The 72,089-nt window shown below is 28.9% G+C and overlaps 4 protein-coding genes and 1 long non-coding RNA gene across 7 annotated transcripts; 2 read left to right on the forward strand and 3 right to left on the reverse strand.

The window, feature by feature from the left end:
* Positions 1 to 1,062: 1,062 nt before the first annotated feature.
* On the reverse strand, positions 1,063 to 14,589 carry LOC100199600 (protein SpAN). Its single transcript, XM_065818630.1, has 9 exons — positions 14,439 to 14,589; positions 14,172 to 14,312; positions 5,840 to 5,957; positions 5,027 to 5,127; positions 4,633 to 4,704; positions 4,182 to 4,263; positions 3,897 to 4,045; positions 3,654 to 3,797; positions 1,063 to 1,162 (listed from the first exon to the last, which is right to left on the reverse strand). Exons 1-9 carry the CDS (start codon positions 14,512 to 14,514, stop codon positions 1,137 to 1,139), a joined length of 909 nt encoding a protein of 302 aa, XP_065674702.1. The 5' UTR covers positions 14,515 to 14,589; the 3' UTR covers positions 1,063 to 1,136.
* Positions 14,590 to 25,672: 11,083 nt separating this feature from the next.
* On the reverse strand, positions 25,673 to 30,198 carry LOC100212670 (astacin-like metalloprotease toxin 5). Its single transcript, XM_065820201.1, has 7 exons — positions 30,018 to 30,198; positions 29,074 to 29,214; positions 28,852 to 28,969; positions 28,199 to 28,299; positions 27,990 to 28,061; positions 25,985 to 26,066; positions 25,673 to 25,875 (listed from the first exon to the last, which is right to left on the reverse strand). Exons 1-7 carry the CDS (start codon positions 30,088 to 30,090, stop codon positions 25,719 to 25,721), a joined length of 744 nt encoding a protein of 247 aa, XP_065676273.1. The 5' UTR covers positions 30,091 to 30,198; the 3' UTR covers positions 25,673 to 25,718.
* A 15,463-nt stretch (positions 30,199 to 45,661) lies between these two features.
* LOC136092299 (uncharacterized) lies at positions 45,662 to 50,408 on the reverse strand. The gene is made up of 3 exons (XR_010644323.1): positions 50,274 to 50,408; positions 49,240 to 49,266; positions 45,662 to 45,798 (listed from the first exon to the last, which is right to left on the reverse strand). It is a non-coding gene; the product is annotated as an uncharacterized LOC136092299 (long non-coding RNA).
* Positions 50,409 to 58,714: 8,306 nt separating this feature from the next.
* LOC136091440 (uncharacterized) lies at positions 58,715 to 62,891 on the forward strand. Of its 3 annotated transcripts, XM_065819030.1 has the most exons (3): positions 58,715 to 59,132; positions 59,217 to 59,740; positions 60,063 to 62,891. In XM_065819030.1, the coding sequence occupies exon 3, from the start codon at positions 61,354 to 61,356 to the stop codon at positions 62,596 to 62,598; it is 1,245 nt and encodes a 414-aa protein (XP_065675102.1). In that variant the 5' UTR covers positions 58,715 to 59,132; positions 59,217 to 59,740; positions 60,063 to 61,353; the 3' UTR covers positions 62,599 to 62,891. The 3 variants fall into 3 exon arrangements, with proteins under 3 accessions (XP_065675102.1, XP_065675101.1, XP_065675103.1); XM_065819029.1 differs by having other exon boundaries at positions 58,715 to 59,740; XM_065819031.1 differs by having other exon boundaries at positions 58,718 to 59,740.
* Positions 62,892 to 63,323: 432 nt separating this feature from the next.
* LOC136091441 (uncharacterized) lies at positions 63,324 to 68,121 on the forward strand. The gene is made up of 7 exons (XM_065819032.1): positions 63,324 to 63,662; positions 63,966 to 64,102; positions 64,369 to 64,456; positions 64,570 to 64,774; positions 65,077 to 65,264; positions 65,396 to 65,558; positions 67,566 to 68,121. Exons 1-4 carry the CDS (start codon positions 63,594 to 63,596, stop codon positions 64,765 to 64,767), a joined length of 492 nt encoding a protein of 163 aa, XP_065675104.1. The 5' UTR covers positions 63,324 to 63,593; the 3' UTR covers positions 64,768 to 64,774; positions 65,077 to 65,264; positions 65,396 to 65,558; positions 67,566 to 68,121.
* The last annotated feature ends 3,968 nt before the right edge of the window (positions 68,122 to 72,089 follow it).

Here is a 72,089-nt window from a genome sequence, read left to right on the forward strand (position 1 = left end):
TATTAGGCCAGGTGAATAAAAAAAAGCAATTGCTTTTACTCAGTAATTGATCAGCTTTACGTGAATAACAAATTTAGCAAATTTGCTCAAACTTTTATTCACGTAAAGCTGAACAATTACTCTAAAAACGCTGAGTAAAAGCAGTTGCTTTTTTTTATTCACTCGGTCTATAATTTTTTAAAAACAAAAAGTATAATATAGTTTTGAGCGGCGAAAACGTCTAATCAAACATTTACACTTTTATAATATAATTAACTTAAAAGAAAATCGTTTTCTGGGCATGGTTGGTTTTCAAATATTGATAAATTGATTTTTTAAAGGTATCTTTTAACTTGACTAAAATTTCTCTCAAGAATGCAATTTCAAAGGCGCAATCTAAACTTTTTTTCTTACTTATGTCCTGTTTCTGAGGATATTTTAAGCTAATTCTATTCTACTATATATGTTAAAGAAAAGAAATATTGTCATTTTTATCTTGCTGCTCATTAACTAAAAAGACTGAAAATGATCGTTTTATATAGGATAGTCCAGCAATTTTCAATTAATATATATATATTATATAAATTAACGTAAACCACGCAATCTTCATCAAAATAACCAGGAGGTTTCAACGATGATATAAAAGTGATATTGGAGAAATAAGAGATCAACTAATTTTTTTTCTCATTTTACCCTCTTAAAAATCATTTTTTGGGGGTACATTTCAAAAATGAGGTTTTTACCACACGCAGGAAAACAAAGCGATGTGTGCTAACCAGAAGGGAAGAAACCCCATTATTTCCATTAGATAACAATAATTAGAGATCTCTCCTATTCGGAATTTGTGAGATGTTTGCCTTTTCCCCACTCTCTCCTATGTTATATTCAAAAATTATTTAGTGTTTGTCTGTAGTGGTTATCTAGGAATCACTATATCTAGGGATCTCTAAAGTTTATTTTACCATATTTTTAATTGTTAAGTTGTTATTTTTTTCAAAGGATGGAGGAAAAAAAAAGTTAGATTTAAAAATTAATTAAAAAATTTCCTAATACATTTTGCAAAAAAGAAAAAAAAAACATATATATATATATATTGTTTATATTATTATAAATATCTTTCTTATAATAAGTTGTTTTCTTATAATAAGTTGTTTTCTTTACAATCCACATTTTCCGCATTTGTCTAAAAAAAATTGTTAAAATGTATATAAAATAGAATTTCAAACACACAAATTTTAGAAAAAAAAAAGCAATACCCGTGCAATAAATTAAAAATATTATATAAAATAATAAAATACATAAAACTTGTTTATTTTTATATATGTTTTTTATATATATATTTATAAAGTTAGGGAAGTCAGACGAGAAAACGTATTTTTCGCCATAATATATTTTCTCATATACCAGAACTTGAGTGCTCCTCGATCTTAGTAAAAAATATCGCAATATCGCGTATTTTTAGGTGTTAGGTATTTAGCTGATCTAAAAAAAAGTTTAGTTTAAGACGCATTTTTGGTGTTCACAGTTGCATTATAATAATAATAAAAATCCTAGATATCGATTTTAATCTATTTATCACTTTTAGTACACCCATCATTAAAACTGTTTGAATCAAATATTTTTCGGTTTAATTATCTGAACTGAGTTTTCTTGTCTGAATTGCCGAACTACACGCAAAATTTTCGGACGAAATACCAACATTTCTTTTTTTTAAAATCGTTTCCCGCAGATTTAGAAAAATAATTTATTAGAATAAATCATCTTGTAGTATATAAAATTTATAAGTTATTGCTTAACATTTTGAATATCAAAATCTATTAATTGATTAGGTTTAAAAACTTTAATTTTTTTTAAAACTATATTCTTATACTATATTTGTTTCAACTTTTGCTATACATCATTAAAATATTTTTTTTTGTGTCCCAATAAACTTCGAATAACGAAGACTTGGATTACAAATTGCATTTAAGTGCATATACATAATACATATAATTCAATAATGAAACTAAAAAATATAAAACTTTGAATGTTAGAAAATTAAAAAAATCTTATTGTGTTAAAAAAAAAAGTTAATATTTTCATAAATAATTTTGATTTGATTAAACTTCGCCTAAATTCTATTTATTAAAACAAAATATTGGTAAAAGAAAGCTCAAAAACCAAGTCAGAAAAAAATATATACTAATGTTAACAAAGGAGAATTATCTGCATGCAAATCAAAAAAATATCCCGTTTCAAAGCAAACATTGGTGGTTCAAAGAAGAAATAGCAATATTATTAGTTGCTAAAAAAATTAAGAGTATCATCCTGACTCTTCTGTAAAAAGAATCAGGATGTAAGTCTCCTTATATGAGAATTGTAATATATGGCTTTAAAACGTTTCTGAGTCATTCTTTAAAACCATTTTCAAAATGGAAGCTTTTTACTTTTCAAAAGAACTGCATAGAATTACATTCCTCATGCAATGCAACTGCATCATAACCTCTGCATAAGAGTAAGTATAACATAAAGCAACTGAAAAAAAAAAAAAAAAATTTTAACTTTAAAATTGATTTCATTCTTTTACTTATGCAAAAGTTAAAATTTTATCAATGAAACAACTTCTTGGAGGGAAACAACTTTACCAACATTTTTGTTTTGTTAGAAATCTTGTGATGTATTGTAATGTATTGTGATGTATTATGTAAATAATTTTTTTAACTTTAAAATTGATTTCATTCTTTTGCTTAGGAAAAAGTTAAAACTTTATCAATGAAACAACTTCTTGGAGGGAAACAGCTTTACCAACATTTTTGTTTTGTTAGTAATCTTGTGATGTATGTAGAAATCTTGTGATGCAATACAAATGAACTTGGTTGGTTTTTTAAAAACTTCCAAGAGAAATTATGCATGAGAAATCTCAAACAAGAATTGCAAAATTTGACAGATAAAACTTTCTGCAGTTAAAAAGTGTTCAGAAAAATATTTATTGAAAATCAAACAAATACTGTTGCTGCGAGTTTTGAGCACCCTATACTACTACTTTGCACAAAAAAAGAACTAAAAAAAAGCTTAAATTTAAATTTTGCATTAGAATGCTATTTGGAAGCTTTGATTGATGATGATTTGATTGCCCATATTATCAATTGACCACTATTTGTCCTTGGATAACTTGACCACTTTTTTGTCCTTGGATAAAGGAATTATCACATGGTTAATGTGAACTTATTTAATAAAACTATAAATAGTATAAACAAATGAAAAAAAAAATTTTTAATTTTTATACTTGAAGTTGTGAAGACGTTTATTCTTGGAATAAAGTTTCAGAAACCACTATTACAAACTACTACTTCAAAGCAAAATATATAGAAGGAGTTTACTAAGAGTGAATGGAAGACTTTTTAATGCTTCTTAATGATTTTGATGCTTTTGGCATAATCTTTATACTTAAAAACATTTTTTAAAATAATTTTTTAAAACAAACAAACTGTGATACAAAATATACAAATCATTCATCATTCTATAAAACTAAATTTTATAATATATTTCACTATCAAAGTATTAATATTAACTGCAAAATTTGAATGTATTTATAGTCTGTAGTATATATGCCAGAATTGCATTCTATGGATTGGCATTAAAAAAAATTATATCAATTTTTGTAATTACATAATTAAATTTTTTTTTTTAATTACCTTTACAGGATTTGCAACACATTTCGTGCATTCTTGCTCTCTGAAAAAGATCGCCTGATAAGCAATAACCTTGGTTTGTCCAAAACTGACAGCTCCAGTCATTGTCCTTTGTGCACGTTGTTGGTTTTAGTGTACTGGGAATTTCTGAATAAATTTGTTACGTGCTTTTAACATAACACTTACAGTAAATAATTAATCTACAAATTTCTTCTCTATAAAAATGCTTAAAGAGTATTGGCTTACTTTCTCCGCAAGAATACATCTTGTTAATCTGCTTCACATCAGTGCCACTTAAACCAAATATTCTGCCAAAATTATCGATGAGTTTTTGCTTTGATGGATCTTTTGTTGTTATTGTCTTTTTATTCCACACTTTTGCAAAAGAATTGGAACTAAACAAAACAAACGCTATTCCATACCATACCAACTTTTTACAGAAAGTCATTTCTCCTATTATTTATACTATGAAGAATTACCTAATATTGTATATAAAACAATTAATAACGATGTGAATAGTTTGTTACCTACCTATAATGCATCATTGAATAAAGATCGTATTCAGTACCAAGGGAGTCTACATTCTTTGAAATATTAAAAGCAAACACCCAATCTAACAAAAAAATTAAAATATACTTTTTTTGCTGTTTAATAAATTAATAAACATAAATTTACAACTACTGTCCTCTGCATTTTTTACAAAATAAACAAAATAATAAATATATTATTTCCCAAGGTACCCCAAAAATTTAACTAGTTTGTCTGACTATATAAATCATATTATAACATGATTTATATTTTATAAAGTACACGTTTATTACTTTTAAATAATTACTATTTTATTATCCAAAATAAAAAAAATTATTTTAATATCTTTTATAAGCATCACAACAAGAAATTTATAAAGTTATGATATTAATTTTTATGAAAACATAGTAAATATACCAAGTAATTTATAAAAAATTATTCAAAAAATACTTACCATCTTCAATGTTTTCATAATGAATATTAACATATCGGTCACGATCAGGACGAGATTGCTCGTGTTCCAATCCTTTTAAAATAATATTGTCAAGTTGTTTTATTATTGAGTAATGTATGATAATTAAATGAAAACTTAAGTAGTTATTAAATTCAATATTTATTGAAGTTCATTTGTACTAGATGTCATTAACATTATGAAAAATTGACTGACTGTATTATTATTATTTTTAAATTAGCACTTAGTTTTAGTGCTAAATGTAAATAATTGATTAAAATTATAAGTGTAAAATCTAAAAAAAATATGCTAAAAAACAAAAAAACAAGGTTAACAAAACTCTCACAATAAGTGTATGGTTGAAATGTCTCAGCTAAATATGTAACATTAATCTTACCTAAACTGTGTCCGATTTCATGAAGGGCAGTGCCTTTGGTCAAACAACCTTCGCCAAGAGAAATTCTGTTTTTGTCCCACATTCCAACTGGCGAATCACATCTGAAATAATAATCATTTTTTTATTTATTTTCTGAAAGTCACATAGAATGCAAAGTAAAAAAGCCTTAATAACATAAATAGATTTTATTATAACAATATGAAATAAAATTCCTAATCTTATATACATATACAAGTATACACACAAAGAATCAGTATAATTCTTTGTTTAACACATATACAGTCAACGCTCGAAACTAGGAAAAATCAGTTTGGCAATAAACTGCTAACCTCTACCAGTTTGAGGTTGGCAAAAATATATTATATAATTTCAGAAAGAGTTAAGATGTTTAGACAATGTTCTTGTCTAAACATCTGAACCCTTGTTTGCTGGACATAATGATGAATTTAACGCATTAAAATAAAATCTTTTTTTAACCACACAGAAAAAAAATGTTGTAACTACATATATAAAAAAATAATTATTGCACAACAATTAAAATTTCTATCAAATAAAGATAAAAACAAAAAAAAAATGCTTTTAAATAGAATTTTTAAGTTTTATCAAGTTTAAAGGGTGATTTGTAATATGTTGTTAGTTGGAAGACATCAAAATAACAAAATTCTTTTTATTGTAAACTTTATAAATTTATTATTTAAACATTTTTTAAAAAAAGTTGCTTTTAAACAAAGCAAAGTTTAACATCCACCAAAAATATTACTAACGCTCTTCTAAAAATATCAATTACTTTTTTTTACCGAAAATTTGACTCACCCTTTACCATAAAAGAAAGATATGTAGTTTTTCTCTCCATTCCATGGAGTAAACTTTAAACATGTAAACCTGTGATAATCATCAATTGCTTCTTTTATTGCTTGTTTGCCATTTTCCCCTTAAAATAATATAAATAATTTTGTGAAACTAATATAAACATGATATAGACATAATATCTCAAATATTATTTTATTTTAATACCTATTTTTAATATTTAAAAATAAAGACTATAATTCAAACTGTTTATTTGTTTTATATATAACCATAGCTATATCTTAAATTCTTCTAACTATGGGCACATAGAAGACATAGAATTACAAATAGGGTAAAAATCTTCCTTATAATTTTTTAGTACTGGCTTTTGGGTTTGTATATGTACATGTTTTTCATAATTTTTTAAAAACCTTTAGTAATGTCCAACATTAAGTGATGTCCAACAGCAGGTCCACCCTTAGAGGGTGTTTAGCCCCCTAGGAAATTAATTAGTCAGCAATTGAGACACTGGAGTCAGCAAAATTGGATTTGTAGTTGGCAGACAGCAAATGTTAGCCAACAAGAATTTTTTTATTTTAAGATCTTAGCAAAAAAAATTTTCTTGGTCTTACTCGGCAAAAAACAGATACATCGCCCCCTACCTTTAAAATCTCTTTTGGATGACAATGCCTAACAGTGACATCATATATAAAAGTTGTAAATCAACTGAATCAGTTCTTGTTGAAAAAACAAGTAAATATGTCAAAGAACAAGTTAGATAAGTTACGAACAATGTCACTTTTTTGAGTTGACTTTAAGATTTGTTAAACACATCGTTGACCAAGGTGACCTTTCACCAGATAGATACATGATTAAAAAACATCATAGGAGTTAATTTTTCAGGATTTGTATTGACAGTTGGTAGTTTATACAGTATAGATCTATATAAAATGCAATTGAACCACTCGGCCTACTCCAATTAATTATTCCCATTTTGCAAACAATTTTTTACTTTTTTTGTTGGTTTATTATGTATAAGACCCTAGTATTTAAATGTAAACACAATATTAAACTTGGTTTTATTATTTCTTACATTGTTTGAACAATAAAGATTAAAAAAAAATTGTTTATACCACTGCATTCCTTTCTTATGATAAATTATTATATTCAATACAAAATATATATTCAATAAAAAGTTATATTAATACACAAAAAAATAAAACTATTTATTAAAAAATAAACTGTTAAGATATAGCAGAAAATACATAAATGATGAAACTATATTTCCACCATCATTGGTGGTAGGAATGTGGTATCGTTTTTATGTGTTTTCTGTTATAACTTAACAACGCATTTTTCAACAAATAATTATCTCTACCAGTGTATTTAGTTATTTGTTCCATTTTAAGATAAATTATGATTTTTTACCTTTACATATACTAAATATTTAACTTTTAGTTTATTGTCTGTTATGATTAACATTGATATTTTTAATAACTAATTTATAAAAAGTTTTATCGTAATAAAATGCATCAAAAAAGAGTATAATTTATACTCTTTATACTATAAAGCTTAATCGAGATAACACAAAAGTATTTTTGGTAGGAAAGGTTAGAGAACAATTCTGCTGTTATAAATTTTCTAATAACAAAAAAATTCTGTAATACTACTTACATCTGAGTACGTCGAGTCTTAAAATAAAGCAAAAAGTTAAGGCGCAAAAAGTTAAGGCGCCATTTTAAAATCAATTAAATTGAACTCTAATGTCCTTTACACAGGTGCTTCGTAATGTCTAAATTGGTAAAACCATGCAATCTCACAGAATTCCTCAGCATAACCTTAGATAAGGTCTTTTCTTTTTCGCTAATTATATTACTATGTGTGTTTAAGTTTATCACGGAAAAATGCCTCATTTTTATTGCTATTTCAATACAGCAGGGGTATAAAAGGTGTCTGTAAAACATTTTCACGACGGAAAACGCTCAATCCAATCAATTCTTTGCTACGCTTTTTTAATCGAGAAAACAAAAATTTGCGGTATAGATCTATAACATTTTAAAAATAAAGAATAATCTTTATTACCGTAGATTTCCCTAATTCCGAACAGTCCCTAATTCCGAACAACTTTAATTCACTTATTGTTACATCTTTTATTTTTGTGGGATTTTTAAAAGGAAAACTGATTAATAAATTGGAGGACTAAGGTAATGAGAATATGAAAAAATATTTTCAAAATACATATTGATACCATTAGATTTTTTAATTGCAAGCAAAACACTTTTTAAAACCCTAAAAAACCAACAATATAAAAGCGACTTAAAAAAAAACACAATCTAAATTGCGTACTGTTCGATGTAAAATTTGATGGTGATTATTTATCTGAAAAAAAAAGTCAAAAATTAGCAATACTTTGTAAGATATCTTAAAAACAGTACTTTTCTGCTTAGTTAAAACGTTTCCCAAATTCCGAACAGATTTTGGAATGCACTTTTTTTTGCAAAAGTTAGCGTTTTTACGCGCTAGTAATTAACAACAATTTTAACAATAGTACTTTAACGTCATTAACATTGAAACTCCTGAACGCTTTTAACTTTTTTATTGAATTTCTAAACGTCTTGTTTATCTTAACCTTAGTTAATGAAAAATTGCTAAAGTTTGAAAAAAATAAAGATCGCGTAAGAAAAATTAAACTGTGTATTGAGGCTATAAGACGATGTCATATCCAGTAGCCGCTTTATGTTATAACATTGCTAAAACAACTATTTTTTGCAGACTAAAAGGAATAAATGGAGCTGCTGGTGTTGGTAGGCCCAGAGCAATATACCAAGTAAGCCAAGTAGAGGCTTATAGTTGAACTTGTACAGTTTATGAGTGACACTGGCTTCAGCTTAAAAAGAAAAGATATTTTAACTGTGGTCAAAAACTTTTTTAAGGAATCTAAACAAACTCATTTATTCAAAAACGTCAAACCTACTCGAAAAGTGGTACAATAGTTTCATGAAAAAATATGCGAAAAATATCTGTGAAAGAAAAGCTACTAGCATGCAAGCTGTAAGAGCGGTGTCTTTGCAACCAGCAATTATTGATGAATGGTTCAGCCAAGTTGACGCTGTTTATCGAGAACATAATTTAAATGAAAAACCGTTTCATGTGTTCAACTGTGATGAAAGTGGATTGAAATTTGATCAAGGTAAAGTCAACATTGTTTCAACACCGTTAAACAAGCATCTTTTGATATAATTAAATCAGTGCTCAGTGTGCTTAGAAATAGATTAAAGCCTCTTTCTAGTAGTAAAGAAAAGGGAACAATAATTAAAAGAACAACAAGTTATAACATGACTGAACTATCTGCAATGGCTCAGTCCGAAGCAACACAAGCTGCTAAAAAAAGAAAACTAGATAAAAAAGAAGCCAGAAAAGTTATTCGAAAAAAAGAAACTTGACTCAGCAATTCTCAAAGAACAAAAGTTTAAAAAAAAAAGAAGAAAAAAGCCTTTTACTGTACTTAAAAAACCCCGAAAGCGGTCTCAGAAATATAACAAAACAACAAAGATGTCTACTAATCAAAGTATTGAGTGTCTTCCTGCCGCCAGCTGTAATCCCTACCATATCAATCGTCTTTGTATTTCCTGCGGAAGCCTTCAGGACAAAACTACAAGCAGCAAATGGGTTGCATGTGAAAAGTGTTCTAACTGGTTGTGTATTCCTTGTATTACCAATTATCACGAAACAATTGAACTCGTGTGCAAGGTGTGTGATTAACTTTTATTAGTTTTAATTTTTGTAGCTTGACGCCTTAAAACAATATTTTTTGAATACAACAACTTTTTCATTATAGTTTTTTAAAAACTATCAAATCTGTACAGCACAGCTAGAGTTGCTACCTCTAAATAAATAAGTATTCATTTGAAGATAGCAACCGTAGTTGTACTGTACAGATTTAATAATTTACAGATAATAGAAAAATATAAATACATTGCTGCGATACTACTTAATAAAACTAACTGTGATACTATTTAATGGCGGAGAATAATGGCGTGGTTATAATAATGGAAAATTATAAAATAATAATTTTCAGTGAGCAAAATTAAGAGGTTACTGAACAATGTTTCAGTCTTTGAATTACTGCCATTTCAAAATACAACTGCCAAAAGGTTAAAGCTGCATTGCTATATGATGAAAAAGCACTTCAAGCTTCCTATTTGATTAATGGGGGAGCATTCTCTAAGGCTGCAACCAACCGGATACTAATAACTGAGATTTCTTCTGACTAACGACGGTTAACTGACAGAAACAGGCAGTGACTGTGAAAGTTTTTTTTTAAACTGATTTCAAAAAAATAATGGAAGCTCTGCACCAAAACTCTACACCAACACAATGTTATACCTTTACATTAAAATAAAAGTAACTTTAAATTTTAAAAATCTTTATACCTAACTCTAAGCTAGAGGTCTATGCTAGTATAAATTATTTACTTTTTTAAATTGAATGCCATTTTTCGGGATCTAATATGTACGTTCGGAATTAGGAACACGTGTTCCTAATTCCGAACAAAATCATGACTTTTTAAATTTAAATGTTAACAATATTTTTATAATAAATATACTTGTTGCATAATATGGTTCGATTCAGTTTAGATTCCAGTTTATTTATGTAAGAAAATTAATATAAAATTCACAAAAGGAAGCGGAGTTATTCAACTTTAAGTACGATTTTGTTCGGAATTAGGGAAATCTACGGTATAATATTGCAATAACCTAACCGTATTATAAAAAGTAAGTTTTTCATAGTTTTACATGTAAAGCTCAAAATACGTCAAAAGCGTCAAAACGACGCCGTTATTTTTGCAATAACTCATAAAATAGAAAGTAAAAAATAAATAAAAATTTATCCTTAAGAACATATTTCATTAGTTATTACAACAGCTGATATTATAAATAGCATCTAACTAGTAAAGAGTAACAAGTCATCAGAAGATACTGTAAAAAACTCTCATAACAACATCTCATTTTGTGTGGCTCTAAATTTTATAACAGTATTCTAACAAATGGGAGGGTCCTAAAAGATCTATCAACTTTAACAACTATTTCACTTGTTAAGTCATATAAAAAATCTTTTAATGGCCCAAATATTTAACGTAGAATAAGTATTTTACCTACCTTTACTAAACTTCTAAAATATCTAATCTTACTTATATGTCCTAGTATGACAGATTTCCACCAGCTTGGGTTTAAAAAAAAAGCTCTACTCTCCACGCAGAGTTTCTATTGAGAGAAACTATACAACACTATAAAGATAATAACACGCCTCTATATGTTTGCAGTTTAGATGTGAATAAAGCTTATGATACTTACAACCGGAATCTGCATCCTAAATAAAATAGTTTTAGAATGTAAAGTAGGATTGACAGTAAATGGTATATATGCAAGTATCATTGCATACGCAGATGATGTAATTTAGCTAAGTCCAACATTTTCTGGTCTTCAAAAACTGATTGATCAATTTCAAAACAATGGAGTGACTAATTTTATCAAATTAAACACTAAGAAAACGGAATTTTTAATTTCTGAAACAAGTCCTATTTCAAACAACGTTATTAAAATAACGGAACTTAATCTTTAAAATAAATTAAATATCTAGGTAATTGATTAATTATACTAACAAGAACAAGATGACAGCACTACAAAAAAAAACGACTTAAATGAGCGTATAACTCAGTTTCAATCGGTTGCAATAGCTCTACCTCAGTCAAAAATTCATGTAGGATCCTATAAGAATTTGGAACAAAAATTTTTTTCAGATTTGAACCCCATTAACTAAAAACACATAAGTTAAAAAGTGTTTATAGTTATCAAACATTTGTCTTTTTTTTTCGTTCCAAAATCCTATAGAACCTATAGGACTTTTATAGAAATTGACCGTGGAATTCGTTTTTGTCAGCAGTCAATATTTGTTTATCTATATAACTTATTACTAATTCCTAAGCTTATATATTGACTTGAGCTATGCAAATTTGGTACTAGTTTTCTTAGCAACATGGATGCTGTTGGAAGAGCAGTTTTAAAATCTTTTTTTTTGTATCTCAAAATATAGTAAAAACTATCTGCTTTTGTTTTTTAAAATAGAAAATATTTTCAACTGTTCCCCTTCGATATTTTTTCTCCTTCTCCTTTGATATTTTCAACTGTTCTCCTTCGAAACAAAGTAAACTTATTTGTCATGCTGTAAAAAATTAAACTTGTTATTCACTGATATTGAAGCAGTTACTGGCAACACAGTTACTTGCAACACAGTTACAGGCAACACAAAAAAAATCTTTTACAAATGAAGTGATTGCTATATGTACTACTCTTGGTGTAAACTTCTTTCAGTGTACAATAGAAAGGGAAAAAATTAAATTTGCACCACCTATGGAAGAACTGTCAGCGGATTTTGCAATAGTATTAAGAGAATCGTTCCAGTTATGGAACTTAAAAGAAAAAGAGTGATTTTTAAAATTTTGATGGAGGATAAAGTTCCGAAAACAGTAAACCAATCAAGCGTGAAAAACATATTATCTAGTAGTTAGTAATTAAGGTCAACAACTTTGAAAATCATTTTACTGTTCGTAATTTTATTAACTTTTATATAGTGTATTTTACCTGTAATTTCTTTTACAGGGTGGTAAAGAGAAAATATAATTTAATAATAATATATATTTTTTATCAAAATAATGTAAATTAAAATTTTTTTTTATACACATAGCTTTTATAAAACTGAATTTCTTCAATAAAAGTAAATCATTGAGGTATGTGGAATTGCTGCAAAGTGGTTTTTAAAAATTATAGACTCGATTACGGCAAGTGATAGGAAATGTTCGCAAATAAAAAGTCATTTTGTTTTGTTTGAAAAATGTATTTGATGACTTTTTTAGTTTTGTTAGTTTTTTTTTCTTATTAGTAACGATAAAAAAAACTATTAATTTTGTAAAGCGAGTGTTTTTTTTTTTTTTATCACCAATCAAAAAGTTTCTTTTTTTTTAAATTACAACTATAATTCATTGGGAGATAGCATCTTTTGTCAGTAAAATCTAGATAACACTTTGAAGAAATTTAGTGTTCTCCTTCAGTGAACGTCTCAAGCTTGTAAGACATTCGTAAGACGTATAGCGGACGTTATGTGCTTCCATAAAAGTTTTGAAAGCAATTAAAAATTAAAAAAAAGAATTGGTAAAATAGTGAACATTTATTATATGTTAAAGAGAATATCAATAGGAAAAGTTCATCAGATATAAAGAGGAGAGATAAATTTTAAGAACCATTAAAGCACTTTTTGATTAGTGAAAAAAAATAAAGAATTCATTAAAGATATTTAAAAAAACAGGACATTTGAATCCAAAAAAGAAAATATATCTTAAGCCAACTTTAAATAAAGATTGGAAGAAAAGGAACAAGTATTAAACGGTTGTCATACTCTATTAATAGATTACAAAAAATATAATGTGAAACACAGAAATCAACTAAATAATGGTAACATTCTAGAAAACTCTTTAAGTAATTTTTCCGACATATGCAGCAGTTACAAAAATAAACAATCTACCTCGGTTGAAAACAGCTCTCATATAAATTTAATTGAATGTCTATACTATGAGGCTTTATACTTTAAAATAAATGCTAGAATAATTTTTGTTAAAAAATTAACGATTTAAAAAGAACAATAATTGTATACATAAGAAACATAAAGATAAATCTATAAATGTACTAAAAAAAAGTTCTTAAGTAACTTATTTATATTAATATTTATTTTATAACTTAATTTATATTTTATAACTTAACTATTTAAATAACTTAAAATTTATAAATTTAAAAAAGGAGAAAAAAAAACTGTTTCAATTTTTTAATTTGTCTAATTTAATTATTAAAAAATGATTTAATATACTTTAGTAGTTTAGAAAAAAAGTTCATATTTTACATTTTTATGATTTTTAAGGTAGGGGAGACCAGGACTTGTTGCAATAGGGGCAAGTTGCAAATATTGTTTTTAAAGGATAGCTTTTTTATTATTCTTTAATAATTTTACATTATGTAGTAAAAAAGATAGCTATTAATCTATATAAAAAACTTTCAAAAGGTATTTATAAATTTTTTTTTCGATATAAAATTCTAATATGAGTTTTCAAACTCTTTTTGGATACTTTGTAAACTAAAAGAAGTATTAACAATGAAAAACAATGAGAGGTAAAAAAATTTTATTTATTTATTTGGTCTGTCAGTGCTTTAACTATTGTATGACTTTCGCCTTTTTTTATTTGTACCGCTTTTTTATTTTTATGAACACGATTAATACTTTATAAAATAACAGCCACAATAAAGTTTCTTACCTATAGAGCTTTCAATAGTATAAGGAATTTTTGCGTTTGGCCATCGTCTATTTTTTATTGAACCAAACGGACTGTTGTTACTCTGTAAACTTTCCCATTGTTCAGGTGTCAATTGTATATCTCCTTGGTATAAACCAGGCGCTAAAAATTTAATTTTTGTTATAATTACAATTTGAGTATTTTTTTATAATTAGTTCTCGTAAATCTTTAAAACAGTTAGAGTAATAAAAAAAAATTTAAAGACTTAATTGCGATAAGTAAACTTACTTTCTCTTTGCTTTCCCCCTCCAGCTGATAGAGCAAGAAGAGTAAGAAAAATATGAACTGTAAATAATGACATCATGTTGATGAACGAGCCTAATTTTTAAATGCATACATACCATCATTTATAGATAAATTTTTATTGGCATAACCTGTTTCTACACAATTAAGCAAATACCTGTATATTATTAAGTTATGAGGATATTACATGAGCAATCAGCGGCAAACATCATATAATCTATTTTAAAGTTACTCAAATAATTGAGCATCTGCTTGAACAATGCAAATACGGAAATGATTTTTAAAACAAAAAGTTGTATATTTATCATTTACACACACTTATTACTGTACATAAGGTTTCGTGCACATCATAGCTAAGTCTGAGTGTACACGTTATTATTATTATTTTTTCCTGATGTCACTTTACGTATTTAATTTAACAACGTATAATTAATTAATCATTAATTGGCATAAATCATTTTTATATATTTTAAATAACATATAACGATTACAAAATAAAATTTCTCTCGGAACCACCTTTTAATAAGATCTTTGGCTGTTTTGCACCTCAATTACTCAAAATGTTTTGATATATAAAAAATGCGTTTTTAAAAATAGTTTTCTATTTTTATGTATCACATTTTTTGTAACACCAAAACATTTTTTCAACATGTAACCTTTATTATTTATTAATATCTTCATACATTCAATAAATCTTTAAAAACATTTGCAAAAAAAAAAGATTATTCAAAAAACAACATAAAATTTTGGTTTATAATAATTTTTTTTCATCAATAAAGTAGCATTTTAAAGTTACTGTAGTTTTTAATAATATAAATATTTTAAATATAATTGTAATATAAAAATATTAAATAAAAATTATTTTTGATACTGAAATACCGATATCTACCGAATACCGGTTTTAACGAACACTGGTATCTAATAAGTTTTCAAAATGCAAAACGCATTTTATCTACTCTTTTTAAGATAACATATTAACTATTAGGCGGTGTGAATTGTTATAACAATCGCATTTTACGTTGGTTGGTGCATCTTAATGTACAATTGGAACAACAGCAATTTGCGTTACTTGACCAAACGAAGAAGTTGACGTTGTATTGGCATATGAGTGTTGAACCACAATATTTCCTAGATTTGAAGTCATTGTGACCTCTTTATTATATATTATATTATGTATTTGGTTGTCGATACAACGTCGCACAATAAGGTATTTGACCAAAACAGTAAATCAAAATTATTTAATTTTAAATTAGCCTTAAAACGAAAAAAAACAAAAAATATAATATTATTTCAAAAGCATAACCAAGTAAAAAAGAAACGTTTTTTTAATTTTATATTGAAATATTTTAACTATTTTAAAACCTTAAGTGAAGCCTTCTTCATCTATACTAGTAAATAAAGTTGAAAACTACAAAGTGAAAAATAAAAACTTATTTGTTTCAAATCTGACAAACAGAAAACAATTTTTTATATTATGATCCAAGTAATAAAATTCCATACTCCATAAATTTCAGGGTTTCAGTTTTTATGCAGTGTTTAGTTTTTTATGATCAAGTAAAGAATACCCTCCCTCCCACACACACTCAGTTTGAGGGGGCCACAAACATAACATGGTCATAAAAACTGAACACTGAATAGTTTATACATAAAATTTGAAAGCTTTCAATGAATATGTTACAATATTTATGATAAAATAAGTAATTCAACTCATTGTCCTCACGTTTAGGGTAAGAGGGGGGGGGGGCTAAGGTTTTAGGGTTTAGATTAGGGTTATCTTTTTGTCATACATATGAACGTGAACAAATTTGTAATATTCTTTTTGTTTAAAAGTTGGTTATTTCAAACATTTAAAAACCTTCCTATGCCACTGTATATATATATATATATATATATATATATATATATATATATATATATATATATATATATATATATATATATATATATATATATATATATATATATATATATATATATATATATATATATATATATATATATATCGTTCTCCAATGTATATATATATATATATATATATATATATATATATATATATATATATATATATATATATATATATTTATATATATATATATATATATATATATATATATATATATATATATATATATATATATATATACCGTTCTCAAAAAAATACACAAAAAATGTCACTTTGTCTACTACTTTTACTATTACGAATCGCGTGTACAATGCAAACAACACTAAAGGTTGTAACATGCTATTTAACAGTCTACTAAGTAAATCAACTGTTTCTTAGCTACTTTATAGATGTCAATAGTACATTTAATCTATTCAATTCTTAGCTTAACAAGGTGCAAGAACGGTTTCAAGTGTATTTGCCGAAATAATTCATTCTACTGTCATTCATTTCAACGAACTGTTTGGCAATCTTTTTAATGTTAATTTTGTCGAGATGTTTTTTGTGTACCTGAGGAAGTATGATGTTGTTCAGGTGATTGTCTCCAGTTTGAGACCTAACCCATGTTTTTACTCTCCTTATTACACTAAAGCTTCTTTCACATGATGATGTTGATAGAGGCATGGTGTAGTAAAGCTTCATTAATTTGTGTGTTTGTTTATTGGCGACTTTTGCAGATGGCATGACATTGAAAACATCTGCAATTGCAGCCACTCTGGATGCACTTTATATTTTGATTGATGCAATAACATTGTATAGGTTAACAATTGTTGGTAGCCATTCAACTCAACTTTTAGTTCCAAGATGTAAATATCATAAAAAAATGGCATTTCAAACAAAAACGGTGGGGAATCTTGTTTATTCACCAATGAAGTCAAAACTTCTTCTATATTTTTTACAGCTGTTAATCCATCCTGTTCAAATCTTTCCCTCAAACTGTTCTGAACAGCATCAATTGCTTCAAAATAAGATTTCCTTGGGTTTTGCTTTAATTTGATAAGACAAGTCGTTGCAACGCCTAATCTAAGCTTAATCTAAGCTAATCAACGCCTAATCTAAGCTAATCGCGAAATATTTTAGGTATTACTTTTTGTCTCTGCGTAACTTCGGTTTCAGACTCATTGTCTTGCTTGATTCCAGATATTTTTTTTGTCGTCTTTAAAATTCTATCAAATTCCTAATCTAATCTAAGTTCTTCATATCTCTGAGATGCATTATGAATGCAGAATACTGCGACATCACCTGTCAGATTAATTTCTTGTAAATGCTTTGATAGATTCTTTAGAATAGCAAAATGCTCAAAGGTGCTTTGCAGTTCAAAAAGTGTTTTTACTGATGAAAACTAATTAAAATAAACCTTTAATTTTTGCTCTTGTTTAAGCACCAATAGTCTAGTCACTCTGAAGACTGTTCAATATTGTTCTGCAATCTTCTCCAACACCACTTGTACTGCTTTTGTTCGTGCTGTCCATCAAGTTGTTGACATTGACTTCAATCGCAATGTTCTGTATTCATCTTATTCGGACTCATGCAATATATTCTTTAGGATTTTTTCGGAAAAGGCAATACGCTTTGTATATGCCCAAAAATTGCATAAATTGACTGGATAATCCTGAGAGAATCTGACTGTAGTGATGATATTGCACATGTATTCTTAACAATCAGCTTGCTGCAATGTGCCTTGCAATGAAAATATTTTGTTTGCTGTCCAAAAATATTTTTCAGTTTTGCTGCTAAGCCTTTCATAACTGATGCTCCATCATAGTCAATTCCGGCAACTTTTGTACATCCCAAGTTGCACCTATTGGATTCTTCATCATTATCACCTCTTATACCTACACTCTGTCGAAGCAATGGTTTCAATATTCCAAAATGAGCTAGCAAGCCTTTTCTTCGAACTGCTTGCTTCTTCATATACATTTGGTCAATTTGAGCATTAATTGTTGTAATTTTTATATTTTCTTTCTCAACCTTTAAAGCACTTGCAGCTTTATGAACACTGGAGTACTCGTGATCTTTTAGTGCTGCTGCAGATCTGCTCAATGTTCTAAATCCTTTCCCGACTCCATGCTTGAACACTCCACCAGAACATAAATTACATTTTGTACAGGTTTCACAAAAGACAGCTTTCAGTAATTAATCATAAAATAACCAACTAAACTCATTAAACCAAGCCTTAATACAAGTTCTTCTATTTTTGTTACTGTTTTTTATCAATTTCACTGAAATCCTCCGCTTTTCTAACAAGATTTTCCGTTACAAATTTTACCATCTTTTGCATCGGACTCCTGTTTTCTGTATTGTCTATTTTTTTACTGCCAACTTTATCCTGATTCTGTAGTTCACCGTGAGGGTTCTCTGGCCCCACCGGTTCAGTTATTTTTTTTTTCAACAAAGTAGTAATTTTGGTGCGATAAGGTGATGCTGCTGGTTTTGATAACTTCTCAGTTTTTTTCTTTTGAAGTCTTTCGGCCTTTGGCATGACTGTTCAGTGGTTAAAACCGTTACATATTTAAGTTAAGATTACGATTATGAAATAAAAATACTAACTAAAAAAACTATTGCTATATTTGTTTTATAACGGTATATTGTCTTTACAATGTGTTTCTTTCTTTCTCTTTTTCTCAAAAAATAAAAATACAAACTCAAAAAACTATTGCTTTATTGCAATAGTTTTTTGAGTTTGATTATTTAATTGTTTCTGAGTTGTACCGCTACTGTTTATTGATACTGGGTCTTTTTTTCTCTTCAATAAAATATTTTTTAAAGTTTCGTTTAAATCGGTTTTAAACTGTTTTCTCTTTAAAAAATTTGAAAAAAAACTAACCTATTTCATTATATGTGTATAGAAAAAATAAAAGGCGTGAAAATAAAATATTAAATTTGTTAAATGCTCTTCCGCCGTGTTTTATGACTAGACCGTTAGGACTTCTAGGGGCACCAAAAATAGAAATTGAAAAAATTAAAAAAATTCTTTTTAGTAGTAAAAAAAAGAAACACATGCATTTAATTATCGCATTTTATTTTTATACAGAAAACAATTAATTTAATTTTGGATTTTTATATCAAAGACAATTGCGTACCTTAAATGTACCTTTGCATTATCAATGGATGACTTGTAAATGTGGTAAATGGTTTTGTGATACTTGTTAGGTAATACTTCAATTTGAATTTATATGTTTTTGAATACAAATTTTGTATTCAAAAATCCACTTACTAATCATCCATTGATAATGTAAGCGTCTTGTTAATGAGTTTTATCAGATTCATCAGTTATGGGTTTAATAATAAGTGTGGTTTAATAATGAACAAATTATGCAACCAACTTAAGCTTTTCGGTCATAGTTAGAACTGTTCTTTTACCAAACGTATTAGGATGCTTTTCATTTACACATATTTATTACCAGTGGCCATAATTTTGAGCTGCTTGTTTTTGGTTTAATGTTACTTTATAATTTGTTTAAATTCATTTGTTGATTTAATTAATTTAAATATATCTAGAATTTAATTTCTGTCTTCTTATTTAGCTGCATCTAAATCTTTCGATGTGCCAAATGTTTGATATTGTTTTAAAGCTAATTCGCTTAAAACATATTTTTATACTATTTAGATTGATAAAACCATCAAATAAATTTATTTTAAATATCAAATATAGTAAAGCGTTGGGCTTAAGATACTTAAAAAACTTTGATGCAAAAGGAGATAAGTATTATTTTGAAGACGCTTGCCTTACACCAAACAGTCGTTTTTGTTCAAAATTTAACATAAAGTGTTATAGACCTTTAATTTTTCGAATACCCCTCTGCGTTTTTTCCCAATTTAAATGGTCTGATACCAAATAACATCTTGGTTCGACGTTGGCGCATATTTAAATATCCAAAGTTGAAATATTTGCAACTATATAATCTATTAAATAATATCAATGCCATAAAAAGTACTATTGCACCTTATTTAATTATCTATATATTAATACGGTAATGAATAGTGCGCATAGTTACGCCTAATGTTCGTGTTGTTAATGACGGTTCTGGATTCAGTAAAATACACCATTTCTTAGTTTTTAAGTAGTTTCTAGACTTTTGAATGCGCGGTTATATATTCCATGCGGTCTCTCGCAAGCAAGCAAGCAAGCAAATTAGAGCTGATATATTATTATTTTCGAAAAGAATTTATGTTGTTCATTGTTTAAAATAGAAAATTTAAATAATCGTTTGTTTGTTGTTGGTTGTTTTTATTTTTCTAATTTTTATAGCCTGTTTTCATTTTTTAGAAGAAGTTTATAACTAAAATTTCTGTTTTAGTAAACTGTTTCGGTTTTGTCGTTAGTCTTTTTAGAACATTTTAAGCAAGTATTGCTTTATTTTCTGGAGCAATTAAGAGGAGCTGATGGCTTTTTTTAGTAAGTTCAATTCATTTTCTTATTTATAGATTAAGATTACTTTTTGTAGAAAGAATAATGAGTATAAAATTTTATTTGTGTTTAATATGAAAAGTTAAATAGAATAAGATTGTTGTTTGTGTACGTTTATATACATAAGTTTGCGTTTATTTCAATCTATTTTATATTGCTCTATATCTATATGTATATTTTATATTCTTAGGAAAAATAATAAGGAATAGAAAAATAAAATAAAAATTCTTCTGGAATTTGTCAAAAGAATGTTGTGTTATGCTTCATTTTAAGGTATGTGAATATGTATTTATTTGAAATTTATAATTTTGTTCTTTAATGGTTTCATCTTTTTCATTACAATGTTGTAAATTGTAGTCTGCATTCTTTGTTACATTAAAAATAATTAATGCTAATAAATGTCGTTTTATAGCTGTTAAAGGTTTGCTTATATGTTTATCTTATGCTCAAAGTTAAAAAAAGTTTTTGATAAATATGTGTATGAGATGATATATGTAGTTTGATAAATACGTGTATGTCGTGATATATATAGTTGTTTTATAAATGTGTTTATATAAATGTGTTTTTATAATAGTATGAAATGTATTTTATCCAGGGATGCGAAGTCCCAAAAGGACTCCAGCTTTTTGTATCTACTTTTTCCAAGTCTGTAGTGTCCAGAAGCTCTGAACATGTTTGTTGACTTATTATCTGCTATAATAATTTCATGAGTTTTAATGACTTGAAACTTATTGTTTATAAGCCAGGAGTCCTTGCCGCCATAATACCTAAGAATTCTGGGATTCCTTTTTGGTACTCTGCATCCCTGATTTTATCTAATGTGTACATGGTTGTTAAATGAGGTGTTTTTATATGTTATATAACATTTAAAAAAATATTTTGTTTTATAGTTAGTATAACTATAACACACAATATATTTGAGATATAGATCTAGAGCAAGATTCGTCAACCTTACCAGTCAAGTGGTGTTACTGCTTTAGGTCTAAGTGTAGTCTAGCCTTCAATATAACTATTCTGAAAATACATAACATCTTTAATTATTTTTTGTGTAATGTTGTTACCTTTGGCTTATCTTTATGTTAGTGTCTGTTGTTAAAAATGATTAATAGGTAGTTTCATTACTAGAACTCGCTGCTTATGTTTCTTAATATAAATACATTAATATAATTTCTTCAAGCAGAAGCATAAATTAGTGACTTTTAACTGAAATAGCACAGTGAATATTATTATTATTAGTGCGCATAGTTATACCTATTGTTCGATATTAGTTACAATTCTGTATTCTGTAAAATACACTATTTCTTAGTTTTTAAGTAGTTTCCAGACTTTTCTTAACGAATTGTTTTCTTAAAGAAGTCAAATTTTATTAAGTAATTAGTTTATTGTAATCTTTTTTTAAATTGTACTTTTAAATCTGTTATAGATGTTAATATTGAAAATATAAGTTACTATAATTTTTATAGTTATAATATGTTTGTTTTTCTATATTTAATATACCATTAATCATTTTCATACATTTTTATTTAAGTTTAATTGTTTATAATTTATTAAGAAATAGATTATTAGAAAATTCATGTTTACTGAGTTGTTATTAATCATGATCGAGTTGTTGTACCAAGGAAATTGTAGAGGTCTATTTATAAAATGTACTACATATGTTATAAAGAAAATTTTGGATTTCATATGTTTTCACTAATAAATAGTTCAATATATATATATATATATATATATATATATATATATATATATATATATATGAATATATATATATATATATATATATATATATATATATATATATATATATATATATATATATATATATATCCTTGGAGTTGCAGCAGCGTCATTTTTTGTGTGTTGGGGGGGGGGGGGGGTTAATAGCCTGTTTTGTACATAACGCATTTATAAGTTTTATTATCCATTTTGTTCAATGTTTTCTCCCAACACATGAACTATCACGCTGTCCGCATCTCCAAGGATATATGTATGTATATGTATGTATGTATATGTATGTATGTATGTATGTATATATATATATATATATATATATATATATATATATATATATATATATATATATATATATATATTTTATTAGAAACACTTAACTGTTTCTAATAAAAAAGGATATTTGTTTGTTTTCTAAATTTTTTTTATTAGAAACAAAATAAATTTTAACTTTTTTTTATAAGTCTTTGCTAATATGGTTGCAGGTTTTTCTTAACTTTGATTAAATAAACTTAAAAAAAAGTAATACAGGTGTATTACTTTTGATGATGGCAAATTAATTTTATTTGCATTTATTTGGTTTCTTTATTTTATAATTTTTCGAATAAGATTTTTTTAAATAGGCTAAATCGAGTTGAAGTTAATCTTCGCCAAAATGTAAGAAGATATGTTCGACGAGGACGAATGTATTCTATAGCAAGAAGTAATGCTATTCCAGATTATAACTATTTAGGAGAAATGAATCAAATTTGTCAGGCACTACTGTGGTGCTAAGAAATTTCCAGATGAAACACATTTTCTATGTTGCCATAATGGTAAGGTAGCTTTACCTCCACTTTCACCATTTACACAAGTTTTACAGGATTTATATACCGGGAATTATGTAGATCGTAATGCTAATGTTAATTTTTTAAAACATATTCGAAATTATAATGCCTGTCTTTCTTTCGCTTTTTTAAAGCAACTGTAGTTCAACCAATAAATCATGGGCCTCCATGTTTTAAAATATGTGGCCAGATTTATCATCGTGTAGGTAATCTTAGGCCAGATCAAGATATTCCACCAATATATTCTCAACTATATATATATGATCCATTTGCAGCAGTAAATTTTAGAATGCAACAACGTGGTAATGATCTTTGTTTACGTGATTTAATGTTTCAATTGCAAACTTATTGAATATAAAACTTATTGAATATAAAAGCAAATATACTTTTATGTATTTATATGTTTAGTAAAAAGATAAATATAGTTAACTTAAAATTGGTTTTTTAATTTTGTCTTTCATATTTTAATTTGGTTTGTTATTTTCGCTGGATTTTAGGATCAAGGGTGTGGTGTAAATATTCTATTGTTATTTTTTATTGTTGTGATGTTTTGTGTTGATAGACTGCTTGGCTATCTTCACGTTGGAGTCTATTGTTAAAAATGAATAATTGGTAGTTATTGGAACTTACTGCTTTTATTTATTTACTAAAAGCCAAGACAACATTTTGCTAAAAATGCAATTTATATCTTAATTTGATTTTTATTTTTTTTTAGTATTGTTAATCCTTTTGTACTTGGAAACAGATTTTATAGTTACATTTTTGATAAATGTTTATATTAACTGCCATGTCAACATAGGTTACTATAAATAGGTAAATCGATTTTGAGTTTTTATGTGGTTTTTTATTTTTTTATTGTTTTTATTTTTTTGTAATTATGGTATCATAATTCCATTTTTTTTTTCTTTAAGATTTACGATTGACGCATTTATACGATTTATAAAAAAAAACCTGATTTCTTTTTATTGTAAATTTTTTGTCAGTTAAAATGATATAAATATATGCAATTAGTTCAATTTTTTTTAAATTTCTCTTTTTTATGCCTAATAATTTGTTGTACGTAACTTAAAAGATGTTTTTAAAGAGGGGTCGCAACTAAAAACAAACTAAAAACCTTTAAATACATGGAGAATATTGTAGTTTTGCGCATTTGTCAAATACGAAGTTACTTAAATTTTATAACGGGTTCAACTAATTAATTAGCTTAGTTTGCATTTGCAACACTTTTGAGGAAAGAAAAAATTCTTATATATTTTAAATTCTTATATATATTAAAAAGAAAAAATTCTTAAAAATGTAAATCATTGTTTTACATTTTATTATTTTGGTATAAAGTCTTCATCAAAAACTTGATTACTCTTAATAAAAATAACTTTATTCTCCTGGCCACCATTAAGGCAAAAACGAGGAAGGGAGGTCCTTTATTAGTGTCAAAATATATGAGAAAATATACTTCAAATATACTGTCCTTTATTAGTGTCAAAGTATACTTCATATTAATCTTATTAATTAAAGTTCATGATATAAAAAATATAACAAGAATTTAGCTTTACTTTTTCGTCAATTTGAAGCATGATGAAGTGTTATTATTTTGTGTCAGTAACTAAAAACGTATTGTGTTAAACTTTGTAATGTCTAGGAAAATGGTTCTGCCATACACTGATATGACCTATGTCAGTTTTAAATTACTCAAATAACGTTAAATAATTGGTAAATTAATATATTTTAATTTTGCAGATGGCTTAATTTTTTAATTTGAAGGCGTTTTTCTTACATAGTATTAGTTAAGGTTTCGCAACTTTAAATTGTGGAAAACAGCCACTGTAAATTAAGTAATAGACCGACCGTAACCCGTATTACGGGTTGCTTTCTGCTAGTACTAATAATTCTATCTTTACCTTATCATCACCTTTTGGTACTTTTTTTTTCTTCTTTTCAAATATTTTCCATTTAATGTATGAATATAATTGAAGCCTTCAACAGAGTTTATAAATAACTTTTTGTATTGATATTTTTATTTATTATAACTTATTTTATTATAATTTATTACTAATTTTACTATTGCTCTTATTTGTGAAATTTTTCAAAAAAAATATTTATCTAAATTTAAATTAAAAAAAAATTATTTAATAAGATTCTAGCAAGAGTTTAAAAAGGGTGGTTGGCTTACAACTAGACGTTAGAGGCTGATCAAAAAACCAGAAGCTAGAGGTTAGTCCCAAAAAAGAATTTAGAGTTCTAGGAAGATTAAACGTTCCTCCTCACAAAACTTTTAAGGCTCAACTGAAGAAAAAAAAGTCAATAACACTCTAAATAAGTAAAATGTTTATTTTAATTTTTTTCACATTACGTTGTTATATAAGTTTTTTTCCACAAGAGTACATTTTGTTAATTTGAACAATGTCTGTTGCGCTAAAGCCGGAAATTCTGTTATAGTTGTCAATGAGCCTTTGCTTCGAAGGATCTTTTGTTGTTATCGTTTTAGTGTTAGGCCTTGCAAATGCTGTTGAACTAAATTACAAAATACAAAAACAATTTTATAAATTTATTCGAAACATTTATAAAAACATTTGTAATTAAACTCGTGGTTATTATCTATATTGAATATTATTACTGTTACCTATAATGCATCATGGAACTTAAATCATATGGTGTACCAAGAGAATCCACTTCGTTTGAAATTGCGAAAGCATACGCCCATGCTGTTAAATGTAAAACAATAAATACAATAGAAAATTGCAAAACTTTATTATGAAATATGATTGCGTATTGCAACGTTATACTTTTTATTTTAAACTATTTATTTATTAATGTCAGGGGTGGGCTGGACCCGGCTCAGTCCGGCTCGCGCAAGCCGGTGGATAAAATTTTTAAAACTCGGCGAGCCGCTTGTTAAATTAACCTTAAAACCAAAAATAAGCCATTTTAATAGTATGTTTATGCAAAATATGCACATCGCGCTGATGTGCCACACATTCGCAAACATATCATGTGCGCAACACTAAACACACATGATGTGCGTACGTAAAATACGAAGTGCTTGGCTCTTGCTTGTGAGTGATCTTGTAAAGTTGTAACAAGTAACGAAGAAAATAATAAAGCGGGCATCGCCCGCTCTATTATTTCCTTTGTTACTTGTTACAACTTTATTATTTTTATAATTTTTTCGTTTTCTACAGATTATATAGGGAATGCAAATTTTAACGTAAATAAAAAAATCGGAATTCGGAATTCGAAAATAAATCTTTTCGGAATTCTAATTTAATAATATTTAATTATTATTTTATTTTTCTAAAATATGCTTTGAGGAAGCAGATATCGCTTAAAGCTGAGTCTCCGAGTCTCGATCGAACTTTTATACAAAAGTTACCAGCAACAGAGAAGGCTCGCTCAGACTCCACCCTTAATGGCGAGTTCAAAATCAAAAATTAGTAGATTATTTGCTGTTCGAGGAATTTCATTTCAGATTTAATTCTTGAATTAATGCTCTTACTTATAAATTCTTGAATTGAGCTGGACAGTATGTTGTACAATAAATTCAATTGAATTTTGTTTTTGCAACTTTTGCATTAATGTTAAGGGCTTAGTTTTTGTTTTCTAATGCTTACCTACGTACAAAATATTGATGATGCTTATTTAAAAATTATTGATCTAAATAAATCAATACACACCGCTCCAGGGTTGGCGCGAGTAGGTGTCACGTGAAGGGGGGCCATTAAATTTTTCAATAAGAGTTCAATAAGAGCTATAGAACTCCACATCTATGAAAAAAAAGTTCAAAATTTAATTTCATCAAATGAGTTCAAATGCATACCATTTGATTACAATAATAAATTTGTGCCTCTTCCGAGAGAGCAATTATTAGATAGTGTGGCAAAGAATATGAAAGCAAGACTTTTATCGGCTAGTCATATAAATATGGATGAATATAAGAATGAGAACAATGACACTGATAACTATGAAAAATTTATGCAGCTCTTCGAGATTTTAGAACCTTCTACCTGGTCGTTTGATAAAATTATGTCACCGTTGGCTAGAAGGTGAAGACATGGTTAGAAAATTATGTGAAATTTTAAAGTTTAAAGTAAATGTTAATGATTTTCGTGACTTTGTAGATGCAAACATACAGCTGAAAAATGTTCAGTTACCTAATTCAATTTTAAGGGCTAAATAAATAGCAAGCACAATTGCTATTAGCAGTTCAGAAGCTGATAGAGGTTTTAGCCTTATGAACTTAATTGTATCAAAATTAATTAATTAGTTAGACATATACGTAGCGCAGTATGTTAAGTTTGGAATTTATCAGTTTTATTGTGCAATAAATATTTTGTTTAGTTATTTTGTGCAATCAATGTTTTGCTATGTTATATATATTTTGTACTGTAAAAAAAGTAATGAAGACAATTTACGCATTTACCGTTTGTTTTTTTGAAATAATACCAAGCCGGTTGTTCAAAATTTGGCTGCCCACCCCTGATTAATGTTGTCTTTTAAATGGTATTTATAACTTGTCAAACAATACTTTTTGAAAAAAGTGGCAATTTTTATGTAGTTAATAACATTGAATATATTGTTTCATTACTGTTTTTTATTGTTAGCGTTTTGATAAAGAAATAAATGCTTACGCCCATCAATATTTTTGGTATGAACTATAACATGTTGATCACGGTCAGGACGGCATTGTTCGTGTTGAAGACCTAAATTGTTAAAGTTTCTATTTGGTTTAATAAAATTATTTGTGTAAACATAAAATTTTTTAGTTAAATAATATTAATAAAAAAATTTAAACTAAAAAAAAAGTTTAACATAGTAGAAATTAAAGAGTTTTTTTTACCGATGCTGTGTCCAATTTCATGAAGAGCAGTTCCTTTATCAAGACAACCAGCACCTAATGAAATTCTATTTACGCCATACATTCCAACCGGTGAGTTACATCTATACATAGATATATATAATTTAAACGAAATGACGATATTATTGTAACATGTCAAAATTAGGGGCATCTTAACAACATTGTTTTTATATAGTTATAACTAATGTTATTGCTGGGAGCTGTTGTTAATTAGTTGTAGCCGAATTAGCTATCATAGTTGTCAAACGGCTCTTTTTACTTTTACAAATGTTGCTAGCCAATATTCCACCAGGCAGCTTTTAATTGAAAAAAAAACAACTGACAAACTCATTCAAAACATATGTAAAAAAGATTTTGTCTTTAATACTTTGTACCTTTAGTTATTTAAAAAATATAAAAGTTGGAGTATTAGCAATTTTGCTCAGCAACATTTGTTTATAATATAAAGATGCAAAACTCAATCAGGTTGTTGATCTCAAACGTTGTATATTTATATTTACTATAATTTTGCCATCATTGATGACAAAAAATTAAAATAATTTTTGAGGTGTTGTTAATGTAGGTAATCTATGGTAGCTAAATAAAGACTTTTCAGCATATATATTATGACAAATTAGAGTATTTTTATTTCTTACCCATTACCACTGAAGAAAGATATATAGTTTGACTCTGTTTTCCGTGGAGTAAATTTTAAACACGTAAATTGGTGGTAATCAGCAATTGCTAAATTTACTGCATCTCTTCCTTGTTTTCCTGAAAATAGTAATTTTTATTTTTTGAGCTTATTTTGCAATTCAAATTTTTTTTTTTGTAAGTTTATTAAAAGTAATTAACAACAGTTAGGAAAATTTTCTTACCTAAAGAACTTTCAAAAACATATGGTATTTTTCCATTTGGCCAACGTCTGTTTCTGATTGAACCAAAAGGACTGCTTCTATTTTGTACCCTTTCCCATTGTTCAGGTGACAATTGTATATCTCCCTGATAAAAACCAGGGGCTAAATTACATTAAAACATGATTAAAAATAAAACTAACTATTTGTCATTTATAAATATATATATATATATATATATATATATATATATATATATATATATATATATATATATACATATATATATATACATATATATATATATATATATATATATATATATATATATATATATATATATATATATATATATATATATATATATATATATATATATATATATATTTGATCTGCGTAATTTACTTTATATGTTACTTTCTTAATGTATCTGAAAAAATACCTCAAACGTCTTACAAAACAAATTAAATAAAAATTTTAAACCGATCTTTAGTTATCGCATTTGTTTGAAATTTTTTTTCTTAATTTAAGTGAAAAACTTAATGCCAACATATTAATTTGAATGAGCAGATTTGATGCAGAACTGTTTTTCTCTACATATCTAGTTCATAAATTCTCAACTGTTGAAAGTGTGAACAAAGTTTTATTTCTCAACAAATGCTAAGAAAATAAGTTTGTTTTTAGGGAAAAGAAAAATGTAAAAGAACTCTGAGCTGCTACAAATATTTTGAGTTTAAATAGTCCTGTACTTCAGTAAGAGTGAAAAGAAAAAAAACACGTCATTAAATCCGAATGTCGATGCTTTGTAAGAAATCTTCATTTCTCATAAAAAAAACCACCAAAAAAAAATTGTTTTATCAAAAACTAATGTAAATAGAAGTTAAAAAATACTATTTATTGAACATTTCAAATCCTAGCTCTATTGTCAGAGATAAATTATGAACTAATTTTATGTAACTTTTACTTACTTTCCATCTGCTTGTTCCATCCTGCAGATAAGGCTAAAAGACTTGAACATACGATAGCAGTCAACAGAAACATGATATGCTTTATATATATCTGGTTTGTTTTTTCCTTATAAGTATGTTTTATTATTGTTAACACCTGTTTCTTGAGCTAACATACAACCCAACAAGTAAACGGCGGTGATTAATATTCGCTTAAATTCTGTTTCAAATGCATTTATTTAATTGAACATCTGCCAAGAATTGTTTGTACTACCCAAATATTTAATATGGAGACAACTTAAGCAATTTTTACCAAATCATTACTAAACAATGTTTTGTTGCTGATTCCAACAATGTTTAACAAGTAAAATACTTATCTCTTTTTTAAACAAAAGTCTTGTTTTAAAGAATTGAAGTTTTTTTACTTGTCCTTATAATTAGTATAGGCTTAGATCAAGTAATTAAATAATGGAATTGATGCTGATAAATTTTTTGCGTTAAGAGTCAATAAAACTTCAATCAGTAATACAACTAGGGACTTTTACTTATTTTGATGTAAAAACGCGTAAAAATTAAATAAATTACTTTATATAACTCATATAAAAATATATAATTTACTTACATTTGAAAGTAAATAGTTTTTTTTTACATAAATTGTATAACGTGTAAAACTTAATTACTTAAGTTAAGTTTTTATTTGAGTAACTGTTACTTGAAAAAGTAATAACCATGAGCGAGATCTCGTCTCGTTCTCGTTTCTCGTGAGAAATGGGACTTCTCGTGAGAAACAAGAAATAGAAAATTCTCGCGAGAAGTAGAACGAGACTTAAATATTATATTATTTTCCAAATTAAAAATTATTATAATTTACAAAATGCTTAATAATTTGTTTTTTTAATTAATTAATATTTTGACTTCGTGATTTTAATAAATGTAATTAAAAATTTAATTTGTTATTGACAAAAAAAAATTAAATTTTTAATTAGATTTTTAATTATATTTTGTAACTAGATTTTTTTAAAAAATCTAATTAAAAAATTTTAATTAGATTTTAAATATTCTTAATTAGATTTTAAATACAAAAACTTTTTGTATAAAATGGTGCACTTTCGACTTAATTTCATTAGTTTACCAGTGGAATTCGACTTGACACATATTGTTCATATTGAAAAGAAATATTCTTGCCTCATTTCAACGATCAAAAATGTCACCAAGAAAAAACAAAATCTGGAGATATTTTCAAAAAACAAGTGACGGTGCTGAATGCAAGGCGTGCAAAAAGTCTTTAAAAACAAAAGATGGAAACACAAGCGGACTTCATCGTCACCTCGAAAAAAAACACAGCCAAGATTACGTTGAGTATTCTGAAAAAACTGACGACTCTCTTCTTCCTCCTCCTTAGAAGAAACAACGAACCATGGTCGAAATGCTTGAAACAAAGTCCAAATATGAAAAAGACAATTCCATTCAAAAACAGTTTGACTCTGCAATGCTGGATTACTTTTGCACTGATCTGGCATCCTTTTCAGCAGTCGAAGGAAGAGGTTTCAAGAAATTATTTGACATTGTAAACCCTAAACTGAGCCTTCATCACAGAACAACATATTCAAGAAAGCTTTCAATTCGGTCAAGAGAAGTTCAAGCTGGAATAAAGAGCATAATAACGGAGATTACGTCAAATCTTAAAAGTGCTGCATTTACTTCTTACCTTTGGACTTCTAGAGCTCAGGACAGCTACATCTCTTGGACTTTTCATGCTGTTGACGAAAATTGGAGACTATATCACTGGACACCCCGTGTCCAACAGTTCCCAGGCAGACACACAGGTATCTTAATTGAAGGAAAGCTGGATTCTTTCTTAGAAGAACTAATTTTGCCTGCTGATTTGCCAATGTACTGCGTGAACGACCAGGCAAAAAACATGAAACTTGCAGTCAAATTGTCAAAGCGCCTTGACCAATACTTGTGCAACAATCATATTTTGCAATGTGCAGTTCGAGACTCATTTGGAATGACTGCTGGAATGGATGATGCGTTGCAAACATTCAAAGGTTTGGCTTCTTTAACTCACCAGTCAACAGTTGCAGCTGAGTTGCTTGAATCAGAATCAGACGCTCAAGGAATCAATTTTAGACAGTTACGCCAATCTGTTGACACAAGATGGAATAGTCAACTAGATTGCATGGCTTCTGTCCTACATCTAAAGAGTGAAATTATCAGCTTATGTGCAAATGAAGATATTTTTTCTTCAAAGACCATCAGTGCATCACAGTGGAAATCAATCGAGGGAGCAGTAGAAATTTTGGCACCACTTAAAGAAGCTACAGAAACATGGTCGGCTTTGTCTATTCCAACAATTAACACTGTCGCCGATTCTCTTTATTTAATGCATGACAAAATTGATCAATTTATTGAGACGGATGAAAGAAATGGCTACGGTGTCTTGTATGCAAAAAACTTGAAAAGCTGCATTGAGAAAAGATTTCCTCTTTGCCACACTGGAAACTTATTGAGTGCTGCAGCAAACTACTTAAATCCTGCTTTAAAGGGACTTCACTTGAAGCTCTTTAAAAAATTTCAAACAACAAAAGAATGGTTAGCCTCACAGGTTAATGTTGAGTGTAAACCTGTTGCCAGAGTCATTTTAGTAGATTTGTCCCCTAATTCAAAATTGAAGCGCAAGTTAAACGTCAGACTTAAAACACAAGAGCCAACATCTGAACTGAATCCTATTTTGAGCGAAATGTGCCAGTATGAATATCTCCCTGATGCCAAAAAGACTTTCCGATTCTTGATTGGTGGAAATTACATTCAAATACATTGCCAGAACTCTCTTCATTAGCTAGACAAATTTTAGCTATTCCAGCAAGTTCAACTAAATCAGAGAGAGTTTTTATCTCGTCCGATCATCAAGACACAACTTACACCCAGAAAAAGTAGAACAAATCATCTTAATCAGAAAAAACATTGTCTTGCTGGAAAAGTTTGGAAAAAAAATTCTGAATTAATATTTGAAAAAGTTGTTCACATTTGACAAATGTCATTTGTCTCTATTTGTCAAAACCATGTTTACATTTTTTTTTTACTTGGATTTTAATAAATTTTTTTTCAAAAATTGTTAAATTTCTCGTCTCGTTCTCGGTCTCACGAGAAGTACTAACTTCTTGTCTCGGTCTCGTCTCGGTTTGAAAAAACCTAGTCTCCCTCATGGTTAAAAAGTAATTTATATTTTGGTTATAATTAAGTAAAAATTTTACATCGAAATGTAATTTACTTTTTAAAAGTAAAAAAAGTTACTTATGAAGTAAACTAACGTAAATATAATATTTAAAAAATATAACACTTACTTTAAAAAGTAAAATAAAACTACATCATAACAACAAATTACTTTTACGTGTAAATTGTAAAAGTAATTTGAAAAAAATTGTTATTTACAAATTTACAAATAAAAATAATTTTTATCTTTGAAGTTTTATACTTTACTTTGTAAGTAAGTATAATGTAAGTTATATTATTTACTTTCTCAAAGAAAAGTCATTTCATGTTGATTTAACATAAATTTTGAGATAGGTAGCGTACCCATTGCCTGTTTCTTGCACTTCTGGGTAATCCTTCAGGTAATACTCTGATGTATGTGGACAGTGTTTGTCGTGGGGCATCGGGGAAGGATTTTTTTTACGTATATCATAAAGAGTAGTTCTGTTATAATTAGGGGTAAATATTTTCAACATGTGGGTATACCAATAGTGTAGGAACGGGCTCCCTGCCGCATGAGTATTAATAGAAGCTGCTAAATAATCATCGATTTTTTATTTCTATTTTTTTTTGTTGAGCAGAAATAGGTTAGTTGCCATAATGAAACTTTGGCGGGATGGGGGGGGGGGGTAGGGGAAAGGGCCCATAATTTCTAAGCTATGGGTAACTCATGCATTTGTAAACCTTGACTAAGTCACTGTTTGTTAAAGCGCGCTTTTTCTCCAGTTTTTTTTGTATTTGCCTTTTCAATCAAGTATTTTGTTATAATAATATGACGCAATATAACATTTTTAGTATCCGCAAGGACGTTAACTGCTAAAACAGTAAAACTGCTAAACAAAAGGAACTTTTCCTGATGATCCAGCAATGGTGAAACTTCAAGTTGAAGAAAAAAGTTAGATAAGTGTTTTTTACTAATTTATATATATATATATATATATATATATATATATATATATATATATATATATATATATATATATATATATATAAATATATATGTACATATATTTTATATATATATATTTATATATATATATATATATATATATTATATATATGTACATATATTATATATATATATATATATATATATATATATATATATATATATATTTAATGTATGTATATATTCAAATCTAGAACTTATAATTACATCAAGAAAGGATTGTCTTGAGTTTCAGAGAATCGTCTTAACTTCTTAATTCAAGAAGTGTATTATTTAAAATTAAAGAAAAGATATATATATAATATATATACAATATGTGAGTCTAGATCATTACAATGCATTACAGTGAACCATGTGCAATGAAGGTGATGTCCACCTAGAGTTAAGGAGTTTGAAAAGAACAACTCATTTTTTTCAAAATCCAATCCTATCGTATGAAATCTTAAGAGAAGAGCTTGAAAGTTTCACCTCAGATTGAGCCCTATGAGAGGGGGATGCAGTTGATGCCCGCACCAGGACTCATAAGATTTTAGATGCCCATGAAAATTATAAGTTTTTAGTTTAAAAAAAAAAAGATTTACATAAAAATGTGTAGACATTTAAATTGCTTAGTATTGCCGAATATCAGTGACTTAGTCTACCAATTTTTAGTAAACATTTTTTGATCGTTCAAAACCTTCTTTAAATGTTTTAAAGACATTCAGAACATATTTTTTAATTAATGGGATGGGAACCCCCATTGATTCTGTGGAGCCCCCACAAATCTTACTTTATAGGGGCCCAGTCATACATATGACTTACTACTACATCATATTTTTATTCTCTTAAGGGCCCTGTCTATGCTTATCGATATTGGGATTTTATATTAGACCTTTCTGAGGAGGCATATATACATATGCTTATATACAATCACTTGATGGTTTATTATCTTTTATATGGCCACAATTTCGCAGAGATTAAGAATGTATCCATTACAATTACAAGGGCAGATCCATCGTAAGGAGGGGGTGATGGGTGATCCTTATATGTTTTGAGTTTTGTTTTTTATAAATCTTTGTATTAAACACAGCATGTTATTTAAAAACTAAAGTTTTTTTTTTGTTTTTTTTGTTTTTAATTATTTACCTCTCCAAGGCCCGAGCGGGTCACTTCAGTCGAGGAGGCTACTCTTTTTTTTTTTTTTTACTTTCTGTGTAGTTATCATGGTAAAACCCTCTCTGAACTCTTTAACTCCAAAATACAAATCTTTACGAGCAAGGCCGCTGCGCGGAGAAACTAAGTTGAGCGCGGTACTTCCAGAGACGTGGTGGAAGTCGAACTCCGAACCTCTCTCTTATAAAGCAAGCGCTCTTACCACTACAACATTACCCAAGTAAATTAGGGATGCTGTTTGAAAGTGGCATTAAACTTAAATAACATTGTGAAGTGAAAATTATAAAATATGGGCTTGATTGCTTACAAAGTATTAAAATTGAAAATCGACCCTCCCTAATAGATTGTCTGGATCACCAAATTATAAAATCTCCTTTCCCGCCCCTCCACCCCTTACTTTATGGTCCTCATCTGCCATTGATTGCAATATTTTTTTTTTACTCATTGAAAATTCATATATAGGATAAAGCAAAATAATAAAAAAGATGTTTAAATTATGTAACTCAATTTTTATAATAATAAATTTGTGTGTGTGTGTGTGGTTGATGCGTGTGAAGTTTTTTATGCGTGATTTTTTCTAATTATTATATATATATGTATGTATATATATATATATATATATATATATATATATATATATATATATATATATATATATATATATATATATATATATATATATATATATATATATATATATATATGTATATATATATATACATTAGATTTAATAATAATGCTAATGCAATATGATGGGTTCAGGAAATATTGCCTAACCCACTTTTTTAAATTTTCTGGTGATCCCTGGGGGTATTTAATGGGGGTAGCAGACCCCCGTAAAAATACGGCATCGACTATTTAGTAGATACATCAGCATCGGTTGCCATCGGTTAATGCTGATTATTTTAAGATCATCATTTTTTATTATTTGTTTCTATATTGTAAGAAAACATATAATTGTGACAAGTGCGAATGCAATCTATAAGCCTAAGTTATTATATAGACATATCTGCGACCACTAAACTTTTCAAAATATTATTTGAACTTTTTCTATCAGCGACTCCAACTTTTTTAGTGTGTTATTATAATTTAGAGTTCTAAATTATAAGAACACACTAAAAATTATACGACTTATGGATAACTCTACAAAAACAGAAATTTAATATTGAGTTAATTTAAAAAAAATTTAACCAATTTAACAAATTTAAAAATAAAGTATAAGATATTTATAGCAATAAATACTAAATAGTTTTTCACTAAACACAAAAGAAGGCGGAACTCCTTAAGATTTTCTTGCTAAGAACGAGAGGTCTAAAATTAATATATTTGAAAATAATCCTATTATTATAATATAATAATCCTAAATAATCCTGAAATTATCCTATTGTAAATAAAAAAAACAATACTTATTAAAATTTAGGGCCAATGCATCGTTATCGGCCAAAAGTAAGCATCGGTGCACTCTTACTTTAACAACTTTCTTCCGCGCTTGCTTTCGATTTTAAACGGAAAGCAATTAATCTATATTTATTAGCGTCACGCTAAATACTTATGCATATTGTCTTCTTTGTATTAAAAATACTCTATTTCAGACGCCCGTGCGAAGGAAAATGATTTTAAGGTATGTTTTACATTAAGTCATCATCAGAGGACGAAAAAAATTTCAGAACAATATTATCAGCAGGAAAAATGCTTAATAAAAAATTGCATTTATAGAAAAGGATTTGAAGGAAATTTCCATCTATCTTGGTGTTTTAATTACCCTGCTATTACCTTTGGCTGAAGACGAGAGATCCTTTACCAAGCTAGCTCTGACAAATAAAGAGCTACTATTGGACAGGCATGTTTTAAAGACCGTCTCATCCTTTCAATCGAAACAGATCTGGAGAAGAAAGATAGGTACGATATTGTTTGTTCCAACTTTGCTGCTAAGAAAGCTCGTAAAATCTTGGTATAATGTCAACAAAAATAACCGGAACATTATTTGTTAAAATTCGTTATAAAAAATATATTTAATTATATTTTATTTGATAAAGTCGTTTAATTAAATAAGTAATTAAATGTTCATTACTTATTAATATTTATTAGAATCAAAAGTATTCACATTTTAATAAACAAATTTCAATAATATTTTGGAGTAAGCTCTGAAAGTGTATTGAAATGCTTTTTTCGAAAGTGACTAAAACATTCAAAAGTTAATTTAACATATGTTGCTATATAATATATTAATGTTTGTAACTGATTGCATGAGCAACATGTCGTCAGCTGAGAACCAAGAGGCTGTGTGCTGTATTAATGTTCAATTATTTTTACCAAATATTTGCAAACAACATTTGGCACTTATTAATTTTTTATAATGATTATCGTAAATAATATTTATTATTGACCAATTAAAATAAAAATAAATTGTTGAAAAAGTATAAAAATATGATAGAATTATTTTGTTGTATAACACTCTCAATAATGGAAGGCACATTAAATGTTGAAAACATAGATCTGGGTGATAACATTATCCAACACAAAATTGAAGATAAATATATTAAACTAGACGAAGAAATTTATATGAATTTGAAAAATTATATTTCAAATAAAGTGTATCCACCTGGTTACGATAAAGCACAAAAAAGACGACTGCGGCAAAAGGCTATTTCTTTTTTGATTGTAAAAGATTTTCTTTATCACAAGAGTAAGGGTGCACATAGCAAATTAGGAAGAGTTATTGTTGATAAAGATGAACAAAAAAATATAATAAAGTCTTTGCACAATGGAATTATCGGCGGATGTCACTTCGGTCAAACCGCAACAACAGCTAAAGTAACCGATCGGTATTGGTGGCCTTGAATAGCAGCAAACGTCCAAGATTTTATACGTACGTGTGCGCCTTGTCAAATTGTAAATCCTGTTAACAAACCAGGTTCTTCATCATTGCATCCTATTAAAGTGACGCACATTTTCCATAGATGGGGTTTTGACCTTGTTGGTCCTCTTAAAGAGACAAAAAAAAAGGAAAAAAGTATATTTGTGTAGCTACTGAATATCTTACAAAATGGGTGGAAGTGAAAGCTATTCGAGAAAAAAATGCTATTAGTGTTCATGCATTTTTGATGAAACTTGTATTCAGATTTGGTGCATCTGACGTAATTTTACAGGAACAAGGTAAAGAATTCAACAACCAGCTTGTCGACTATCTCTGCGAACAAATGAAAAAAACAGTTGCCATGACATCTACATACCATCTTCAGACTAATGGGTATATACATATATATCCATATACAGTATCGGACAAAACGAGTGCAACCAAATAATGCTAATTTAGTTTCTTCATATAAAAGTGCTGCATTTTTTCAATTTAGAGAAATAACTATGTAACTGTTTAGAGGCAAAGTTCTTCAAGTTTTATTCATCACAAAGTTCATTATTTGTACACGAAAATTAATAAATTAATCAAAAGTATTAAAAAAGGTTGAATTCCTTCTGGACAAAACAAGTGCAACTCGACAAAATGTTTACCAAGCTGTATTTTGCTATCAATATTTCGTGGCGAATCCTTTGTTGTCGATCACAGCCTTGCATCTTCGAGGCATAGATTCGATCAGGTGATCAATGAAACTTTGTGGAATTGCTGCCCAGGCCTTTTCGATTTGTTCAAACAGTTGATCCTTATTACGAACACCTTCACGATTAATTCTGCGGTTGACGATCTCCCTCAGGTTCTCGATAGGGTTGAGATTCGGAGATTGAGGCGGCCAATCCATCATCAACAGGTGGTTGTCTTGAAACCACTGCTTGACTACTTTTGCAGTGTGTTTCGGATCGTTGTCTTGCTGAAAAACCCATTTTATTGGCATATTCCATTCAGCATGACGTAACATAACATCTTTCAGGATATTTATACATGAAACGGTCCATTATTCCATTGTTTCGATATATTGGACCTTGACTGTCAGCAGAAAAACACCCCTAGACCATTACATTGCCTCCACCATACTTCACGGTCTTATGGCATAACGTAATTTGAGGCGTTTTCCGGCCGGTCGACGTTCACGGCAAATGCCATCGCTCCCAATGATGTTGAACTTCGATTCATCACTGAACAGGACAGTTCGCCATTTCTGCACATTCCAGTCAATATGAGATGTTGAAAACAGGAGTCTTTTCTTCTGGTTTTTTAGTGAAATCAGCGGTTTCTTTGCAGGGCGTCGAGAAAACAATCCGGCTTCAACAGCACGTCGTCTGATTGTTCGGTTCGATACAGGCAGCTCTAATTGCTTTTGTATCTCGACTGATGATATCCAAGGATCCTTCTTGACGGATCTGAAGATCATAGAATCCTCTCTAGATGTGGTGGAACGCGGTCTTCCACCTTTGTTATCTGCTGCCAACTTCCCTGTAGAACGATATTTAGAACATAATCTTGATACAATCCATTTTTTCACGCGATATTTATCACAAATACTTTTTTGTGACATTCCACTTACGTAATCGCCAATAATTTTCTTTCTTAGTTCCAATCCAAGACTGTCGGGAGCCATTTTTGCACTTGAAGTCACAAAAATAATAAAAATAAATAATCACGCTTCTCAAGGCTTTCCGTGTTACATTTACCTTTTGACGATACAATAATGCTCTGTGGAACACAACGTCTTGATTGGATGTGAACTGTATTGATGTAATGAAACACTTGTTGTATTTCACTTCTTGTATTGATGTTCTTCAATAAAACACTTTGATAAAATTCACTTCGATAAACTGTCTTGATAATTCTGACTGATTGACTTCCATATACTGACTGAATTACATGTCGATTTACATGTCTCTTATATAGTAAAATGAACCTGTGTGAACCTGTTCTGGAAGAATCTAGATGCGTCTTAGGGTATCCATAAAGTACGTACGCTGTAAAAACACTAATGTAGGACCCCCTTGTACACACTTTTATAGTTTCAACGATCTCACCCTCCCCTCTGCGTAAGTACGCATTATACTTACAAAATCAACTCCAACGCATAACTTTTTTGTCCAGTGAAACTTATTTTTTTTTTTAATTGTTAGTTACAAGTATACTCCCGAGACGACTTGAAATTGCTTTGATGTTTGCGGCTCGATGAACTTTTATCTGCTTTACACTGTTTAAAGCGATCGAAGCAATTTTAATTCCTTTTACTAAAGGCTAAGCAAACCATAGATTTCGTAATGCCACACTTTAAATGTTTTCAAATCAGCAAATAACGTTTTACTTGATAACTTTTGCGACCCAGATTTGCATTTTTTTAATAGAAATAATTTTTACTCGCGGTTTTTTGATATAAAAACTTTTATAAATGAATTAAAACCATTAAATAATAACTTTACGGGGATACACATAAATATAAGAAGTAAATTAACAATATTGACAAACTAAAACATTTACTTGCAGAATGTAATTTTTTGTTCAGCATGGTTTGCTTAACAGAAACCTGGTGTTCTGACGAATCATCCAGAACAAATTCAAACTTATTAATTCCGAACAACAAACTAATATCTTATGAGCGAAAAGTTCAAAATCGAGGAGGCGGAATTATGGCATATATTCATAAATATCTGAAAACTAAAATTAGAGACGATCTTTCGGTTTCCGACGCCGATGGTGAGGTCTTAGTAATTGAAATAATAAACCAAAAGTTAAAAATAACAAAGAGCACAAAATATTATTCTGTATTGGAGACATTCACATAAACTGTCTATAGTACAATGAAGATGCTGTTACCAAATTTTTTTGATGATATTTTTCAACACCATATCTTCCCTATAATAAACAAACCAACCCGGGTAACAAATTCAATCGCTTCAATAGACAACATATTGACTAATTCATTTTATAATTCTTCATTAAAAGCAGGTGTAATCAAAACGGATAAATTTGATCAATTTCCAATACACTTTTTCTTTTTTTCAAAATGCAAAAATAAATAACACTAGAATAAAAGTTTGTAAACGAAAAATTAATAAATTTACTATTCCACAGTTTTATTGGTAGTGAGGTGGGATAAGATTTACCAAGAATGCAACCTTGGGCATGGCCACTAGGGTGGGTTGTACTTTTAAAATTTTGGATATGGGAGCGCGCGCAACATTTTTTTTATGTATTAGGGTATTAGAAGAGACGTGAATAATTTTTTTTTCTTAAAAAGTTTATCTAGTGTGGGCGCAGGGCGTTTGAAAAATGTCAGTTTTACGAAAATCTTATCATATTGGCATTTTTCGGTCTTTTTTATATTAGCCAAAGGAAAGGCAATTATTAAAAGACAATCAGACATAATATAGACATAAAAAAATATATATATATTCGGTGCTACTTTTTTAATGCTATACAAACACGATAGACGTAAGAAAAGTTAGCTACCATAATGGATTTTACAAAAAAATTCTACTTATAAATTTTAGAAATGGGAGCGTGCGTGATATTTTTTTTATGTATTAGGATATTAGAAAAGACGTGAATAATTTTTTTTTTCCTAAAAAGTTCATCTATTGTGGGCGCAGGGCATTTAAAAAACGATAGTTTTACTAAAAATGCATCAAATTAGGACTTTTCTGTCCTTTTATTTAAGCCTATGGCGATGCAATCATCAAAAAACAACCAGGTATAATATAGACATTAAAATAAAACATAATTTGGGGTGCTACTCTTCATAAAGTCATAAATAAAATATATAAAATGTCATCTAAAAGATACAATATATTTAAAGTTCAACTTATTTACTGTGATCATAAATAATCAAAGCAAAACATCAAAAAATTAATATTGTTTAAATTAATTTAAATAGATCTTTTTTTGATTGGTTCACGGGCATGATTTCTCGATGCGCTAATGTTGCTCTTATGAACCCATCTCTTCTATCTTTTCCAAATACCGATTGAGAAGCTCGTGTGACTTCTTGGACACATCGTTCAATAGCTTGCCCATGAACAGGAAAACAAGGTACATACATCGGAATATCATTGTATTTTAAAAGTTTATCCTTTGACAATAAACATGTAAGTAAAGGTTCGCGTCCATCCAAGCTCCAATCAATTAGATCAAAAAGTGATTCAGCATTTTCATTATGTATATGATGTTTTCTACTTCTTACACTAGTGTTTCCGTATTTTAAATCTCCTCTTAATTTTAAAATTGTTTCAACTGCAAATTGTCTTTCTGTTTTTTCTAGACTACATAACAACGTTTGAAGAACATTTTCACTATGAGCATTCCATGAAGAAGATAAAACGTAGGGCATTACAATGTCTTTAACTTTAAGTCTTTGATGACAAAGAAGTTTTAACTGCTTGAGTATATGATTAGGCCCTTCAGTCCACTTCCACTTTACTTTGATTTCAAACCAAAGTGGCGCATAAACACCAACAATAAACTCCACCAGAAGTTGCAGATTATATGCTTCTTCAACTGAAAGTACGATTTCGGAGCACCAAAGTAAACATATTCTATTTGCAAAATTCAACCATCTTGCATGCGAATGTGGACCAATTTCTTTACTTTTAAGATTTTCCGGAAAAACCCCAGCGTTAATTGCATGGGTAATTTTATAAAGATACTTTTGATCATCTGATAGCAACTTTACAACTTCAGAGTCAAGTTCTATTATTGCATTAGGAAATTCAATTTTTACTATGCTATCTTTGACTTTGAAGCTAGTTGCCTTACCTATAAGTTTTCCAATAGAACCAGAAAAATTATTTTTATACGTAGTTTTTCCATCAAGCTGAATCATTAGATGTCGGAGAGGTAGTTCATTTGTATGAAGAGAACAAATGATCCACATTAATTTTTTATCCAATTTATGTTCAAGGAAATGGATAACACCTCCTTTCCAACCAGTGTTTAAATTTGTTGAGTCTGCACCAATGGCAACTAAATAGTCTCCGACATCATGATTCATAATCCATTCGTAAATATTACCAGCTATTTGCTCAGCTGCAGTCTCAACTCTTTCTTCAGAATTGTTAGTGAAATGAAATTGGTATTTTCCTCCAGGTTCAGAACAAACGGAATAATGTTCTTCTTTTTTTTCCGATGGGTGTAATTTTCCATCTTCTTCTTCTCTCATGTACTTATTCAAATCTTTTCGTCCATCAAAAAATATACATTGAATATTATCATTCATCGCTACTTTTCAGCTCTACCTCGGATTTCTTTCATTAGCTTAGTCTTACTTCGTTTTATTTTGTTGTGATCAACGAAAATATCAGTATTTTTCTTTAAAAAATTTGCATCTTTTGCAGAAGCTAAAGTAGCAGTAGCTATGGCTGCTGCAGCTCTGTTAGATACCCCATACCTAATAGCTGCTTGAGAAACCCTGGTAATATCTAAGTAATTTTTTTTTCAAACTGAAGTCAACTTTTTCTGTATTATCTGCATTTTTGTTGCCAATGTCCGAATCGTCTGTTGTTTGAAATTCTACTGCTAAAGGAGAAAATAAATTATGTTAAACAATTTTAATGAAAAAAATTTATAATCAATTTATACTCAACTTTTTAATTCACAGTTTAAACAAAAATTGACAAAAATATTTTTAGTATTTTAGCATTTACTTGCATCCTCACTAAGTGTTCCAGGTATTTTAGAGTCTGATTCTTTTCTACCTAAATATCTTGTTAACCGATGTGTCTCTGGTATATTAACTAATCCTATTTGTAAAGAACTTTTGTTACCAATTTTATTTCTTTGAGCTTGTAGGAAAAATAGTTCTTGCAAAGGTATCTTTGCTACTTTTAGACATATGCAAGTTACATGAGCTTTAAAAAGACAACCATTGCATCCATTTTCATTACAGCTAAAGATGTTGCACTTACATTTCGTCAAGTCAAATAACTTATCAAGCTTGTCCGTATACATATTTCTTTTTTTTGTAGTTCTCAGTTTTCTAATGTCTTTTGCAATCTTCCATTCAAGGACAAGTTTATCGACTGCGTATTTTTCTGAGACCAACGGGATTGTAGAATTTGCTGACATCCAAATACTTTTTATTTTAATAAATATTTGTATACACATACATCTTGTATTCAAATGTGTAACTGATCTATCACGCAACAAAATTCCATACCGTAAACTATCTCTCAGCGTAGGCAGCTCTGATAAATAAAGTTCGAGTCCATTACCCAATAGCTCATGCAATTTAGGGCATTTTAACATTGTTTGAGCTCGAGTAGATTTAGCCATTTATAGCAATGAAATTGATGCTATGTTTGTTAAGAAATATTGGTACTTTTTGTAGTAGGTAAAAAAACGACCTTTATAAATATGTTATAAATTTGTTAATTACATTTTTATTACAATATTTAGGATGCCAAAGTGATCATAAATAAATAAAACTCGTTTAAACCGCAAATCGTCAGGAAACTATTATCTTAGTAATTATCCTACAAATAAGCTATTGGAACTTTATAAAAATAAAAAATCCTACACCATTTCCTGTATTTAAATAATTTTAATGGTTTTTAATAATAATGGAAGGGAGGATATAAGTCCAAAGCCCACAAAGTTTGATGACTATGTTTCATGATTCACCTCATTTTATACTAGTAGCATTACGCACATTGAAAATAACAACAACAAGTTTTGTATACTAATTTTTTTTTAAAGTTTTTCGTAAAACTGTCGTTTTTTAAACGCCCTGCGCCTACAATAAATGAACTTTTTAGGAAAAAAAAAATTATTCACGTCTTTTCTAATATCCTAACACATAAAAAAAATTTTACGGGCGCTCCCATTTCTAAAATTTATAAGTAGATATTTTTTGTTAAATCCATGATGGTAGCCAACTTTTCTTACGTCTATCGTGTTTGTATAGCATTAAGAAAAGTAGCACCGAATATATATATATATAATTTTTTATGTCTATATTATGTCTTATTGTTTTTTAATAATTGCCTTTCCTTTGGCTAATATAAAAAAGGCCGAAAAATGCCAATATAATAAGATTTTTGTAAAACTGACATTTTTCAAACGCCCTGCGTTTGAAAAATGTCAGTTTTACAAAAAATTATTCACGTCTCTTCTAATACCCTAATACATAAAAAAAATGTTGCGCGCGCTCCCATATCCAAAATTTTAAAAGTACGACCCACCCTAATGCCCACTCCTCTTATAATAAATTTATGGAAATTTTCTTATGGCACTATAATAATCACTTCCAATTATAGAAAAACAATTAAAAGTAAAATACTTGTCCATGGATTACTAGAGGTATAAAAAAATTTTCAAAAAAAAAGCAAAAACTTTACATCAAATATTTAAAAAGCAGCCGTGGCGCAGTGGCAGCGTACTTGCCTCAGAAACAAAGAATCCATGGTTCAACCCCACCTCTGGGCAAGTTTTGCGACTTCGGTTAGGAAGTAGGCGTGAACTTCCAATTGAATGCTCATCCGTGGTGCTCTGAGATAAGACCGAAAGAACTTTTGGCGCACCTAAATAAAATTGAAAAAAAAAAAATTGAAATGAAAAAAACATATATACTTACAAGCAATACAAAAATTTATTTAAAAAAATTCAAAGAATAACTACTAGTCAAAGCAAGTGCATCTGGTGACATTAAAAAAGCATTGAACATTTTAAAAGAAATAATTGGGAACAAAAAAACTAAATCAAATAGTTTGCCTGCTCGAATCGTCATAGACAATATAGACTAAAGTGACAAAAATAAAATAGCAAAAAAATTTTTTTTAGCATTGGCCCTAATCTTGCCTCAAAAATTGAGTTCACTAATAACTCATTTGAATCTAAGCAGAGCTAACTACAAATACAAGGAACTAAACTATCAAGAACTTAACGTTGTTCTAAACTCCTTAAATATAGGTGACTCTTTTGATAAAAAACATTATGATCTAGGCATCTTTATAGATCTGTCAAAAACTTTTGACACTGTATAATATTTTACATTTAAAAGATAGAAAACTATGGAATTAAAAACATCACTCTAGACGGGTTCAAAAACTACCTTAGCAAAAGTCAGCAATGTGTTATTTCCGACAACTATAAACACTCAAAACTGCTAAGAATAGAGTGCGGTGTCCCCCAAGGTTCCATTCTTGGACCACTTCTTAAGGTTCCATTTTTGGACCCCTTCTGTTTCTTCTATATATTAACGACCTTACAAAAACCTCAAAAAAACTTGATGTTATAAAGTTTGCCGATGTCACAAGTTTATTTTATTCCTCGAACTCAATCATAAACCTTTACGAATGTATGAACAAAGAGCTTGAAAGATTCAACATCTTGATGAAATTAAACTAGTTATCACTGAATACAGAAAAAACAAAATATATATTGTTTCATTTCAAAAAATAAAAAAAAATATACTAACTATAATTAGATAAGGTAAACATTGAAAGAACAGGAACAACTAAATTTCTTGGGATCCTTATTGACGAAAATATAACCTGGAGAGCCCATATTAGTACAATAAACACCAAAATTTCAAAAATATTGGGATACTCTACAAAGTTAAACCTATGTTGTCCCAAGATAATCTTAAATCTCTTTATTTTTCTTACATCCAAAGTTATCTTACGTGCGCTAATATTTCATGGGCAAGTACATACAAATCCAAATTGAATACTCTTTATATAAGCCAAAAACATGCATTAAGATTAGATTATCATAAAGATAAACTCACCCATGCTGAACCTTAACTAAAAACCTTGACTGCACTAAATGTTTACCAAATCAACATCTATCAAAATATTCTACTCATTCTTAAATACAATTTTAAACTAGTCCCGTCGCATTTCTCAGATAACTTTTTTCAAATTCTCAGATATATCACAAGAGCAACAGGAAACTTGACATTACCTTAAAAAATAACGAAATTCCACGATTCTCTATTTCCTACCGAGGTCCTTACCTGTATAACAAAGTGTCTGAAAAAATAGAACTTAAAGCATTAAATTATCCTGCCATCTTGACAAAAAAATTATAACACCTCATACTTAATATCAACAATTTTATTGACAAGTATTAAACTTAACAACAAGATTTGTAGTAGATTTAAACTAAAATATTTATGTGTATCACTTGATTGTATATTGTTTAATCACTTTTAACTTTATATAAAAATTAATAAGATTTACTTTACCATTTAAAGAGGTACTCGGTAATAAGACTATATAGTCTTCTACGAGTCTCCTTTACAACATTATGTTTATATTTGAAGAAACATAGTTTTTAGTTTTTTTTAAAAAGCACTGCAAGTTTTTATGATAAAAAACTTTTTTATTAAGTAAACGTTATATTTTGTTATAATTGCTTAATTACGTATTCTTATGTAATGTTATACATTTTATACTTTGCATTATATTATGTGATAGAATTGTAACGTAATGAAGTTTAAATATATTAAAGTTGTAAAAAAAAAAAAGAGTGGGAGCAGCTACGCCATCTTAACTATCCAAAAATACACATTTTTTTAAACTAAAATTAAAATTTTCATATTCAAATTTTTATCTTTATATTCATTATTTTAAAAACTGTTATAAAAAATTATATTTATATTCTACTTGAACTCAACATATACCAGTGGTGCTTTGGTTGACATATAGACCTAGGGTAAGAAGAGGGGAGGGGGAGAGAGGGAGAAGAGCGTATGGTTCCCCCCTCTGTCTTTGACCTACATCAGAATTTTTTTATTTCGAATTGCTTTTACTGTACGCCAAAGATTCCAAAAGAAAATTTAAATGCAATTATGTAACCTAATGTTGCATGGCATATCTAGAGTGGGAGCTGCTCCACCATCTTAATTATCCAGAAATACATATTTCTTTAAACTAAAATAAACGAATGATGTAATTTTATAATTATTTGTATCGTTATAAAATGTGAAAAAATTATTATTAAAAACATGCTTAAAACTACCATATTCATCTTTGTTGTGTTCATTTTTCTTTAGGGAATTTGCCAGGGTATTTGCACCCTCCCAACCAAATTAAAAAAAAAGTTTTGAAATCAAAATTGTAATAAACGTGCATTACCAAAATAATATTATACATTACAACATTGTAAAATAATACAACACAACTTTATAAAGTAATATTATACGATTGCTATCGATGGAATACTATGAATGTATTAAAATAAAGAATAAAAATTTCCTTTACAAAACATAGTTTTTAATTACACAGAGGAAGTATATAGTTACTTAGTTTTCTTTTGGTTATTAGTAAATGATTAAAAATTAAAGTTCCAACAATGAAACTATATAATAATCATTTAGACACCACGTGAAAGCCAGAGCCGTCTATCAAAATTTTTATGCAAGTTTTGTCATTTGCGATACCTTTTTGCAAGTCAAAACACCTGCGGTATCTATTTTGGCATTATTAAACATAAAAATTATGAAAATAGTACACATTATGACTATCAACAAATAGCACAAAATAACATTAAGAAAATATTAATTCTCATGAAGCAACATCAGCAGCAAGCCGGAATTTTTTTATGCAATAATCGACAGCTTCAGAGTCCGTTTCATTTTGTTGGCAGTAAGAAATAGTATAAATATTCTGTCTTGCGATCTTTTCTTTACTTTTTCTACTCTGCCATAATACATGACAGACTTAAATTGTTCAGTATCATACCATCCATTTACCACCAGTCAATTCAGTAATTGACTACATGTTTTGTAGTCAATTACTGAAAGTCATTAATATTAGTTTTTGTTCTAACTTTTTTTTTTTTCATCTAATATTTTGCATTTGTAGGTCTATCTTTTATAAACAACTGAAAAGGTTAAATACGGACAGGTTTAGTTAACTACTACCAGCCTACCTAGCAGTTATTTGCCTTAATTGACTGCGTTACTGTAGCTGGCTAGTCAAATATCTATAAATGATAGAGCTAAAAATATCACTTACGTAGCAATTGGAGCACAATACCTTCAACTAAAAAAAAAAATCTATAATTAGAACAATAACTAAATTTATTTTACAATTAAACTTATTGAAAATAATGCTTAGCAATAGAAATAATAAAAACCTTTTTCCAAATCAAAATACATAGATATATGTAAAATGAAATCAAATATTAATTTAATATTTTTAAAAATATTGTTATTATATTATCATTTATAATATTATCATTAATAACACTATTATTAAAGTTAATAGAATTAATACAAACTAGCAAAAAGCAACCCGTAATTTATGTTATGGTCGGTCTGTTACATAATTAATTTATTGTAGGTATAAGTGAGCTGTTTTCCACAATTTAGTTTAAAGTTGAAAAACCTTAAACTTATAACCTTTTAGAAATATGCCTTTAAATTAAAAGTATCAATCCATAAGTAAATTTAACATTAAAAGTATGAACAGGTAAAATAGTTTACAAGTTAATATCTAACATTATTTGAACAATTTGCAACTGAGTTAGGTCATATCAGTTTGAGGCAGAACCATTTTCTTCGACATTCCCAAAGTTCAACACAATAAGTTTTTAGTTACTAACACAATATAAAAACACTTCATCATTGACGAAATTATCAACTAATTTCTTGTAATATTTTTTATAATAACATGAACTTTAAGTAATTACCAAAATTAATATGAAGTTAACTTATGTTATACAGGAGTTAATAATTTTTTGGTATCCCTTTGATTAATCTTTCTTTAAAAAAGAAAATTGTTATCTAAAAATGTTAGATGCACACAAATAAATAAGTTTATTAAAAATGACTAAATTTATTATTTATAACCAAGCAATTGATAACAAATACGTTTTAAATAAAAAAATTTTAATTTACAATCAAACATGAGTATGACAAATTAAAAAAGATATGTAAACTTTGATCTTTTATATTGCATTAATGCGTCATATGACAAACCTAAAATAAAAATTGTAACAGATAAGTAGATATAAAAAAAAAGAAAAAATAAACTGGAAAACAATTTACTTGCTTTTGGTGACCTGTTGTGATACTGCAGTTGGTGTCGTGATGCAGCAGTTCTTGTCGGAGTTGTTCAACGGCGTTATTTCATGTTGGCCTTTAGTAAACTTTACTTAAAAAGTAATCACAACGGGTTTAAAATATTATTAATTAAAAAGCAAAACTATAAAATGCTTCAAGGAGCCAAACTATAAACATTGTTAGAAATATATTAGACTATTAGAAATAAAGAACCAAAATGAGATATAAATAAATTTATATGGGTAAATATAGCATAAGATATTTGTAAGCAGACATTAATATGTGTCTCCAGAATAATTAAAAAATAAAAAAGATTATAAAAAGATTAGACAACACAACGTAATAACACTCGCAAATAACACCACAATTTAATAAGATATTTTAAGAGCTCAGCAGAGCCGTGGCTAGGCTCCCCCACACCCCCCCAACTGGGGGGGGGCAGCTTTTTTAGGGGCCCTTTTTGTAATTTGAAATTATTTTTTTTTGTATTTTTTATATTAAGAACATTTGAACATATATATATAGTTACTGTTACTATTAATAAAAAAACATGGCCTTTTAAAGACAATATTACCAAAATTAAGCAAGCGTGAAAAAAGCAATAATATTTTTGATGTAAAAAAAAAAGAAAAAAAATGTTTAACTCCCGAGGTCCGAATTTTATGAAAAACGTGAGCTTCAAAAAAATCTGTCAAACCGTTAAAGAGAAACCATTAAGCAGCAGCCAATCGTGCGAAGAAATATATTTCTCTAATTCGCATATTTTATTAGGTGTGAATATATTATTATTTGTATTTAGATTACATATTTCAATGTTTATATATTTATGAATTATAAATTGTTTTTTATTTTATCACAATTTATCTTATCACAATAATGTTTCTGACGCACAGAGGTGTGACATTGTTAAACGTGGTTTCAAAAAGATCGAAATTGATGGTGTTCTATTGACGTCACGATGTAAACATTACTATTCCGACGCCATCTTGTAGGTCAAACTAACACATTAGCTTAAGGAGCTTTAACGCAAGGCCAATTACTATTATCTGTTAATGTGGTTCCTATAGAAAAAGATTGTTAAAAAGTTTATTATTTTGATTAAATTTATATAGAATTTAATTCTCTTTCTCATGATGTAATTAATTTTTTTTTGTTTAAACTAAAACTCAATATTAAATAACTTGTTTTCTAAACACTGCCAAACAAGTTAATTAACCTTAGCAACTAAGTAAATTGCATATAATATAATCTGAAACATTCTCAAACTTAATAAATAACCAAAAAAATAAATACAACTATTTGTGTTAACATTTTAAAAACCTTATGTTATGTATTCTAAGGCATTTTATTAAATTTTTGTTTTGAATTAATTTACATGACTCATAGTACAGTAAACATAGTTTAGTTGTTTAAGTATGCTCAATAAAGTATTAAATGGTTTTAGTATTTTTAATTGCTCTGTATATAAATAATATGCTGATGTTTATTCTATTGTAGTATCTAAATAAAACAATAATACAATACAAGCAAGCAAAACCACAAACTTAGAAGAATGTGTCATTTTAGAGGCAATCAACACTCATGCAAAAAACGTACAAAAAGTTACAGAAGTTCCAAATGATTACGATTTTACTATAAACTAAAATACTACAAACTTAAAATTGTTGAAAATTTATTTTAACCTTTAGCTGACATTCCAGAATGTTTTCCATAAAACATAGACTTTATATTTACAATTCCACTCCTAACATGGTTGCTGTTCATAAGTTTTACTTTAAAGTTAAAAGTTGTGTGTTTAAAATATAGCTGCTCTTTACATCAAATTCTGCAGCGAAAAAAGTAGACGCATTTGTTTAAAGTTCGATATGAAGGTCTTCAATAAATAGGAAGTAGAAGATATGAAGCAAATCAAAAAATTTATGAAATAAGTTGTAACATTTCAAGGACTTTTACGTAGAGTACAAGTATATTGTATGTTGATCTTGTGCCACCAAATAAACATTTCTAAAATCATATGAAGCTGTTGCAGTATTATTTATGGCTTGTCCTGCTTAAAGAAATTAAAAAAATTGGAAAAAAGACTATTCATCATTGAATAGAGTTGTAAAACCTTATTACAGTAATAAAATGGTATTAATGTATTGTCAGAGCACCGCGAATCATGTAAAATTGTGGAATGCAGATAAAAATATTGATTATCATTTAAAAAATTGATTTTATTTCATGGATTAGTTAGCAAAGTCTACATTACAATGTTTACCCAGGTTTTCAATTTTACTACATGGATTAATTTGCAACACTGAAGTTAGCTTGTGTAGTTTTGTCTTATTGAATTCTATGATGCTTCTTAAGCTATTTTTGATGTCTGAAAACAAAAACAGCTCAAACAAAGTTTTTACTCAAAGTTTAGAATGATGGAAAATCCTAAAAGCAGTCAAAAAAGGGTTAGTTGATTTAAGTCAGCCAAAAAAGAAGATTCTTTCATATTAAAAAGAGTTTAAGTTTTTGTGACTTATTAGTTATTTATGCTTTTATTTTTGTGTTTTCTCAAAGCAAAGTTTTTCAATGAGTACACCTTGAAAATATGCTCAAATTTACACAGCATATTTAAAAATATATATATAATCAACTTTTTTTAGTATTGTTTAATTGTGTACAATATAATTTCATTATTAATGAAAAAAAATCTGTTTCAAAAACTCAACAAAAGTGTAGTTTTTTTCTTTCCATAGGAACCATTACAATGATAATAAGCCTTTAAGATATCGAGGTGGGAGCGGGTAAACCCCAAAAACTTAAAATTAGAAGTAAATGTCCATGAAATCCTCCACAAAAATGGATCTTCTGCAAGTTGTCTAATTTTTTCCAAATCCAAAATATTATACATTTTTTTATTTCAACAATAGGTGTTTCACTGTATATATTGTTGTCAAAATGGAGGAATATGCTCAAACATTACAGGGTGCTGCTGCAATTCGGTATGTTGCAAAATTACAGCTTGTTAGTGGGGTAGACCCTTATAAATTGAAATTTAGCGAATGGGACACAAATCCTAAATCACTTCCTTCCGTGGAGTATCCAGACATTGTAAACTATTGCGTCTACACAAAAAGTGCTTATACAATGAATGAATTAAAATCTTATAAATCTCTAGGTGCATACTACCAGTTCGTCAGCGGTTGGTTTTTTGATTTGGCAAGCTATGTTGTGAATAACCGTGTCATTGTTAAAGCCAAGGTAGGAATTAGCAATATCAACAATTTAAGTATACACGTATACATATATGCTTACAATTATAAATATATATATATATATATATATATATATATATATATATATATATATATATATATATATATATATATATATATATATATATATATTGTTCAGGTGAGACACTCTCAGAGTATCAGCCGGCCACCACTACAACCTTGGATTATTGCTGAAAAGAGTGGAAACATTTTAGCTGCACACTGCAACTGTATGGCAGGTTTAGCTGAAACATGTACTCATGTCAGTGCCACGCTCTTTGAAATAGATGCTTCTGTGCGCTTAGAGAAAAGCCGAACTGTTACTGAAGAAGCAGCATACTGGATGCTACCATCAAATGTGAAGAAAGTAACAAATTCTAGGCTAAAAGACATTGATTTTACATCGACAACAACGATGAAAAAGAATCTTGATAATAAGTTATCTCAGACACCTATTAGACAATATTATTTACAGCCTCTTCCGTTTGTAAAACCTCCCAACACTACGGAAATGAACAATCTTTTTCAAAAATTACATGACACTGGCGCTAAACCAAGTATACTGTCAATAGTACCTAACTTTGTTGAATCTTACGTTCCTAGGTTATTATCTTCCTTGTACCCCTGGGTTTCTGTAGAACTACTGAAACACCATTCACATCAGCAACACTTGAGGATATAGATGAGTTGTGTACTCAAATTCTAACTAGTAAAACGCTGCTTACAACTAAGGAAGCGTGTCAACTTGTAGAAGAGCAGACTAGAAGTCAAGCTGCAAGCCACATGTGGTTTAGATTCCGCGCAGGCAGAATAACTTCATCAAATATGAAGAAAGCATGCATTACTTCGCCCTTAAAACCATCAATAAGCACTGTAAAATCTATATGCTATCCTTCATTACTTAAGTTTAAAACAGCGGCTACAGACTGGGGGTGTCAGCACGAATCAGGAGCTCTAGATTGCTATACTAACTTAATCAAAGACAAGCATACTGAATAAAAAATTTCTAAAAGTGGCCTACATATCGACCACAACAACTCATATTTAGGAGCAACTCCAGATTCATTAGTATCTTGTAATTGCTGTGGCAAAGGAGTATTAGAAATAAAATGCCCATTTTGTCTTCGAGATATAGATATTCAGGGTTGCGTAGACAAAAGGTCATCACTGGAGAATGTTTATGGCAAACTGCATTTGAAAAAATCTCATGCACATTATTACCAGGTTCAAACACAAATGTTTGTGTGAAAAGTAAAGTTTTGCGATTACTTTGTTTGGACCAAAGCAAGTTCTCACTTGGAAAGAATATACCCTGATGAGGTTTAACTTAATTTATAAATTTTATTTTATGTTGTTATTTATATTTTTAAAATAAATGAAACTAATTTAAAGGTCTTCTGGAATGAAATTTTGCTTAAATCGCAACTATTCTTTGAAAAGGCAATCCTACCAGAAATAATTGGAGCCATTCATTCGAGGGCGCAACCTTCCTTACTCGAAAAGTTTAATACAGCTACATCAGAAGTTGAAGCAGATATTTTTAGTACATCAGTTGGTGAAGCCACTATTTCTAGTACATCAGTAGTTGAAGCCGCTATTTCCACTACAATGGACCCCGATTGCAACATCGAACTATTCTGATTATGTCAAACGCCCTATGATGATTTGTATAATTATATTGGATGTGATCATGCAAGCTTCAATTACAAATGGTGTCACTATGAGTGTGTTAAATCTAAGTCTCCACCTAAGGGAGCATGGTTTGTCCCGAGTGTCGTAATTTGCCACAGTATAAAAAGACAGTTGGGTCAACCAAAAGTAAGTGACTCATAAATGACTAGATTAACATAAAAAAATGTATATATTAATATATTTATGTCACCCTTATTATATTTTTAAATAATATAGTATATTTTACTAACATATTGAAACGGTATGACATAATTTCCGTATTAATCAAAACGTACGATTGATTTGCAACAATTGGTAAGTGCGCAACTCACTGTAACAATTTTGTCTACAGTCGTTATATTGTCTGCCTCGCACATTAAAAAATCAACTGGTAAAATTTCCTTTAATATAGTGTATTTGTTTCTTGCTAATCCAATCACTCTTTCTACATTGACTCTCGAATGGGCGATTTTTCTAGTACTTTCGACATCAACAGCAGATAGCTGCTTCTTTCCTCTTGTAAAGGCTGGGATTTTAACCTCAGCACACATAAGACCAACAGAGTCGGCTATGTTAAAACCTCGGTCAGCTAGCACTACATCTCCAGGGTTGAGCTTCTCAAGGAGCCCACATTGTTCGGTGATAAGTTTATCGCTAGTTCTCCCACCCCATCCCTGGGAAATCTAAGAAATAACGCCTTGTGGAACAATGCCGATCAAATATTTTACGGTGTTATGACTTTTATAGTTGCTCCATGTTTGTGCTCTGGCCATAAGATTTGAGGGTATTTCAATAAAAATTTCAAAACAGTCTATGATGACAGCTATCTTAAGCCCAAAGTTTTGTCTAAACGATAATGGCATGGATTGTTGTAATTCTTTTCTTTCCGGCCAGAAAATCAGAGGTTTCATACGAACATATAATATGTGCAAAATATTCTTGAAAGTTTTTGACGCAACTTTTTGGAACTTAGATAGTCGCGAAAGCGCTGTTAATGAAATATATGCTTCGACATGCTGAAATAAAGCCAATAACACTTTGCTACTGGGTAAGCCTGTGTAATAAAGAACTTTCTCATCATCGGTAAAAGACTCAATTGTTATTTGAAACGATAAGAGCTTTTCCTTCAAATTAATGTTTTCACTTAGAATTCGCCTATAATCTTTCGTCAGGAATTCGCTTTCATTATGTTGCGCTTCATCAATCGTAAGGAATTTGATTCCATTACTTTGCTTCTTAGCAACAGAACCTTTCAACAAAAAAGTGCATATTTTAGGTTTTGCAATTGGATCGCTGATTGAAACCTCGCTAGTTGTTTCACTGGCAGCTCCCTCTGCAAAATGTAGCAAATCCTCTGCGGCAGCATACTGGTTTTTTTTTCATCTTTATTTTGCGCACGAGAATATCTGAAAATAACATAAACCTGTGAGTTAAGGAATGTCAATGTTGAAGTTAAACAGTCGACAATAAAGTTGTCGTAAGAGAATGTGGACTAACACTTCGCTTAAAGCGTTACTTTATTTACTTTAAATTAGTATAAAATATTTTTGAAATTGACTGTGTAATTTTTTATAATAACAATGTAATGCTTTACAAAAGTTACGCAACACCATTTTAGTCCACTAACCTATAAAGCGCGTACCTTGCAACTTTTGAGGTTTTGGGGAGAGTGGAGGTGCCCGTCTTTTTATCTTGTGGTTGCCTTTCTGATGCAGACAACAATAAACTAGGAACCCAATCTGGGTTGGTAACATTATATAATGCAGATGGTTTACCTATAAATAATAAATATGGCGTAAATATTAAAAACATATATATTGTACATATATAGAACTTTACAAGTAACATAATATGGCAGAATTCTATCAATTTCATACCTGAAATAAAGTGAGCAGAGCATACTTTCGAGAATTTGGTAGGTTCTTTTTGCCTATTAACTGCTGCAATCCATTCACAGCGCCTCTTAGATGACAACTCTTGGGTTTTACTACCATGATGCCTAAAAATAGTGGGGAAGCTATGGAAAGATATTTTGCCACGGTCTGCTCTACTTGAGCAACCGTTGACAAAACAAGTACTTGGCATAGTTTTGCTAACAAGGATAAAATAATTTATAGTTTCTATAAAAAAAAAAACAATGTTTTTACACATGTTTTAAAACAATCTTTTTTGTATAATGAAAATAAATAAAAAATATTCTATAATTAAAAAATCTTTTAATTTAAACTTTTATTTCACCTATCAAATTCGAATTAGAGAAGTTGTATTTTTTATAGTACACAATTCTAAAAGAAGTTGTCATGTATATTATTTTAAACGTGCTAGTCCAGCATTTTTTGTCAATTTGAGCATATTTTTAAGGTGTATTTGAAAATTGATTTCTTAAAAATCCAGATAACTTAAAACGTTCAGAATCATGTTTGTTTATAGTATCAACAAAAGGTTATGTTGTTAAGTCATTATTGAGATTAATTATTAAGTTCCAGTTGTTTGCATTCATCGTTGAATTCAATGAAATCATTAAAAATCTGCACATGTCCAACACACTTTACTTTCAGTGGTATATAGAATTGTACATAAGGCCCACAACTAACAACATCTTTAAATAAAAAAGAGTCACCTCTTCTGAGAAAATCATTGCACGTTTATCAATGAAATAAAAAAGATCTTCTAAACATTATTGTTTGAATGGATACATATATTCCTTGAAAATGTTTTAATACTTACAGATTTACTATAGATTTACTAATAGAAGTCATTGAAATGTTGCAACTTATTTCAAAAAAATTTTTAATTTGATTTGTGCCTTTTCCTACATATCTTAAAGCTAATGTAGATCTTCCAATGAATTTCGTCTACTATATATACTTTTATTTCCAGTAGAATTCAATGTAAAGAACGGTTAATTAAAAACACTGCTTTTAAGCTAGTCAAAGTCAAAGTTTAACTTATGAACAGCGCTCATGTGATAAGTTAAATAGTCAATAAAAAGTCAATGTTTTATGAAAAACATTCTTGACATGACAGCAAAAAGATACACATATATTTTCAACAACTCAAAGTTTATAATAAAATTATAATCATTTGGATCCTTTGCAACTTGTTTACGTTTTTTGCACGAGTGTTGATTGCCTCTAAAATGACACATTCTTCTAAGTTTGTGGTTTTGCTTGTTGCCAATTATTATTGTTACTAATTACTATTCAATACTTTTAACATACTACAGCTATTAAATAAGTAATTTATATACATAGCATTTTAAAATAATAATACAATTTAATAAACTTATTTAACATGCTTAAACAACAAAAATATTTTCGCTGTTTCTGAGTTATGCTAGTTACTAATTGATAAAAATATATTTATATATATAAAAGAATTGTATGTGTTATAATACTTAACAGAAGATCTTAAAAATGTAAAACACAAATAATTTAGTCTATTTTTGAATGGTTTGAAGTACTTTATGTTCAGTTTACTTAATTGCACATTACTTAAAACACACTTGAAAACAAGTTATTTAATAGTTTTATTTTAAGCAAAAATAAATTAATTATATCGTGAGATAGAGAATCAAATTCTATATAAATTTATTTGCCATACAGTATGGCGGCCGCGAATTTTAACGTCACGTGATAGAATACCATCAATTGATTTTCCATACAATTTAGAAAGAAGACGGTTTTCACTGAATTATTATAGCCGCAAGATGAAGAATGGAGAAATCTTGAACGCACATGGCTCATATATTCTTTGAACAGCAATAAATTGTTTTGTTTTTGTTGCAAACTTTTTGGGATAACTTCTTCACCATTCCGGCAAAGAATGAACACTTGGGAAGGCTTGTCAAAAAAACTTAAAGAGCACGAAACATGCAGTGCACATTTCAAGTGCTTTGAACAATAGATAACTTTACGAAAAGGTTAACTGATATTTTCTTTAATTTATTGCTTTGTTACTTTTTTTTTCTTAATTAATTTCTTTTTCCTCAATTTTGGTAATGCAGGCATTGCAAATCAAGCTACCATACACTCTAAGATGAATTCAGGGAAATTATTACATGAATTATTCAGTTAATTTTTCCGCCCTTAAAATCAGGCGAAATTCCTGATTTTCAGTTGAACGATTCAGGTTATTTCGTGCTCTGATTTATTCAGGCACACAAATTAAGAAAAACGCGTTTACTCCATATTGAAATATTCAGTAGCTAAATTTCTAGCGTGGTATGTACGCTCAACTTTTGTTCTAAGTGTTGTAAAATGAAAGGTTTTAAAATATTATACTTTTTACAGATTGAAATTACTACAATATTATTATTGTCTTAAAATACTTCATATATTGTATATGACTTCATAAATTTATAAGTTATTATTTATCATAAATAAAATTTAATTAACTGATTTCTTAAAATGAATTAGTTTTTAATTACTTGACAATTGAGAATGGCTCAATTACCCACTGAATTATTTCATGCGTTTGTCAATGAATTGTCTCTAAAGAAGTTAGAGAATAGTATGCAGGTTCTAGAAGGTATGTTAATTTTCTGTACATTAGACTTGATTAGTACTAGTTATTTTTCTCAATAATAATTTAAAGTTTTTTTTTCAATAATAATTTAGAAAAATGTTAAATTTCCTTGTAGTACTGTTATACCTTTAGTACTAAATGCAAATTTAACAGTACTAATTAAATTAAATTTACATTACTCTGAATTATATTCACCTTTATATAAGAATTGAGTTTTGTTTCTATATATTTAAAATATAAACTTTGAATTAAATGCTATAATATCTACCTTGTTTATAAAATAATATAAAAAAAGTTATTTTGTTTTAAATTGATATTTTTTCAGAAAATGGTATTGATGCTGATGCGATAATGCTGGTTACCATCGAGGATTTAAAGTTGATGTTTCCGAAGCTTGGAGATTTTTTAAAGATTAAAAGTGTATTTTCTACTATATATTCCAAGGTATTTTTTAACTAAAACAATTTTTGCTGTTTACGGGTTCACTAATATAAAAAAGTAAATCAATAAAAATGCAGTTAACATGCTTTAAATGTGCACGCAATTTCCCAACAATAAGGTTTTTACTTTGCCATATGAAAGGTATACATGTGCTTGAGGAACCAAGTGAACTTGTATGTAGCCAGAAAGGATGCAAAAGATTATTTACATCTTTTCATAGTTTTCAAAAACATGTGCGTTCTCATGTTAAAAAAGAAGTTTGGAAAGTGCCTTTTGTTGCTAATCAAATACTTGATTTATCACAAGGCAATTTTGATAGCTTTGCGCCAGATAGCTTTGCGCCAGAAGATTTTGATGATGTTAATGATGCTCCTGATGCACAACCGATTCTAGATGTAGCTGAATGTTTTGACCATAGAGGAATATTTTTACCAGCTGCCAAGTTTCTTCTTAATCTAATATCTGCTGCTATACCATTAAGCAATATCAATGACATCCGTAATGGCTTGGATGAGATGTTTTCTGTTTTTGCTTGTGCTGTGCAACATAAAGTCAGTGAAGTATTTACTATGAATTGTTCAGAGAATAAAAACACAGCAGAAACTTTTCTTGCTGCTCTTGAACACCCATTCCAGAATATTGATACTATGAAAAAGCTGAGTACATATCTAGAAAGGGTTGGTGCATTAATTATCCCTACTGAAATTGTATTGGGACATCGGTGGGAAACAAAGATGGGCAAGCAAGTTCAAGTAGAAGACACTTTTATGTTTGTGCCCATCAGCAAAACCCTTAAGTATATTTTTAGACACTCTGATTGCTGGTCAGCCTGCACTTTTAGTGAAAATATAGCTGAAGGTGGAATCTTATGTGACTACCAAGATGGAAGTAATTACCAAGCACATCGAAATCGCCATCCCTTGCCTTCAGTTAATTTTATCACCCACGAACTTATTGTTCAACTCTATTATGATGATGTCGAAACAGTAAATCCTATAGGATCAAAAGCGTCCATACATAAGCTTGGAACATTTTACTTTATTCTGAAAAATTTTCCAGCTGTTTTTAATTCCAATTTAGCAAATGTACATTTAGTTGCATTGACATATGTCAATGACATAAAAAAATATGGCATTAATGCAGTTTGAAGAGCCATTGTTGATGATTTAAAATGTATGGAGGATGGATTTCAAATTAAAGTTGATGGTGATGCTACTTCAAGACATGTGCGATGCATTCTTAGTCAAATTACAGGGGACAATCTTGGACTTCATACTTGTTTAGGCTATGTAGAGTCTTTTGATAGTGACTTTTGTTGTGATCTTTGCACAGCTGACAAAAAAACAATGCAAAGCATTTTTACAGAAGTTCCAACGCTTCAACGAACTGTAGCACAATATGAGGAAATTGTTAACAAATTAGCTATGCAGCAAGTTTATAAAGCTGATTTTGGAATAAAAGTTATAAGTATTTTAAAAGAACTTAAGTACTATCATCCGGCTAAAAATGATACTGGGGACATCATGCATGATATTTTAGAAGGTATAGCTCCTTTAGAAATCAAATTGGTTCTTTATATTTTTATTTACGTGCAACATCTTTTTGATTTAAATTTGTTAAATAATCGTCTTAGACATTTTCCTTATGGATTAACATTACAAGACAAAAAACCCAGTCTGATAACTGAAAATCGATTAAAAGATAATAGTTCTCTTCTTGGACAGAGATCTAGTCAAACAATGACTTTACTAATTGTCCTGCCTTTGTTGATTGGCGATAAAGTACCAAGTAACTCTGAACACTGGAAACTTTTGCTGCTACTGTTAAAAATTTCAAATAATGTATTTTCACCTGTAGTCCACAAATTTGACATGGCATATTTAGCGGCTTTGATTTCTGACCATAACACCCTATTCAAAAATCTTTTTCCAAATAAGAATTTAATGTACAAACACCACAGGCTGACACATTATCCAAGTCTAATCTTAAAAAATGGGTTATTTGCCAGGATGTGGTGCATGCGTTTTGAAGCCAAACACAATTTTTTTAAGAGATTAGCCCACATTGTGTGCAATTTTCGTAACATTGCCTACACTCTTGCATTTCGTCATCAACTTGCACAATGTAGTCAGTGGTGGAAAAAAACAGGTTTTAAACAAAGCCTTATTGTGGGCACATTTACAGAAATACTTTTATATCTTGTGCCGAATGGAGAAACAATATCATCACATTTTGCAGATCAACATGCTATTGTATATTTAGCAAATTTTATTGAAGCCTATGGTACTGTTTACAAACCTGGAATGTCACTAATAGCAGACATTAATGAACATGGAGAGCCAAACTTTATTTGTATAGACAAGATTGTGATCATGGACAAAAAAGCTCATTTGTTATGCCATAGTTTTAGGCTCATTTAGTTTGATGAGCACCTACACAGCTACACTGTAACTTGTGATGATACCAAAACTGTCAGCTGTCAACTACACACTTGATAGTTTGCTTGACTATCATCCTGTTTTTTCGGGTACTTGCTATAATCCGATCTGTCACTTTATGCACATTTCATTGTGTCACACACTATGTGCAGATAACATATAAATGTGATATAATTTGGTCAAATATTTTGATTTGTAAAACATACATTATGAGTTAAAACATAAATGAGTTGTTTTATTTAGATACCATGTGTATTTGTGTGCTTTTCTTTGACTTAGGATTTTTCGAAATTAAAAAATAATAAAATTTGAATATTATTCAATTTTGTTAATGTATATATATGTATAATTTTTATCATATATATATATGTATAATACTTTATGTATTTATATTCATATATATATATATGTATATATATATATATATATATGTGTGTGTATATATATATATAAATATATATATATATATATATATATATATATATATATGTATATATATAAATATACATATATATATATATATATATATATATATATATATATATATATATATATATATATATATATATATATATATATATATATATATATATATATATATATATATATATTAGAATAACTAATCAGTAATATTATAAAGATTTAAAATAAAATGAGTGATGTAATATTGTACTCTTGCAATATTTCTTTGTATGATAGATTTATAGCTTTAACTTTAAGATTGTCTATAATACTTGTCTTGAAACTCTCTCTCTATTATCTCAATAACTTTGTGTAAATTATCAATAACTATGTATAAATCTCTAACTCTCATCTCAATATTGGATGAAAACTTGAACTAAGGTATAAACTTGCATTATTCTTAGCATATTTATTTAGTAATAGAATGTGAAGCCTCCTTGCCATATCAACTCCGACTAAGCATATATACAACTACAAAGCTCTGCATCTATATTGTACCTACAACAACAATCATAATGGATCAAATAAATTCCGGTGTTGTTAGCAGTTCAGTTAGAACATCATATCAATGTCAATATAAGTTTGTGAGTGAAATTTGTTTAATAAATAATATTAAATGAAACTTTTAAGCTTTCTTAATAAAATTGTTATATTTATTAATAAGCATAGTAAATGATTATTAGCTTGCATTTGCTACAAAAGATTATTTTTTTCTATAATTTTTGTTAAATGTTGTATTGTGAGTTATGGTTGTTATTAAATTTATATCATTAATGCATATATATTTACAATTTATAATTTTGTTAGAAGCTTAAACTTTTTTTGAAATTATTTGTATAATTGTATATATTTCACTATTTGTAATATTGTAAAAGCGAATATTTAAGGACATTGATGGTATGTTGAAAGATCACCCTAAAGGTGCATCAATCTTGTCTGAGTTTGAACGAACCGGGCAGTTAGTTTTGATGAAGGATCTTTTTGTGCGTATCATTGTTGGAAATCTTGTAAAAGATAATAACTGGTTAGGAAGTCTTTAATATGATATTTTATTCAGATACTTATATTTGTTTGGTATTTGAATGTTTGAATATTGTGTTCGAATATTTAAATCAGTAAATAAAACAAATCTAAAATAAAATAAATTTTAAATCTAAAAAAAACAAATCTAAAATAAAAGAAATTTTATTTTAGATATAAGTTATTATTTATAAAAAATTTACTGCAAAAAATAAATGGAGCTATAGGAAGGTTATTAAACACAACAGAATTGATTTTCTTTTTTTGCAGCTATCCCAATACAAAGATAAAAAAGTCTTTGGCAATGGTGGTGATAAACCGCTTTCCAACCTTAAGAAGTGGTAATGGAGATGGTTATGTAAGTGTTGTTATAAGTCTAATTGAAACTTTTGTTTGCATATTTATGGAAATAGGAATATAGTTTAAATTTTATTTAGTTTAGCTTTACGAAACTTTTTTTTTTACTTAAAGGATGCTTACTTCAGACAGTATGTTGAAGTAATACGAAACGGAAAATTAAGAAAGTATTCCCCGTCAGGCTATATTGAAGAACGCTTAAAGACGCTGAGAAAACAACTTCCGGTTATTGAAAAGGCACACAAGCTGCATCAGAAGCGCCTAAGAACAGATGCAGTTGATCTAGTCAATGGAACCATGACTAGATCATGACTAGATGGTTTTTATTTTAATTGTTTGTTTATAGATTGAACATTTGCATTAAGTATATATTTAAAATATATTTATTTGGATAACTCTATAGTTGAAAAATTTGTATTCAATAATAGTATAACAATTATTGATTTACTTGTAAGTTTTATTTGTTTTTATATATATTATTTCTTGATTTTCATTCTGATTTATTCATAGTTTTATCCTATTTATATGTAATGGTGTATTTAAGTGCTGTATTAAAATATATTTAAAGATATAGTAAAAGATTATATGCCTTTTTTTAATATTTTCAATTTTTTTCATCAGAGTATTTTACCGAAGATGAAAGGGCACTAACCCATGAACTTATAAACGAGACACCTAACGAGGATCACATAAATATTATTATGGGATCAACCTATTCAAGTCGCAGTCTCTGGGTTAGGGAAGGAAGACCTCCAATAAAAACAATTTTTTTATCATTTCCCCCATTAAGAAATATTTACTCATCTGCGGTAAGCTTTTAATCTGCTTTCAGTAATCATTGTGTAGTTAGTTGATGAAATTATGAGCCACTAATTATGAGTCACTGTTTGTTAGTTGTTTACATTAATGATTTATCTTATAAACTAATTAAATTATTTAGGAAGAATTCTGTAGAAGTGCACCCAACAGCAAACGGCTAGTGGAGGGACTGGGAGACTGTTTTTCCAGGATCCTTTTGTATGCCAAAGGAAAATGCAAAGGGTTGTCAACCAACCTTGCAATATTACTTGATGAAGTAGCAGCTGACAACAACCTACTCGAAAGTACATGTTTGTTTAATTTTATTCAAATTTAAATAGAGATCCTATCTACAAATAAGTTAAAATTAACTTATTATTAAGTTTATAAAAATTATATTGTTTTAGTTACTTTTATTATGTGTATGTAATGTATGTACTTGGCAACATTTTTACAGAAACCAAACAAGAATACGCTCTGTTACTACCTCCGCTTATGCTGAGTGTGCCTATGTGAAATCGGCAACGTGACTCGGTTGCTGAAGTGTGCAACCGAGTCACGTTGCACACTTCAGCAACTATATATTTATTAGGGTAGTCCAAAAAAGTCAAGTTTCATATATTGCAGAGGCATGTTGTTTTTATGTTCATTTTGTTTAAAAAAGCTACTGTGCAAAATATTACATAGTTCGGACTGTATTTAGAGGTTGCTCAATGCTATAAAAGTTTCATAGTTGATGCCACAGTGTAAATACTGTGTAATTTTCATTTATTTTTATTTTCTGGCTCAGCAGTAAAAAATTACAATATAACTATAGATTAAATGAATCATATTATCAAAATAATGCAAATTGCAGGAACAAGTAAATGAATTTAAGACAAATTTAAATTTAAAAATCACTGAAAAGTTATTGAAATCAAAATATGCAAAAAACGTGACAAAACTAGAACACAATCATTCACATTGTTCGTTAATGTCAGAAAAGTCATTTGAGGGGGTGGAGACGACATGGTGCTCCACAACTAGTAGTAGTGCTTGTTTTCGTCCCTTGTCAAAGAATCATTGAAAGTGGAAATCATTGCAGCTCCCCTCTCTGCCCCATCATTTACAATTTTCAGTTTCTCAAGCTTTCTGCACCCTTCCTGAAACAATCCACCTTTAAGCCATCTCCATTTCCTGTACAGTCTGAGAGCAACTTGCCATCCCAGTGTAATACTAAAAAAGTATCCTTCTGTTGAACTTCATTGATGAATGAATCCCTCACGGTGGCTGTTGTGATAGCCCTGCTATATATACTAGCACGTCGAACTGAGCTACTGGAGATTGATCTGTTGCTGTTGTGGCATTCAAAATGTGAACAGTGCGCCAGTCTGAAATGTTAATACGGTCCAATGCAGAAACCAACTCTGGAGTCATTTTCAATTTCTTGGAAGAAGTTGATTGCTTTGATCTTGATTACGTCTTTAAGGAGAGCCATGTTCTGATGACTCTGATGAGTCTGAAAAGGATAGTGTCGAGTCAACAAGTTGCACCTTTAAGCTTCCATTTTTTTCTTCTCTTTCTCTATTCGCTCTTTTTTTTTGGCAGTTTGCAATGATTGCATGGGTCTCCATAACTGGAATATGTGCCTTTGTCCACAAGAACAGCACTTCGTCGACGACCTTTTTGTGATTCTCTTAAATATTTGTTCCAAAGAAGAAACTACGCTTTAGAAGATCTTTTTCTGTTGGAAGGAATCACTCACCAAAGTTCTCCAATGTTTGCCCAATCAAATATATTTCTGTTGCTTTTCTTGTTGGTATATTTATTGCAGCTTTAGCCATTTTTATTTTAAATTATTTAACCTACAATAAATTATGCAAGCAAGTTCTATTAAAATGAATGAAATGTTAATTCAAAAAGTTAATTCAGTAATTAATAATTATAGTATTACCAAAAAAGGGTGTTTAAAATTGTATGTAATAATTATTCTAGAAGTATATTAAGTATAATGCTGACATCTACTGAATGAATAAGAAATTTTTACAATATTTCTACATTGGTAATGAAACACAATGATTAAACACAATAAAAAATACACAGTCTGCACAAAAACTCTAGTTTTAAAAACTTTTTTTGCAAAACCACAAAATATTCTAGACTTTGATTTGCTTTAGCAACCCCTAAATATATTTTTTTTCAACCTGAAACTTTGCACAGTTGATTTTTTAGACCAAAAGGAAGAAATAAGGCAACATGCCTCATTAATTTAAACAAAAAAAATTTAACATGTTAAAATGGACCACCCTAATATTTATATTACCTTTTTTTAGAATGGAACTTCAATGGATGAAATTCTTGAGAAAATTAAAAGTGAAGGAATTAAGCAACCAATAATTATTGCACTGGGTAAAATTAGCAACATTAGCCAATCGTTTGTCGTTATAGAAAACGAAGTTATTGAGTCGCGCTGTATGGTCTCTGCTGTTGACAAATGTTTCAAGCTACACTACATCGGTCAGATTGAGTATGACCAAAGTGTAAGCCATGTTTGGCAGTTTTTGCAGGTGCATTTGTATGGGATCTTGGACAATGTTCCTATCTCAGAATGTATACGGGATCTTGTTACTTTTTTAAAAACGCGTTAAATATATTTAACGCTCTTTAAATAAGCAACATCTATTCACATTCTGAGATAGGAACATTGTCAAAAATATTATACAAATGCATACATCAACGAAATCTTTTTATTTTATTTGAGATGTATTTGTGTTTGAAATATAGTTTTTATTTTTTTCGACATGTATTTATCCACACAAGTGTACAATATAAATAGTGCTAAATGCATTGTAATGTTGGTAATTATATTAATAAATTTCTTTTAACTTTAATTATTGTAATTATCTCTACCTACAAGTAAGAACTGAATAACATGATTAATGAAATCATAATGAATTCTATCATAAATTTAAGTAATTAATAGTCGAACAATTATAAACGTGAAGTGCACGAGCAACATAGTATAATATAGTTTTTGAATCCTAGGTTAAATTAGGCGTGTGCAAATACTTTACTCAATTCAGCAATGGCGAAATTCTTTCAAAATTAATTTTATCCACAATAAAAATGCCGACAATATAATAAATATTATAAAAACGGTATAAAAACCCGAGTTGGTGAAAGTTTTTTCCTGAATATACAGTAATAGATTTCCTGAATTTCAGTGCAACAAAAATCCCTGATTTTCAGAAGGCTTGGTTTCCCTGATTTTCAGAAAAATATAATTCCCTGAATTTCAGGCGATAACGCCTGAAAATCAATTGTGCCTAAACGCAATGATTAATTCAGTAAGTTATCCCTGAATTTCAGTTGCGATTTCCTGATTTTGTTTAAGAGTGTAGACGAGAAACAAAAGTTGCTTCATAAAGAGCAGATATTTTGGAGGGCTGTGTTAGAAAGGATACTAGACATTACCTTATTTCTTTCTGCAAGAAATCTTGCATTCCGTGGTTCAGACAGCCATTGGTTCAAAGAGCAATGGAAACTTTCTTGGGGTGTTTGAATTACTGGCTAAGTATGATACCGTTCTCAATGAGCTTATGCAAAGAATTCAGGACAAAGAAACCAAGGAGCACTACTTGAGCAATGATACACAGAACGAGTTGATTAGACTTTTAGCCAGGGAGATTGAATCCAAAAACCTTTCTAAGGTAAAAAAAGCAAAATACTATTCTATTATTTTAGATTGTAGGCCAGACGTTTCGCACAAAGAACAAATGAGCATTATTCTGCGATCAGTAACATGCACTCCTGGAGTAGGTATCCACATTTCCGAAAATTTCTATGGATATCTCACAGTAAATGATACCACTGGAAAAGGGCTTTTCAATGCATTTTTAAATCAGGCAAAAAATTGGGATCTAAATATTTTAGACTGTCGAGGTCAATCTTACGATAATGGTGCTAATATGAAAAGAAAAGTAAAAGGTGTTCAAGCAAGATTTCTGGAAATGAATCCTAAGGCCTTATATGTTCCATGTGCTAACCATTCACTCAATCTTGTTATTGTTGATGGTGCACTGTCATCCATCAGTGCAATTTCTTTCTTCTGGGAAATCTATTCTGGGAAATTTATTCTAGGAAATTTTAAAATCATGCGTGGCAATTCCAGTCAAGCCACAATCAGATACCAGATGGGAAAGTAGAATAAACTGTGTTAAACCACTTCGCTTCTATTTAAAAGAAATCTTAGAGGCACTTGAAAAATTGGAAGAACATGCCTTAGAAAATAGAGATAGGGCAACAGCCACAGAAGTACGATCGCTGACAGAATATATTAGAACATGGCCTTTCTTATTATCAATCATTATTTGGTATGACGTTTTATTTCAAATTAACAAATCAAGTAAGCTGCTTCAGTCTTCTGCAACCTCTCTCGACATATTAGCTAGTGAAATAAATGCAACAAAAGCGTTTCTTTATAAGTATCGCGAAAATGGATTTTCTGACGCACGTGTTTAGGCGTCAGAAATCGCAGAAGTATTGGGTATTGAAAAGGTTTTTTCGATGGTGCGTTCACGAAAAAAAAAATCGATTTATTCATACGAGTGTGCTGATCACACTTGGCAACCTGAACATCAGTATAAAGCAGATTTCTTTTTGCCACTAATTGATATGCCAATTGCATCAGTAAAAGAGCGTTTTGAACAGATCAGCATTGTCACAAAGCTTTATGACTTTCTTCACCGATCTGAGAGTCTCATCAAAGCTTGTAATGAAAATTCTCTGTCTGCTTATTGCAAAAATTTGCAAATAAAGCTTGCTGATATAGAATCTGAGGATTTAGAATCGGAGTTTTGTCATAGTTATAAAAGAGGAAAAAAAATGCTCTCCTAAAATCTGCATATGACTTCCTAAACTACATCTACAAAGAAGAGCTGCAAGAAACTTATCCCAATCTAGTTATTGCGTTACGAATCATTCTTACTTTACCAGTTACTGTTGCAAGTGCAGAACGTAGCTTCAGCAAGTTAAAACTAATTAAAACATTTCATAGGTTAGTATAAATAATCTTGCTTCATTATACATAAATACGTGTAGCTTTATTTCTTTGTATTTTTAAATAGATCAACAATGGTCGATGAACGTTTGTCTTCCTTAGCAATGCTGTCTATTGAGAACGAGGTTGCAAGAACATTAGGTTATGAAGGCATAATAAACGAGTTTGCAAGCATGAAAACACGTCGCAAACCCTTTTTTTGATGGTTTGCGACGTACTTCTATTATATGCGTAATGCATTTACAGTAGTTAAAGAAACTCTTCACTAGTAACTCTATATCAATTTAACAATTATAAAATATATCTTTGAATTTAAGCGTTAATTTGATTGCATTTAGTCTTATGAACGGCGACGTTAAAATATGTCAGGTACCCAGCTGTTTTGAAGTAATCTGTAAAATTTATCCACTTTAAAAAAAAAAAAATTGGGGCCGTAATGGCTAGTTGGGGGGGGGGGCCAAATCCACAAGCCACGGCACTGGATCTCAGTAACTACATAAATGTTATTAACTTTCCCTCTCATCTAAGAAAGAGAGAGGGAGAGAAAGATTGTGTTTCCAAAGCAGCATGTTAAAAAAAGTAAAAAAAATTCATAAAAATTTACAATAACTTCTTCTATATCACATAAATACATCACATGATTAATCTGAAATGAAAAAATGTAACGATTAAGTAAATACAAAGAAAAACATCATATATAAATTAAAAATCAATGTACCTGATAGAGATAAGCTGTTGTGATACCAGAGTAGTAATTGTTAAATATTGTTATTTCATGTTAGCTTTCAAAAAACAATTCATGTAGGTACATCATGGTTCTAAAAAATAAAATTGAGATAAGCAAAATTTATATATGGCAAAATGTTTTTTCTTGAATGGCTTTTAGTGAATGATTAAAAGCAGTGAGTTCCAATAATAACACTACCCATTAATCATTTTTAACAAAAGACACCAACATGAAGGTAAGCCAAATGCAAAAATATTAGTAAATTAAGTAACAACATTATGCAAAATATTATTAAAAGATATTATTATGTGTTTCAAGAAGTATTAATAATGAAGGCTAGACAACAACTAGACCTAAAGCAGTAATACCGCTTGACTGACAAGGTTGACAAATCTTGTTCTACACGTTTGCCAAGTCACACCACTTTGAAAATATGAAAACAACATAATAGGGTAAGACGGGGCAAAATGAGAAAGATCGCATTTATAATGATCCTAACCACGCAACTTATTGCTTTAATGATTTTTAAAAGTTTAGTTGTATACTTAAATTATTTAGTGTTACAAAAAATATCTTGAGTCACTTTGAAATGAATAAGATGAAGAGAACGACAACCATTTCGTCTCTTGGCTCTATGACAATTATGAATTTCGATGTGTTGTTGTTTTAATTTTTCTTAGAGTTTTTTTATCTTCCGGAGAGGAAAAATTTTTTTTTTCCAAAGTTAGTGTTTTATTATCATCTTTAGGCATTGCTCTATCATTTCCAGTGGCGGATCAAGGAATGGGGGGGGGGGGGCTATAGCCCCGGGCCCCACAATTTTAGGGGCCCCGATTCAAAGTAAATAGTTTTTTATTAACTCTGAAAATTAAATCTTTATTAACTTAAAAGAGCCAAAGTTAAATTTACTAAATTGTCTGAAAACAAAAGCATAAAAATAAAATAACTGTAACATTTGTATTTGTACAAATTGCTACAAAAACAATTCCCTTCGGAAAATTATTAATGACTTGAATAATTATACTGTTATTGAAAATGCATTAACGATTGCAATTCTACAATTCTTTTCTA

Source organism: Hydra vulgaris, chromosome 15, assembly GCF_038396675.1.
Source record: "Hydra vulgaris chromosome 15, alternate assembly HydraT2T_AEP".
Classification (NCBI taxonomy): domain Eukaryota; kingdom Metazoa; phylum Cnidaria; class Hydrozoa; order Anthoathecata; family Hydridae; genus Hydra; species Hydra vulgaris.

Excerpts from the sequence above, each read along its gene's own strand:
- LOC100199600 (XM_065818630.1), bottom strand. The coding sequence starts at position 14,514 with ATGATGTCATTATTTACAGTTCATATTTTTCTTACTCTTCTTGCTCTA. Across the intron at positions 5,958-14,171 it reads TACTATTGAAAGCTCTATAG|GGGAAAATGGCAAACAAGCA; the intron begins GTAAGAAACTTT and ends TATTATTTTAAG. Across the intron at positions 4,705-5,026 it reads TGAAATCGGACACAGTTTAG|GATTGGAACACGAGCAATCT; the intron begins GTAAGATTAATG and ends TTATTTTAAAAG.
- LOC100212670 (XM_065820201.1), bottom strand. The coding sequence starts at position 30,090 with ATGTTTCTGTTGACTGCTATCGTATGTTCAAGTCTTTTAGCCTTATCT. Across the intron at positions 28,300-28,851 it reads TCTTTCTTCAGTGGTAATGG|ATGTAACTCACCGGTTGGAA; the intron begins GTAAGAAATAAA and ends ATCTATGTATAG. Across the intron at positions 25,876-25,984 it reads AGTTCCATGATGCATTATAG|TTCAACAGCATTTGCAAGGC; the intron begins GTAACAGTAATA and ends TTTGTAATTTAG.
- LOC136091440 (XM_065819029.1), top strand. The coding sequence starts at position 61,354 with ATGGAGGATGGATTTCAAATTAAAGTTGATGGTGATGCTACTTCAAGA.
- LOC136091441 (XM_065819032.1), top strand. The coding sequence starts at position 63,594 with ATGGATCAAATAAATTCCGGTGTTGTTAGCAGTTCAGTTAGAACATCA. Across the intron at positions 63,663-63,965 it reads ATCAATGTCAATATAAGTTT|GACATTGATGGTATGTTGAA; the intron begins GTGAGTGAAATT and ends CGAATATTTAAG. Across the intron at positions 64,103-64,368 it reads CTTGTAAAAGATAATAACTG|CTATCCCAATACAAAGATAA; the intron begins GTTAGGAAGTCT and ends CTTTTTTTGCAG.